At 37.7% G+C, this 72,089-nt stretch overlaps 3 protein-coding genes across 4 annotated transcripts; 1 reads left to right on the top strand and 2 right to left on the bottom strand.

The window, feature by feature from the left end:
* Positions 1–12,045: 12,045 nt before the first annotated feature.
* On the bottom strand, positions 12,046–14,661 carry LOC142541584 (uncharacterized). Of its 2 annotated transcripts, none has more exons than XM_075648086.1 (3): positions 12,834–14,661; positions 12,654–12,761; positions 12,046–12,538 (listed from the first exon to the last, which is right to left on the bottom strand). In XM_075648086.1, the coding sequence occupies exons 1-3, from the start codon at positions 13,107–13,109 to the stop codon at positions 12,461–12,463; spliced, it is 462 nt and encodes a 153-aa protein (XP_075504201.1). In that variant the 5' UTR covers positions 13,110–14,661; the 3' UTR covers positions 12,046–12,460. Both variants share the same exon structure in this region; 1 of them encodes a protein (XP_075504201.1).
* Positions 14,662–34,944: 20,283 nt separating this feature from the next.
* Positions 34,945–36,609, bottom strand: LOC142541583 (uncharacterized). Its single transcript, XM_075648085.1, has 2 exons — positions 35,399–36,609; positions 34,945–35,084 (listed from the first exon to the last, which is right to left on the bottom strand). The coding sequence occupies exon 1, from the start codon at positions 36,535–36,537 to the stop codon at positions 35,596–35,598; it is 942 nt and encodes a 313-aa protein (XP_075504200.1). The 5' UTR covers positions 36,538–36,609; the 3' UTR covers positions 34,945–35,084; positions 35,399–35,595.
* A 213-nt stretch (positions 36,610–36,822) lies between these two features.
* On the top strand, positions 36,823–40,619 carry LOC142541582 (uncharacterized). Its single transcript, XM_075648084.1, has 10 exons — positions 36,823–37,196; positions 37,907–37,992; positions 38,384–38,450; positions 38,910–39,052; positions 39,300–39,348; positions 39,435–39,572; positions 39,705–39,785; positions 39,880–40,056; positions 40,265–40,351; positions 40,433–40,619. Exons 1-10 carry the CDS (start codon positions 36,885–36,887, stop codon positions 40,493–40,495), a joined length of 1,203 nt encoding a protein of 400 aa, XP_075504199.1. The 5' UTR covers positions 36,823–36,884; the 3' UTR covers positions 40,496–40,619.
* Positions 40,620–72,089: the final 31,470 nt, after the last annotated feature.

The following is a 72,089-nucleotide window of genomic DNA, read 5'->3' as shown; positions in this document are numbered from 1 at the left end:
AGATCAGCATGTCATTCGCATTCTGACTGATCGATTGAGAATAATGAATGAGCAACTTCTTGCTCAAGAACAGGCCTTTGGAGAACCAGCACAATATTCAGTAGGTTTCGTTCCAATCTTTACTCAGACTAAGCCAGTTGAGGAACGGACTACAGCATCACCAAAAGCTAAGGTCTCCAGTACTCCTGCATCACCTAAGCGGCCTACTCAATCTTCGTCTCTTATTTCTGTTTGAGAATTGGCTTCGGTGGATGAAATCATTGAATCCATTGTTCTTACTGTCTCCGCTTCACCAGAAGCAGTTCAGGCTCAAGATGTGGTCCAACAAGTGCTCCAACCAACAGTCCAACCAACAGTTCAACCAGCAGACCTACCCATGGCAGTATCAGATGCTACTTAATCTCAATCATTGCCAAATCTAGAGATTTTCTTTGCTGAACGTCGAGTGGCAATGAAAGCTATTTTGAATTATCCATCTATATCCATTCCAGCCACCAAACAACTCGAAGCCTTGGAAGCTGCAGAACCACAAGGAAATGCAGCGCCTGAACCATCTACTGCTGCTGGAGGAACCTCTTCTGAACAGCCCGTTGCAACTTCTACTGCTCCTACAGAACTTGTCCCTTCTACTGCACTGATTTTCCATCCTGCTGACTCCCCGACTCATATTGCTCACGTTGCTAATCTTGCTGAACTCACGGCTAGCTGTATCCCTGAACCATTGAGGGTCACACAAGCACTGGTTTACTTGTTCCCGTTGAGATAATCAATTCAATGAGTTGAATTTATAAGAAATAAGTTTGATATGATCAATCGATAAGCTTATAAACAAAGTTTAGAGAAACTTTGAGAGCATGACTGTTAAGATAGTCAAAGGAACACACTTGCCTTATTTAGACATTGGTGATCTTGAAATTAAAGTGTGCATCATAATAACAAACAAGTTGAAATTGTCACATCGATGATATTGGATCGTCGATCGAGATTATGATGAGTAATGTAATATGAGCATGGATCATTGGCTTGTAAGAGTGATAGACTTAATTTAATTGTGGTGATGATAGTCAAAACCAGTAGATCGCGTGAATAAAAACTTGAAGATAGTTTAAAGTAGTAGTTAGTATAAAACCAGTAGTTCCTGATAAAGATAAAAAATTGTATATTAATTAAATGTTTTATAATATAAATTTATAGTTTTTGTTTTATTAAATGTTTAAATATTATATGTTTTATAATAAATTGTATAAAATATAAGTTGTTGTGTAATTATAAGTTTTATTATTTTTACAGGTTCGATAAAACAAGAATAACCTTGGCGTTGCAAATAGGATTAAGATGATTCTTAAACCTGTAGAAAGTTGATGTTAATATCTACAATATTGGTGGCAAGCATGAGATAAAAATCTTCTCACAAGTGGGATCAAATTAAGCAACAAATAAAGTTACCAAAGAAGTGGCAGTTTTACTATGCTCTAGCATTTTGACCATATCTCTCAAATTACTTGGTCAAATGGTTAAAAAAAATACCACAATTCAAACAACTCAATTATCTACATGTTTTTTTTTATGTGGAGAAGAAAATTCGGATGGGAAGATTTTCAAAAGTGATGTGTATTAAAATATTAATTTCTTGGAACACCAATGAAGACTTATGTGTAAAAAATAATATTTTATTTGTGGTTATCTCCCCAAATTATGCTATAAATAGGGGTGTATTGTAATGTATTGAGATATTCCTCATTTTATGAACAAACCTATTAGTTCATAATATTTCTCTCTTTGTTTTTCCTTTATTTCTTCATTTAAATATAATTAGCATGTTAAATTCATATTCAAAGTTTTACACTTTGAATAATGAGTAGCTAACTTCCCAAAGTTGAGATGAAAAGGTGAAATTCTTAGCATGATAATAAGGTTATTAAAAGGTAAGAATCTATGTTTTATATTATTTAATCGTTATTTATTGTTTATGTTATATTTATTTTTTTAAGTATTATTATACCCTACTTATAAATGGGAGTTTTGATTTATTGTTGCTATATGTTACACTAAATTCTTGGAACCATTTAAATGTTAATTTGTATTACCAACCATTTAAAGTAGATGCCTTGATTTATTATATATGATTATATCATAATATTAATTTCTTGAAACCATTTAAATGTTAGTTTGGTATTACCAACCATTTAAAGTGGATGCCTTGATTTATTATATATGAATATATCATAATATTAATTTCTTAGTACCATTTAAATGTTTATTTTGTTTTACCAACCATCTAAAGTAGATGCCTTGATTTATTATATATTAATATCATAATATTAATTTCTTGGTACCATTTAAATGTTTGTTTGGTTTTACAAACTATTTAAAATGGGAACCTTGATTTAGTGTTTACAAATATATATATAGCACAATAAATACTTGACAACAGTTACAAGTTTTGGTATATATTATATACTTATAAGATAATAATATATAACATAATATAAATATGATTATTTAATATATATTGGAACCATTTTATTAAGCGGATTTCAATAATAATCATTAATGTTAACTTTATTAAAATACCAAGAGTGGATCCTTTAATCTCAACTACTTAAATTAAAATTTGAACAATTAAAAATTACCAATTAAAGATTCAAACAATTAAAAGAAAAAAAAACCAAAACAAAAACAAAAAGACATTCTAGTGGACTTGTAATTACCTTAGCTTCCCTGTGGATACGATATTCGGACTCACCGAATTATACTACTTGTGGACAACCTGCTCTTGGGAGTGCAACAATCAAAGTCGCAACAAGTTTTTGGCGCCGTTGCCGGGGAAGTATAATTTAATTTCAAGTCTATTTAATTTTGTTTATAGTTTATTTTTCTTTATTTGAATTTTTATTGCTTTTGTGTGTTTTTATTCTTTTGCAATTGCATTTGCATGAGCATTTGGTCACGTACACTTAGTGGTCGACTCATAATAACCCTTTATTTTTACAAAACATGGCGGAAGAACCCATCCAAGAAAATGAAGATGAAATTCAATCTCAACATGATCATGATAGACGAAGAACACTTAGAGATCACATGAATCCTACACGTACTAGTGCACCTTCATGTCTAGTTTTTCCCCCTGATGCATCTCATTTCAATTTTAAGCCTGGTATTATCCAACTTTTACCCAATTTTCATGGCTTAGATTCTGAAAATCCATACATGAATTTACGAGAGTTTGAAGAAGTGTGCAACACATATAATGATCTAAATTGTAGCATGAACATTATTTGACTTAAGCTTTTTCCTTTTTCTTTAAAAGATAAAGCTAAAACTTGGCTACAAAATCTTAGATCGGGATCTATTCGAACTTGGGATGAATTGCAACAACAATTTTTGAAAAAGTTTTTCCATTTCATAGAACAAATTTTTTCAAAAGGCAAATAATCACTTTCACTCAAAAACAAGGAGAAACTCTTTATCAGTGTTGGGATAGATACAAAGAATTGATTAATCTTTGTCCACATCATGGTTTTGAAATTTGGAGAGTTGTTTCTCAATTTTATGAAGGTTTAACACCTAAAGATAGGCAAATTGTTGAATTTATGTGTAATGGAACATTTGAAGATAAAGATCCAAACGAGGAAATTGAGTATCTCGATTCATTAACTGAAAATGCTCAAAATTGGGACACTATAGTTAAAATCGAACCATCAAACAAGATTCAATCTCCCACATCTGGTGGAGGTATGTACACCCTCAAAGATGAACATGATCTTCAAGCTAGATTTACCTCTTTGGCAAGAAAAGTTGAGGCACTTGAATTGAAAAAAATTAGTCAATTAAAATCTATTCAAGAAATTGCGTGTCACATCTGTGATACAAGTGATCATTCTACAAAAGATTGTCCCACTTTGCCCTCTTTTAAAGAATGTCTCCATGAACAAGTCAATGTTTTGAACAATTTCAAAATGCCAAATTTTGAACCATTTTCTCAAAATTACAATCCAGGTTGGCGAAATCATCCAAATTTTAGTTGGAGGAATGATAATGCTGCACAATTTTCACAACCAAATTTCCAAAATCAACAAAATTTCCAAAGTTATGCACCTTATGTTCCTCCACCTAAAAGGAATTTGGAAGATTTATTGAATTCTTTTATTGCAAAGCAAGAGTATATCAATACTCAAACTGCTCAAACCATGACAGATTTGAAAGATACTCTTGCTAAATTTGCATCTGCACTTAATGTTCATGAAAAAGGTAAATTTCCTTCAGAACCACAGCATAATCCCAAGGATCATCAGTCACAAACTAGAACTTCTGGAACTCAACTGATCGATCAGGTAAAATCTGTTATTACCCTTCGAAGTGGTAAGGTTGTGGAAAAATCCATTCTTGAACCTTGTGAAGATGATGATAAATCAACTCCAAAGGGTAAGGATGTGGAACCCATAACTTGCGAAGAGGAGGTTCAACAGACAGTGTCACCACCATTCCCTCATGCATTGAAAAATACAAAAAAATCAAATTTGAATTATGATATATATGATATTTTTAAACAAGTAAAAGTTAATATTCTTTATTAGATGCAATAAAACAGGTACCATCATATGCCAAATTTTTGAAAGACTTGTACACTGTGAAAAGAAAATTGAATGTGAAAAAGAAAGCATTTTTAGCCGAACAAGTAAGTGCAATGATTCAAAATAATAATACTTTGAAATACAAAGACCCTGGTTGTCCTACTATTTCATGTATTATTGGAGAACGAAAGATTAAGAAAGCCTTGCTTGATCTTGGAGCTAGTGTGAATTTACTTCCATATTCAGTTTATCAAGAACTCAATCTAGGCGAGTTAAAATCTACTTCGGTAACACTTTTACTTGCCGATAGATCTGTTAAAGTGCCAAGAGGTATAGTAGAAGACGTGTTGGTCCAAGTAGATAACTTTGGATATCCTGTCGATTTCATAGTTTTAGATACACAACCTATCGAAGCTTGTAATCCAATTCCTGTAATTCTGGGTCGTCCATTTTTAGCAACTTCTAATGCTCTTAAAAATTGCAGGAATGGAATAATGAAGTTGTCATTTGGTAACATGACCTTGGAGATTAATGTTTTTAATCTTTGTAAGAAACCACATGACAAAAGAGACGAAAGTGAAGATGAAAATCTTATTGAAACTCTTGTGGAAGAAAACATTCAAGAAGGGAATACTCGTGATCAATTAGATATTTGTTCAATTGAAACTGTTAAAGAAAATATTGAAATTGATCTTGATGATTTTATCAAGTATCACTCGTTACCAAGATCAGAGAAAGAATTTGAGGCAAAATATGAGAACAAAGACGAACCACCCATATTGGAGTTAAAAACCTTGCCAGAAGAATTGAAGTATGCATTTCTTGGAGAAGATGAAACATATCCGGTGGTAATTTCTTCCAAACTAGCAAGTGATCAAGAAGGTAAATTACTTCATATGCTTAAAAGACATAAAAATGCAATTGGTTGGACACTAAAAAATCTCAAGGGAATTAATCCACTAATTTACACTCAAAAAATTCATTTAGAAGAAAATGCAAAAACATCTCAACAACCACAAAGGAGATTAAATCCACACATGAAAGATGTTGTGAAAACCGAAGTTCTCAAACTACTTGATGTTGGGATTATCTACCCTATTTCTGATAGTAAGTGGGTAAGCCCAACACAAGTAGTTCCAAAAAAATCTGGCATCACACTGATAAAAAATGAAAAAGGTGAATTGTTAACAAGTCGAGTCCCATCTAGTTGGCGGATGTGTATTGATTATAGAAAATTAAATGACGCCACTAGAAAAGATCATTTTCCATTACCATTTTTGGATCAAATTTTAGAAAAAGTAGTAGGTCATCCATACTACTGTTTTCTTGATGGATATTCAGGTTATTATAAAATTCTCATTGCACTCGAAGATCAAGATAAAACTACATTCACATGATCTTTTGGAACATTTTCATTTAGAAGGATGTCATTTGGATTATGCAATGCCCGAGCAACATTTCAAAGATGTATGCTAAGCATTTTTAGCGACATGGTTGAAAATTGTTTGGAGATTTTCATAGATGATTTAACTGTTTTTGGGAATACATTTGATAATTGTCTTGAAAATTTGAAAAAAGTTTTAAAAAGATGCGAGGAAAAAGATATTATTTTAAATTGAGAAAAATGTCATTACATGATTACTTCTGGGATTGTTTTGGCACATGTCGTGTCATCTCATGGAATTGAAGTTGATAAAGCCAAATTTGATGTCATTGCCAATTTACCCCCTCCAAAAACCATTAAAGAAATTCGCTCATTTTTGGGACATGCTGGATTTTATAGGAGGTTTATAAAAGACTTTAGTTCAATCTCTAAACCCATTTGTAACCTCTTAACAAAAGACATTGCATTTGAGTGGACTCAAGAATGTCAAAATGCTTTTGATAAAATCGTTCGACATTTAACATCAGCTCCTATCATGCAACCTTCTGATTGGTCTTTACCATTTCAAATCATGTGCGACGCGAATGATTATGCAGTCGGTGCAGTACTGGGTCAAAGAAGAAACGGTAAGCCTTACGTGATATATTATGGAAGTAGAACTTTAAACAATGCTCAAATGAATTACTCCACAACTAAAAAAGAACTACTTGCTGTAATATTTGCATTAGATAAATTTCGTTCTTATTTGATTGGATCAACGACTATTGTGTGTACTGATCATTCTGCTATTAGATATTTGTTGACCAAACAGGATGCAAAGCCACGACTGATACGATGGATTTTGTTGCTCCAAGAATTTGACATTGTGATCAAAGATAAAAAAGGAACCGAAAATGTCGTAGCCGATCATTTATCGAGACTAGTAACAGGATCATCTTGTGAAATGACGCCAATTAACGATAATTTTCCTGATGAACATCTATTTTAAGTTACTACTACACCTTGGTTTGCTAACATAGTAAATTTTCTTGTGACAGGAAAAATGCCACCGCAATGAAAGTTCCCAAGATAAAAGAAAATTTTTGAATGAGGTAAAAAACTTTTATTGGGATGATCCGTATCTGTTCAAGTATTGTCCAGATCAAATTTTTCGACATTGCATACTCGACAATGAGGTAAGTAGTGTCATTAAATTTTGTGATTCAGAAGCATGCGAAGGACATTTTTCTTCAAAGAAAACGGCTGCAAAAATCTTGCAGTGTGGATTTTATTGGCCCACTTTGTTTAAAGACACCCACGAAATCTGCAAGATCTGTGAAAATTGTCAAAATTTGGGTGCGATTTCAAAAAGAAACATGATGTCTTTGAATCCTATCATTGAAATTGAAATCTTTGACTGTTGGGGAATTGATTTTATGGGACCTTTTCTACCGTCGTTTGGATACTTGTATATTTTAGTTGCAGTTGATTATGTTTCCAAATGGATAGAGGCAATTTCATGTCGAACAAATGATCATAAAATCGTCATCAAATTTTTGAAAGAAAATATTTTTAGTAGATTTGGAATTCCTCGAGCCATGATAAGTGATGGGGGAACTCACTTTGTTAATAAATCATTTGCTTCATTAATGAAAAAATATGGTATTACTCACAAAGTAACTACTCCTTATCATCCTCAAACAAATGGACAAGTTGAATTAGCTAATAGGGAAATAAAGCAAATTTTGGAAAAAACTGTTAACTCAAATAGAAAAGATTGGTCTCTGCGACTTAATGATGCACTTTGGGCATATCGAACAGCTTTTAAAACATCATTGAATATGTCTCCCTATAGGTTGGTTTATGGAAAACATTGTCATTTGCTTGTGGAATTGGAACATAAAGCTTATTGGGCGATCAAAACTTTAAATTCAAGCATGGATGATGCCAACAAATTGCGTGAATTGCAACTTAATGAACTTGATGAACTCAAAAATGACGCGTATGAGAATTCAAGGATTTATAAAGCAAAAATCAGATCATTTCATGATAAAACAATTCTTAGAAAATCTTTTGAGATTGGTAAAAAAGTTTTGCTTTATAATTCTCGACTTCACATATTCCTAGGAAAATTAAGATCAAGATGGACAGGCCTATACGTTGTAAAACATGTGTATCCTTATGGAGCTGTGGATATTGAAAATCCTAAAAATGGTGATGTTTTTAAAGTAAATGGACAAAGGCTTAAACCATTTTTAGAAAATGAAATCTTTCAAGAAGAGTTTATTTCCCTTTCTGATCCTTAAATTTTTATGTTGCATTTAATTTTGTTTGTTTTTATTTCAGATTTCCTTAATCTTTTTATTTTCCCAGTTAAATGGCGGATAAGGTACTCCGGAACTCTCATAGTCGGTTAAATCAGTTTCCCACAATTGCTGATACAAAAAAAAAATCATTTATTTTCTTTTCAAAATGGATGAAAATTTCTCAAAAATTTGTAAATATTTTCCCTCTATTTCTGAAAATGTTCTAAGAAAAATTTATGCAGGTAGCTGTGAAAGATTGAGATTGCTTATGCAAAAAGGAATTCCAGAAGATATTCGTCTTGTAACAGAAGCTAAGGTCCGATTAGGAGGAGAAGTTCCACAATCATTGCTCATTCGGTATTTGCCTGGATTAGGAAAAAGCACTTATGCGAAAAAACGAAGGGCCAAAAGGTTAGAGGTTTGTCAGAAGTGTGCAAGATGGACTTGTGACAAACGATGCAGATCTTTGGGATGTGTTTCCAATAACAGAGAAGATAAAATTGGTTTCATTAAGAATGGGCTGAGTAAGGAGTCTTTAGATAACATCTTATTGACTCTTGAGACGCATTCTATTGGACATGTGCATATTGAACTTCTCCATTTATGGAAACAATTTCAAGATGAGCGTCATAGTCTTGGGAATCCGAATAAAAAAGACCATGTTTGCCAATTTATAAAAAATAGGATGGGAAGCATATCTTCGACTCATAGAAGGCGTTGAAGCCGTTTCTGGACCTAAAAGCAGAGGAAAATTGTGAGCCACAATCACACTACTGTTTATATGCATGTGTATCATTATTGTTTTTACTGTTTATTCTGCTTATAGCTATGACCCATAGTTTTGTTATGATAACATATTACCCCTATAAAATCTCTCATCTTTCTCTCTATTTTCGCAGACCAAAAAGAAAGTAAAAACATGGTTGGATCCTCTGCACAAACATTGAAAAATATTTGTGTATTTTGTGGGTCGAGTCCTGGAAAAAGATGAAGTATTTGTAGAAGCAGCGAATAATCTTGGAAAGATATTGGCTGAGAGAAAAAATTACTTGGTATATGAGGGAGGTAATATTGGGTTAATGGGATCTGTTACAACATCTGCTCATCTTGGAGGTAGTCAGGTTTTGGGTATTATTCCTACAGCTTTAGCTGAAGGAAATATTACAGGTGTTACGATTGAGGAGGAATTAAAAGTTTCTTCTATGTATGAAAGAATCACCAAAATGATTGAAAATTCTGATTCTTTTATCACACTACCAGGTGGTTTTGGTACATTAGAAGAAATTTTTCACACTGTTTCTTGGGCACAACTTAATATCCATAATAAACCTGTGGGCTTGTTGAATATCAATAATTATTATGACAGTTTGTTGGCATTTCTTGATAAAGCTGTGGAACAGAATTTCATTTCAGAAAATTCACGACGGATGCTCATCTGTGCTTCGACTGCCAACCAATTAATTGATGATTTGGAAGCTTTTGTTCATAAGCCTGATCCGATGATAACAAATATCAATTGGTCGCAATCAAGTAGTATGAAAAGAAAGTTGGATCATTGATTCAAAAATCGTGGATTGGTTTGCATTTGTTTCAGTTTGTTATCTTCAATAAAATTCCAGGTGATATCTCTTTCATTATGTACTCTTTATTAATAGTTATTTTGACATTAGGGACAATGTCATATTCTGATTGGGGGAGAACAAACTAAAATATATATATATATATATTATTTTAAAAATTATTTTAAAATAAAAACATGTTTATTGTTTGTATCTTAGTAATTTTTGCAAAAATATCATACATTACATGTTTGAAAGGTTTAGATTAAAAATTGTAATAATCTATCTAAGGATGTTTAAATTTTTATTTGAAAAAAAAGTCAATTTTAATATTTTGATCACTATAAAAATATGATTTATGTAATCCTTTTGAATGACTAACCATTGTGATAAAATCAGTTATTAAAGTATATGGCCCAAGATATATCTGATAAGAGTGCCTAAAATTTTTAAACTCACACATATTTTGTGAGTAAGTGGAGAGGATTGAGAAAACAGCTTACGAGCCTTTATTGATCATGAGAGAGACTATCTATTGTTTAGATCTTGAGTTCTTATTTTGAAAAAAAAATTTGATATTTCCTGGAAAAAAGAAAAAAAGAAAAAAAATGAAAGATGTTGAAGATCTATGTAATTTTTAAATTATATGTTGCGACTCACTTATCTCTCATAAAAATAAAAATAAAAAAAATAAAAAAAAAAGAAGAAAGAAAGAGAGAAATATATTGTACAAATTAAATAAATATGTGGTCAAGAAGCATAAACTTAGTCTGATTCCATGATGTAAAAAAAATCAGGAAAAAATATATAATAAGAACAAATGGATTTTGAATCAATGAATTTCCTATCTTTTGATTAGTTTGGCTCGTTTGTCTGTCTGCATTCTGTAAACCATTTTCCTGAGCATTTATCTGTATTCCAACTTCATGAGAGAAATCATTCCCATAAATTGAAACACTTATTAACCTGTAAGGATATGGAGTGGAGACTCTTACTAGGAATTTCTGAAGGCCATGTACATTTAACTACCTGAAAATAAGCTTTGAATTGATTAGTTCAGATTATTTCATAAATTATAATTATATTGATCTTGATATAACTTTGACAGTTTTCAAATTTAATTTAAACACTTGGATAGTTCTAATTACATTTCTATTTAAATTAATAAATATGTTGTATGTTGCTATTAACGCTTAAATTGCTAGAGACTAGCACTAAGCTTGTTTGGGAGTGTGATAAAGATAAAAAAATTGTATATTAATTAAATGTTTTATAATATAAATTTATAGTTTGTTTTATTAAATGTTTAAAATATTATATGTTTTATAATAAATTGTATAAAATATAAGTTGTTGTGTAATTATATGTAACGCCCCGGAAATTTTAAGGTCCACGTAAACCACATGCATGCAATTATTAAACTATTTGTTGTTTTAATTAATTATTGTAATTGCATGAATTAATTATGTTGTGCATACTTGCATATTTAAAATATATTTTTCTACATGCTTGCATTAAAATGTATTTTTAAAGGTTATTCGAGTTGCGATCGAGGAACGGAGACCGAGGGCTGAAAAATTAGAAAATGTTTTTATTAAATAATTATTTTTAATTATTTAAAATATGGTTGATGGTTTTTCATATTTTTGAAAATAAGGGGTTTTGAGGTGATTTTATACTTCGGGACGTAAATTTTATCGGTGTTGGTTTTTCAACTAAAACTCGAACTTTTTGGTAACCCGGGCTTAAATTCACAAATTTATTTAAACAAAAACTTTGATAATATTTTATTAAATTCTAATTAAAACTAATGAGCCTTAATTGTTGACTTATTAGGCCTAAGCCTTATTTAGTGAATTAATTAGTATTTAAAATGTATTTCTCCCAAACCCTTGACACATTGGTCACGCCTACTTTTCTGAAATTTGGCCTCTCCAAAACACTTCATGCACGAACACACACACACAAATTCTCAAGGCAAATTTCGGTGGTAGCTTAAGGAATAAAGTTCAAAGCCAAGGTCTTGCTCCGTTCTTCGACGTCGTCAACGTATAATCGTGCGTTTAAAACGCAAAGGCACGCCATAATTCTTCTTTTTCTCTTCAATGACACCCTAATATGCATTTAATTATGGTTGGCATGAAAAAAAAGTATCTCTTTTAGGATCCGGATCACCTACTGTGCACAGCATCATGCTGCGCACACATTGAATTTTTTTTATTTTTTTTAATTTTTCTTTTTTTTCTCTTTTTTTTCCTCTCTTATTCTCTTTTGTTTTCCTTCTATTTTCCTCCATTTTTTTCCATCTTCCACAAACATTGGACAATTTTATATGAAATAATATAAACATTTTAATTCTTTTATGTTAAATTAATAATTTTGCAATTAAAAATTACTATATTAATTTTTTACATGTGAAAAATCGTATCATTTTTTTCGAATTTGATGAGTATTATTAATTTTTTTCCAATGAACAAAATTTTTAACAATATAAAACTATTAACATGTTAATGCTTAAATTAAAATTTAGAACATTTCCATCATGCAATATCAAAAACTAAAATTCAACACCACATTTCCATAAAAAATAAATAATTCATACATTTTGAAACTTCATTTCAACTAACAATGTTAATCGGCTATTCTTTAAATAAAAAACTACTCAAGAGCATTATTGGATATATCTCCATTGAAATCCATGGCTTCAAGAGAATGGTGAGGATGATCAAATTGTGCCTACATTAAATAAGAATAAATATTATAAAATCAATTTTACCATATAAGAATTAATATTTTTTTGGCTTAAAATTTTTACCAACTAAAAAATTTCTAATATCATTAAAGTTCATACCATTAATAATTCAGTGAAATTGAATTGACTTCCAGTTGTTTGAAGACATGCATGAGGTACCGGAGGTGCTGAACAAGATACGAGTAATTCATCATGTGTTCCGATGTCCTACAATGATTGTAAAAATAAGAAATCTAGATAATTTTTATTTCAAAAAAATATTAATATTAGTTAATTTACCTCGACTCTCAAATTTGTTTTTCTTCGTTTTGCTTGAAGTTCTACCCAACTCTTGAACCTTCTTGACTTTTTCACACCATTTCTTTTCTTGAATCCTGTTGCTTGTATCGTAGAAGGTCCTATCGATGATGTCCTGACACCACTATTGTTGTCTTGGCTCACTTCAGTCAAACGCATTTCCATGACTTGCTTGGTTAGATCACATACCGAATTATGCACCAAAGAGAAAGTTGATGGGTGGACGGAGGCTTTGGTTGCCAGTCTTACGAGCATCATACAAAGTTTTCTATATCATTCTGTACTTTCTCGTTTGGGATCTTCTTCGACTTCATTGCCCATACAATCGTGTACCACCCCACTCCTAGCTTTTCTCGTCCATCTATTCAAGATATAATGCTCTGGCAGTTTTTTTACGTCCTGCACATCATATACTTTCACAGCATGACAACACAATAATCCAGTCATCTCGAATTTTCGGCAACTACATGAAATCATCTTTGTGCTAGGATTAAATGTCACCCTCCATTCTCCTTCTTTATCAATTCGCCCGACAACATATTCAAATAATGGTTGAGTTTCATTTTTATATTTTATGTAAGCAGCTGCGAACAAAACAAACTCTACTTGAAATAGATGAAAGATAGTGAGGGTATAAATTTCAGAAAGTTGACGCAACATAGGAGAACTCTCTAGCTTTAATCTCGGTAATTTTTGACGTGTCTCAAATTCACATCTTAGCTCATTGTACCGCTTTTCCTCCAAGACCTGTTCGAAGTGCTTAAAAAATTGCATTATATCTAAGTCGGGTTTCATACAACTCTTGATATCAGAATTGACACTTTCACTGAGTTGTGTGTTTCTCATACCAAGTATGAAAGCCTTGTTCATGTAACAAGCTGCCCATTTCTCCTTTATATTGTAAGTGGATTGCAGCCATGTGTTTTCTTGAATATTATATTGTACTAGTAGAACACTCCAAGCCTCCTCGAATCGGGTCTCATCGTCAATGCCATACATGCATCTCTTAAAATCAGTTAAGAAATGAGAACCATCTTTCATCAAGTTTCCCAAGTGTTTGATGCCATTTTGCTTCAAATGCCATGTGCACAATCCATGAAATACCTCGGGCATCACCTCCTGTAAGGCCTTTGCCATAGCTTGATCCTGATCAGTGAAGATAGTGAGAGGCTTTTTTTGCTTGTGTGCCTCTAAAAAAGTTTCGAACAACCATTTAAATGATGATGCAGTCTCATCATACAAAAGTGCTGCACCAAAAATCACTGCTCCTCTATGATGATTGAAACCTGAGAAGATAGCAAGTGGTCGGTATGCACAGTTCGTACAATACATGATATCTAGTGACACAACATCACCAAAATACTCATAGTCGATTAGCATTCTCGCATCAGCCCAAAAAACATTTGTTATCTGTTCCTCCACATCCATCTGATTAGCATGGTAAAATGATGGATTTTTAGATAATTGTTGTTGAAAATATCGCATCAGACAACCAACTTCCCCATATACCATACTTCTTTGTCTTTTGGATCGAATATAATTTTTAGCATCCAACATTGTATAACCAAGACCATCTATTCCCCCTGCATGATTACTCATCAACTGAAAATTTGATTTTTGTTTAAGCCCAACATCCTCTGCCAAATCAATCTCATAGGCTTGAACTTCTGTAATTTTACGTTGGGAAGACAACATATGAACTGTTTCTTGAATATGGAGTGGGTGATTATGCTCTTCGATAAACTCATTAACTTTATATTTACTATCCACAAATGTGACACCCATTCTTACTTTACAATTTGTTCGAGTCTCAAGCCGAGGATTTAGTGTCGATGATTCTCTTTTGTCATTTTTACGAACACCCTCCTTGCAACAAACTTATTTATACGAAGTTATAAATCCGGTGTTCTTGTTCTTGTTAAAATAATGCTTCCTAACTCCAAATCCAGTTTTCCCACCATATTCAACCCAAAACTTCCAAGACTCGTCTAGACTATCAAATTCCATACCAATCTTAGGCTTGAATTCGATATTTGAACTATAATCCATCAAGAATCTGAAAGTATCAATAAAATTTTTGGCTTGTTTCAGATCAATAGCAACATAAAAATAGAAACCAACAAAATCAAATAAAAAATTCGATAGCTAAACAATTAGAAAAAGAATTAGACATTTAAAAGAAGAAAAAATCGAATCTTGTATGTTATAGTATTTCCTGCAAAAAAAAATAATAATAAAATTGAGTGAGAGAGGAAAAACGAGAAAAAGAAGAAAATGGACAAAAGAAGACGAGATGAAAACAAATGCTTATGCTATTTTCATATAAAAGTGTGTGAATAATGTCTGTGGAAGAGAGAAAAATGGAGGGAAAACAAAGTAGGAAAAGAAAGGGAAAAAAAGAGAAAAGAAAAAGAAAAATTAAAAAAAAATAAAAAAATTCAATGTGTGCACAGCATCATGCTGTGCACAGTAGGGGATCCGGTTCCATCTCTTTTATTAATTTCGTTTTTATACATACACATGAGTTTAAAGCATGTTTTTGTGTCCCAAAACTTGTGTTATCTTTGCAAGAGGGGGGCTGCCATGGTAGGTAACTTGGAGGGGATGTTTTTACACAATTTAGGGGTCTTAGAACACACGAGACATGCTGCAAACGAAAGAGAAATAAACTGAAACCGTAAGAATAAAATCAGAAGAAGGAACCGTGAGTGGGGTTGGCTTGTGCAAGATGCCTTGGCTCGTTTCTTTGCATGGGCTGGTGGGGCGCAATCAGGGCTCGTCCAGGGCCAGGGGTGGTCTCGGTCTAGGGCTGGGTTGGGTTCTAGGGTGGCTAGGGTTCGAGTTTTAGGCTTGGGGAAGGAGTCCACCCGAAGTGGGACTCCTCCCATATTCACGCGCAGGATTTGTTCAGGAGAGAAGAGGGGCTCGCGGCTCGGTCTGGGGGCAAGCTGGGTGGTTCATCAGGGTCCTAGGGTGATGGGTAGGGGTCGGTCCAGGGCTTGGTGCAAGTGGATGCGCTGTGGCTCAAGCCAAACGACAGAAGCGCAAGGGAAGCTCCATGGTGCGCAGGCTGTTGTGCTTGGTTCAGGGGTTTCGTGCGCAGGGCCCAGGGGCTGGGTCGGTCTGGGCTTGGTCTGGGCATGGTCTAGGGAAGGTTAGGGTCGTGAGGGGTCGAGTGGTTAGGGCTTGGAGGTGTCCTAGTTGACAAGGGAACCTAATACACAAGGGTACTAACTCACGCACACATGCAGAATAATAGAGTCTAGTTTCAGAAGGTTTTGAGCGAGCATGGGCCGGGTTTTTGGGGCTGGGCTTGATTAGTAGGGTCCCTAGGTGGGTTGGCTAGGTTTTGGCTCAATGTGGCTCGGGCGAGGCTCGAGTAAATTGGAAGATGGCTCGGTGTGTTCGCCAGTGTGTCAAAAACGAAAATAATAAAGCAAAAATTGAATCCATGAGTCCACGGGTGTGGCTCATGACTTGGAAGGGTAGAATAAATACTAATAATGTTATGTTTAAAATTTGGGATCAAAATAACGAGTTTTAGATTTATTCGGGATTTAATCGCCGCACGAAACACTAATTAACGAGTTAATTGAAACGCCTAGTTTTATGCCTTATAAAATTATGAAAAATTAGGTTTAAACTTAAATAATTATTAGAAGTCTAAGTTTTTAATGTAGAAATTTTATATTAAAGTTTGGGATTTTTTTCGGGACTTAAAACACCGTTAAAACCATTAAGTAAAGATAAATGAAAAAGTCTAATATTTAAGCTAAATAAAATTATGAAAAAATTTATGTAAGCTTAAATAATTATTTGGGACATGTTAGAGTCATGAAATCAAGAAAAAAGTCGAAAACGTAAAATGTCGAGTCCAGGGGTAAAACGGTCTTTTTACACCGAGAAATTAGTAAAGGTCATGGCAGTGCCCGAAATGCTGTTTTTATGAAATTATGATTATCTTTAAATGTTTATGAATTGTTCATGATTAAATTATGATTTTTAAATTTCTAAGGAATTTTTATGATTTAAGAAGACATTTAAAATACGTGTTGCATGCTTGGTTTCAAAATGGAAAATGTAAATGATATTAATGATTTTTCTAAAGTGATGTGAATGAAAAATGTTGAAGGATGTGAAGTGATTGTGACTTATTCGTTAATGTTGGCGACGTCGTGAGGGTGATGGTCCCAGTGGGAGCCCGACGATCGTGTTTCCATCATTACGAATATGTGGTAACGGTTAAGTGGTAACGGTTTTGTGGTAACGGAAGAATGGGAATATCGTGAGGGGAAAAGGCCCCAGAGGGAGCCCAGTTATGGGAAAAGACCCCAGAGGGAGCCCCGACGATCGTATTTCTAATTCGAATAATGATAGGCCAGGGCCCAATTGATCGGTGAGAGTGTTGCTGGTGTCCCCCGCCGCCCAGTACTGTGGTTACATGTAGATGGATCCATCGACCCTCATGATCATGATCAAGAAAGCCACAATTATCGATCTGAATTCAACAAAGGAAAAGGAAAAGGAAAAGGAAAATGTTTACGATCATGTTAAAATGTTTTATGTCATGTCATGTTGAGGAAAAAGGAAAAAGGTTGAGGTTTGTGAAATGCATGTCATGAAAATGTTTATGCTTAAAGTTTATGCATCATAATGAAAATGTTCTATTTAAAGTTCCTGCATCATGAAAATGTTTACGAAAATGTTTAAGTTTAAGTTTATGCATCTTCATGAAAATGATATTTTAAGTACAAGTATTTTTCACTGTTATATGTTAACTGTATTACGTATTACTTGTTATCAAGGATATGACGTGTTGAGTCTTTAGACTCACTAGGTGTGATTGATGCAGGTGATTATGATAATATGATAATGGAGGTCTTGATGGTTGACTTTGCTGGACTGAAGGTGCACATAACCCGAGGACCGATGCTAGTTTTCCGCACTAGTTATGATTTATGATTTCAAGTTATGTTAAAAATATTTTTACGTCTTTTATTTATGTTATGAGAGATTTTTGAGAGGTTATAGTATGAGCTATACTTTTCAAATAATGTTTCTAGGTTGGTAAAATGTGTGACGATTTATGCTTTAAAATAATTTCCTTTGGATTTTTAAATGGCAGTTGGATGTTTATTTTTAAAATGATGTCAAAAATATTTTATGGTTCGACCGATACTAAGTGAGGTTTAAAAAAAAAATTTCTAGCACGTTTTAAGAAAACGAATAAGCAGACGTTTCATTATAAATTTTACAATTTTTACAGGTTCGATAAAACAAGAATAACATTGGCGTTGCAAATGGGATTAAGATGATTCTTGGACCTGTAGAAAGTTGATGTTAATATCTACAATATTGAGTGGCAAGCATGAGATAAAAATCTTCTCACAAGTGGGATCAAATTAAGCAACAAATAAAGTTATCAAAGAAGTGGCAGTTTTACCATGCTCTAGCATTTTGACCATATCTCTCAAATTACTTGGTCAAATGGTTAAAAAAAATACCACAATTCAAACAACTCAATTATCTACATGTTTTGTTTTATGTGGAGAAGAAAATTCGGATGGGAAGATTTTCAAAAGTGATGTGTATTAAAATATTAATTTCTTGGAACACCAATGAAGACTTATGTGTAAAAAATAATATTTTATTTATGGTTGTCTCCCCAAATTTGGCTATAAATAGGGGTGTATTGTAATGTATTGAGATATCCCTCATAATGTATTGGGCAGTCAGCTGCTTTGTGCCCTTCTTCCTTGCATATGAAGCACTTAGAAGTACCCCTACACACATGGCCCATAGTGTAGTCGATTGCACTTCTTGCATGGTTGTGCTTCTGCAGGTTTTGGTGCTGCAGGTGGCGGCTTTTGCTGTCCTTGCTTCTTGACTTGACCTTGGGGCTTTGGAGGCCCTTGAGGTCTAGGAGGACCCGTATATGGCTTTTAGGCTGATTATTATTCTGGTGTTGTTGCCTCTTACGCTGTAACTCAAAGTCAATGTCCTTCAAAGCTTGCTCAGCCTGATATGCATAGGTAACTGCAGTAGCATAATCTAAAGGACGCATCATCGTAACATTATTCCGTATAGTAGGTCGCAGGCCATCCATAAAGTGTCTAAGTTTCTCTTCCGCGTCCCTGGCAATAAAGGGTACAAAGTGACAACCCCTATCAAACTTCTTCACGAATTCAGCAACCGTAGCGTTTCCCTGACGGAGAGTCATAAATTCTCTCTTTAGTCGATTTCTGACATCAGCAGTAAAATATTTCTCATAGAATTTTGTCTTGAATTGAGCCCAAGTGAGTGTAGCAAGGTCAACACCATGCTCGGCTCCTTCCCACCATAAAGAAGCGTCCTCCCTAAACAGATAAGTGGCACACCTCACACGATCTGCATCCCCCATATCCAGGTACCGAAAGTGTACCTCAAGTGAGCGGATCTGAAACGACCTAAATTTTTTTTTCCTAAATTTTAAACCATAAATTCTAAATTACTAAATAAATTAATTTAACAATTTAAATCTCAAGTGCATAAAACAAAATCCTAAAATATCAACTAACCAAAACTTTCTAAATTGACCTTTAAAAAGATCAACTAATCAATAAATAAAGCATAAAAATATCTCTAATAAAAATCACGAACATAAATCTTAAAATCCTAAATCTAATAAGCTAGTGCGAAAACATAAAGGCCCTCGGGTATGTACTGCTGCACTCGATCGACTCAATCGTCACCGCCTCCAAAAATCATCAAATCCTGCATCATACAAACATAGTGAGTCTAAAGACTCAACACGTCCTAAACATGGATATCAAATAATACATATACATTCACATGCATTTAAAAATCATATTTTTATTTAAAATAACCTTTTGAACATAAATAAACCATTAAAAATCATTTAAACATAATTAAATCATAAATAGTAAAATCATTTTAAAATAACTTTAAACATAAATAAATCTTTAAAAATCATTTAAAAATAGCTTTAATCATCATCATAAATCATATATCACAAAAATCATTTTTATCATAAGCTTTCAATCATATATCATTTTGGGTGAAGTTTGATCCTTGAAAGTGACTAGCTTTTATCCTTTGGTCGACTGCAGTCTTAGCTCCACATGGCCCATGGGGGTGTGCACTAGGCTCCACCATGGAAATACGATCATCGGGGTTCCCTCGGGGGTCTTTTCCCATAGACGGGTTCTCTCGAGGGCCTTTTCCCAAACATGGGTTCCCTCTGGGGTCTTTTCCCGTAAATGGGTTCCCTCGGGGGCCCCTTTCCCAAACATGGGTTCCCTCTGGGGCCTTTTCCCGTAAATGGGTTCCCTCTGGGGCCTTTTCGCCTCACGTTATCCCCACAAAATCATATATCATAAATCATATCTTTTGTCACAGTCAATTCACATTCCTCAAAATATTTTTCCTTTTCTTTTAAAATCATAAAATACGACAGCTTTCCAAAAATAGCATTTTAAACAGTATAAATTGCACAGCTTTAACATAAATCATAAAAATACATATTATCATCAAAATCATCATTTTAAATCATATAATATCATTTAACATGCGTTATGATCCTTCGGGACGCTGCCAAGCGTTTATGAATTTTCCTAAGTGTAAAAAAACCGTTTTGCCCTTGGACGTAAAAATTCTCGAATTTATCTTTTAGTCACATTTAATGACATAGGATTATTCTAAATAATAATTTAAGCTTATAAGAATTTTCTCATATTTTTATTTGGCTTAAATCGATGACTTCTAAATTAATCTTTAAATAAGACATATTAACGCGTTTTAATCCCGAATTTAACCAAACCTTAATATAAAATTCCCAAATTGAAAACTTAGACTTTTAATAATTATTTAAGCTTAAATCTAATTTTTCATAATTTTATAAAGCTTAAAACTAAGTGTTTCAATTAATTCGCTAATTAACGTTACGTGCGGCGATTAAATCCCGGAAAATTCCAAAACACGTTATTTTGATCCCAATTTTAAAAATAACATTTTTAGTATTTATTCTACCCTTCTAAGTCATGATCCACACCCGTGGACCCATGGTTCTATTTTTCTTTATTAAATTCGAAATATGACACCTAATCGAAACCACCGAGCCATCTCCCAATTTACTCGAGCCACGCCCAAGCCAACTCGAGCCAAACCCTAGCCAACCCACCTAGGGACCATACTAACCAAGCCCAGCCCATAGAACCAGGCCCTGGCTCGCACTAAACCTCCTGCCCGTGACCCTATCAGATTCTGCTTGTGTGTGTGTGAGGTCCCTTTGAACCATAGGACTCCTAACTAGTCTAGGACTCTCCCAACCGAGCCACCACCGAGCCCACCTGACCCTAACCATCCTTGGACCGCGCCCAGACCAGCCCTTACCCTGGAACCCACGCACGAAGCTTCTGAACCAAGAACCCACTCCTGCGCGCGTTCCACCAGCTTGCTGCCATCCTCAAGTTTTTCATGAGCCAAGACCCAACCGAGCCACCTTCTGATCCCAGCCCTTCCTACCCTCCCTGTACCTTCCTAAGGCATCTCCCCGACCACCTAGCCCAGCCCCAAACCGAGCCGCAAGCCACCTGCACAAGAAGACAGCCGCAGCGCACCTCCATGGTGCTTCTCCCGATTTCCATGTTTTTGCTCGAGCCCAAGCGTCCAGCCACTCCAGCCCATGCCCCGACCCCTACCCATCACCCTAGGACCCTGATGGACCACCTAGCTCGCCCTTAGCCCCGCTGCAGCCCCCTCCCGAAGCCCAGCTGTGTGCAACGCGTGGGGGAGAGTCCCACTTCACGTGGACTCTTCCCCAGCCCCTAGCTCGAACCCTAGCCGCCCTAGGACCAGACCCCGACCTAGAACACGACCCTTAGGACCCAACCCACAGCCCTGGTCGAGCCTCAAGCCCCCATGCATAGGAACCGAACCCTTTGAATTTGCACAACCCATAACTCACGGTTCTCTTCTTTATGAAATTTCCTTGGGTTCCAGCTTACTATTCTCCATTATTTATCATGTTTTAGTCCATAATTAATTCATATTTTTATCATGTATTGGCAGCTTAACCCTTGGATTCGTAACATTTTTCGCATAACCGTGAAATCGTTAAAACTTTGAAAAAACGTATTCTACTGTAAAATAATCGAAAACCAATATTTTTCATGCATAATCAACAAACACACACCTATTATGATTTGTATGATGTTTAAAAAAGTTTAGGAAACGTGCCTTTGCATTTTAGAACGCTCGAATAAACGATCTTCGGCGAGGGTACGACGTTGGACGACCGGACGACGAAGAACACAAGCTTTTTCTTTCCTCCTATTTTTCGAAAATATTGTGAGTGTGTGCAAGGTGTTCTCGGCTGATGGAGGCTGAATTATGAGGTTTAGAAGACCTAAAACACTTATTTATAAATAAATTAACATGCTAATGGGCTTTGTTTTGGGCTTGCAAGTTTAAAGATAATTGGGCCTTCTTTAAATAATTAAATTGGGCCCAATAACACTTAATTAATTAAAACATAAAAATTATAAAATTAGTTTCTCAAAAATAATATTTTTGATCTTTTAAAACTCCTTGCTTGCCCAAAACCGGCTTCTCGGGAAAAATCGAGCTCGACTCGTAAAATAATTCGAACTCCACCATTTTTAGAAAAATTAAATCATTTTAAAATCATATTAGGAAGCCTTGCCATTGATTATTGAAAAATAAATATTCTTGTCTTGGTCGTCCTCCGGTCTTCTTTTCCCTGCCTACTATCGAATATTCGGGTAAAATCTTTAATTTCATGTAATTATGTCATATAATCATTTAATCATGCAATTATACATTTAATCATATCATAAATATCATGCTAGCATTTAAAATCAATTAATTAAAACAATTAAGAAATTAAAATAATTTTGCATGCATGTGGTTTACGTAGGTTAATTTTTCGGACGTTACAGGATCAAACTCTCAGCAGTAAAGGGATCGGTAGTGCCTGAAAATTTCTTCGGTCCTAGCGTCCGGAACTGATCATATATATCATGATGTGGCCTAGGTGGCTGCTGCAGCTGCATCTGCTGTAACTGCTGCTATAGCTGTTGCTGCTATAATTGCTGCTGCTGTATCTGTTGCTCGAAGAGACGAGCCATCCCTTCTAAAGCACGGGTAGCAGGATCCCATGGAGGAGGGGGTGGTGGCGCATTCCCTCGATGGTTAACACTGTTCTCGGCTTGATTTTCAATAACGGGGAGCACGTCTAGGAGGCATTTTATCTGAACGTTTTCCAAATTCTAACTGTAAAAAACATGCATTTAAATCTAAGTTCTCTAATCATGTGACATATCCTAACTCATTTAGCAATTTAAGCATGTACAGCATAATTATTCAAAAAGCTAGTAAACATGTAACGTAAACATATTATTCATGTCATCATGCAGGTAACAACATATTAAATCATATAAAGCATGTAAAACTTACAAATTGGGACTTGACGACTGATCTTTCTGGAGCTGATGGTGGCACAACCCCTTATAGGACCTTTGCTCTGATACCAACTGAAACATCTACTTATTCGTTTTCTAAAAAAGTACTAGAAAATTTTTTTTTCACATTTTCGGCCTATACATATGCATATGCATAAAATACTGTTGCACCATTTTTAAAATAAAACATCCAACTAGTACTTGAAAATCCAAGGGGAATAGTCAAACATGAAATCGTAAATCGTTTTACTAAATCTAAAAAGCAATAAATGTTGAAAAGTGTAGCCCATACTAAACCTCTCAAAATCTCTCAAAAAGCATAAATAAAATGTCGTAAAAATCTTTAACTTATAATCATAAACTAAAATGCGGAAATAGAAGCGCTGGTCCTCGGGTTATGTGCAGCGACAGTCCGGCAAGTCACTCGTCAAGACCTTCAATATCATAGTTATTTATATCACCTGCATCATACACACCTAGTGAGTCTAAAAACTCAACATGTCCCATCTTTGATAACAATTAATACGTAATACAGTTAACATATAACAGTGAAAAATACTTGTACTTAAAATATCATTTTCTTAATGATGCATAAACTTTAAACTTAAACATTTTCAAAAACATAAACATATCACATAAACATATTCATATTCATGTTCGTGTTTGTTGAATTCAGATCGTGATTGTGACTCGTATTCTTGATCGTATTGGGCGATGGATCCATCTAAAAAAAACCACAGTACTGGGCAGCGGGGGACACCAGCAACACTCTCACCGGTCAACTGGGCCCTGGTCTACGTATTAACATATTCGTATTCATATCCGTATCCAAGGAAACACGATCGTCGGGCTCCCACTGGGACCATAACCCTCACGATATTTCCAACATGTAGTAGTCACAATCCCTTCACGTCCTTCAACATGTTATCATTACTTAATAAAAACATGCATATAATATCATTTTTATTTTGAAACCAGGCATGCAACATATCTTTTAAATGTCCAATTTAACCCTTAATAATCCATGAACATTTAAAAATCATATTTCAACATGTAGGAATTCATAAACATGTTACATAATCATATTAGAATATAAAACAGCAAATAGGGCACTTCCATGACGTTTACTAATTTTTCGGTGTAAAAAGACCGTTTTACCCATGGACGTGACATTTTACGCTTTTGACGTTTTCTTGATTTTCTTGACTCTAACATGTCCCAAATAATTATTTAAGCCTAAATTAAAATTCCCATAATTTTATTTAGCTTAAAAACAAGGCTTTTAAATAAATTCGTAATTGGACGTTTTTTGAAGGCGTTTAAATTCCGAAAAATCCCAAACTTTAATATAAAATTCATAAATTCTAAATTTAGTCTTTTTATATTATTTTAGTCCCCATGAACCACGACTCGACCCCCGTGAACCGTTTTTCGAGCTTTTAAGTTTAGGAAACCCTAATATGACACAAAATCTTCGACCCCGAGCCACCTTCCGATTTTATCGAGTCACCCCCGAGCCATAATGAACCAGACCCTGAACAACATGTTAGAGCACCCTACTGGACCCAAGGATCCCACGGAAACACCCCAAACAGAAAAACGAAGCCCCCACTTCCCTAACCTAAGGTGGCTGAGAAGTCCATATTGGACAAGGACTCTTGTTCTAGCTTCCAGGCCCCTACCAACGAACCCAACCACTGAACCCACATGTTTTGCACCCACTAAGGACCCTAAGGACTCGATCTGACCCAGCCCAGGCCCCTTGGACTGAGCCCACAAGCCTGCACAAAACACAGAACTTGCGTGCCCCTCCTTAGCTTCTCTCGGGTAGGAGTCCTTGCTGTCAAGGACTCCTCCCAGCCCCTTAGCTCGAGTCCTAGCATGGCTAGGACTCTTCCCTTGACTCCCTCGTGACCTTGGCTAGCCCAGGACAGAAGCCATGACCAAGCCAAGCTGTAAGAACACATAACCGAGCCCCCTTGGTTCCCTTGACAGCAAGTTGCTTACAGATTGTGTCCAGGTTCGTGTGTGGTGTTTAGGTGATGTTTTAGGAGTCTTAATTCATGTAGAACAATGCTTGATCAATACCTACATCATGGCAGCCCTCAAAGCATATAAAAAACATGAATTTGGGAATCAAACCTTGCTTGAAATTTCATGATATACACAAAAACGAAAATACCAATAGGTAACACTTGTTTTTCCATGTTTTCATGCGTCAAAAAAATAATGTGGTGTGATGATGTTTTGAAGGAAAGAATAGGCGTATCTTTGCGTAATTTACGCACGAAAAACCGTTGACGATGACGAAGAACGAAGCAAGACCTTGGCTTTGAATTTCCCTTGAGCTTCTGCCGATTTTTGCCTTAAGAATTTGAGTGTGTGTGTTCGTGTATGAAGTGTTTTTGGGAGGCCAAATTTCAGAAAACTGGCGTGAACAATGTGTCAAGGGTTTGGGGGATGTAACATTTTATATACTAATTATTTCACTAAATAAGGTATTCTTCAATATTCAACTGACCCTGTCTCAAATTTGCAAACTCTACTTTGTTGCGTTTTGCTCCACACGTTGCCGAGAATGATGAAGTTGTTGCTGATCAGTTCATTAATGGACTAAATCCTGAGATTTTTACATTGGTAAACACTGGAAGACCGAATAATTTGGCTGACGCCCTGAACAGAGCAAAAGGAGCGGAAGCTGGCCTGATTAGGCAGAAAGGAGCTTCGTATGTTCCTCTAGTACCGAAACAGCAACCAACTTCTACTCAGTTCCACCAACCCCCTCCCAGATTTGAGAGTGACAGTAGTATCAGTGGGAAGAAAGATCAGTTGAAAGCCCGAGGAAAACAGTTTAAGAAGTCAGGGAGCAGTTCCTCCAGCTCCAGTGGTTCACGACAGAGCCAGAGTTTTACAGGGGCTTATTGTAGAACTTGCGGAGGGAGACATCCCACAGAGCAATGCCAAGGAGTATCTGGTAGTTGCAACATCTACAAACAGCAGGGACTATTTTGCTAGAGTATGTCCACAGAGAGGATCCCAAAGATCCCAGGGAGCAGAATCATCTGGATCAGTGGCTCAGACTGATAGGTGATCATCTGCTGTTCACTCTTTCCAGCCAGCACCTGCCCAGTCGCAGCCAAGGCCAGGAGGAAGTCAGATTGTTAGCCAGCCTCCTAGACAGCAAGCCAATGTATTTGCATTGACTGAAGAACAGGCACAGGAAGCACCAGATGATGTTGTTGCAGGTAACTGTTCTTTTTGTGATTATACTGCCTATGTATTGATTGATACGGGTGCATCCCATACATTTATTTCTGAGCGATTTGCATTGATTCATGCATTGCCTGTTGAGTTATTATCTACTGTAGTATCTATCTTTTCACCTTTGGGGAGAGGTCTTATATCAGTTAATTCTGTAAAACATTGTATGCTACAGTATGACGGGCATGAGATTGAGTTAGATTGTATTATACTTGGGTTGTCTGATTTTGACTGCATTATTGGTATCGATATGCTGACCAAGTACAGAGCTACCGTAGATTGTTTTCAGAAGATTGTAAGATTCAGACCTGAAATGGCTGATGAATGGAAATTTTACGGTAATGGTTGGAAATTTTACGGTAAGGGTTCTAGAGCTAGAATTTCTTTGATATCTGCATTATCTATGACTCGATTATTACAGAAAGGAGCAGAGGGTTTCCTTGTGTATTCAATAGACGTACTGAAATCGAGCCCATCATTGGCAGATTTGCCAGTGGTATGTGAGTTTGCTGATGTCTTCCTAGATGAGATTCCGGGTTTTCCTCCAGTTCGAGAGATAGACTTCAGCATTGAATTGGTACCAGGTACAGTTCCGATTTCTATAGTTCCGTACAGAATAGCACTGATTGAACTAAAAGAATTTAAAGATCAGTTGGAAGATTTAATGGCCGAGGGTTACATCAGACTGAGTGTTTCTCCTTGGGGTGCTCCAGTATTGTTTGTTAGAAAGAAGGACGGTTCAATGAGAATCTGCATTGACTACCGGCAACTGAACAAGGCTACGGTAAAGAACAAATATCATTTGCCTCGTATCGATGATTTATTTGATCAGTTGCAGGGTTTTTCTGTTTATTCCAAGATCGATCTGAGGTCTGGATATCATCAACTGAGAGTTAAAGTTTCTGATATATCGAAGACAGCTTTCAGAACCAGGTATGGCCGTTATGAGTTTATAGTTATGCCGTTTGGTTTAACGAATGCTCCTACTGTATTTATGGGTTTGATGAACCGTGTGTTTCAGAAGTATCTCGATGATTTTGTGATTATTTTTATCGATGATATTCTGATTTATTCCAAGAATATGATTGATCATGCTGAGCATTTGATAACTGTATTGAGAATTCTGAGGGCTGAGAAATTGTATGCAAAGCTGTTGAAATGTGAGTTTTGGCTGAGACAGGTTGTATTTCTGGGTCATAATATATCTGGAGATGGTATTTCTGTTGATCCTAGCAAAGTTGAGGCCGTGATAAATTGGCCTAGACCAACATCTGTGCCAGAGATACGCAATTTCATGGGTTTAGCAGGTTATTACAGACGATTTATCAAAGATTTCTCCAGTATTGCTAAACCGATTACGCAGCTGACTCAGAAGAATGCACCATTTGTTTGGTCAGAAGAGTGTGAGTCTAGTTTCCTTGAATTGAAGAAGACATTGACCAGTGCTCCGGTGTTGACTATTCCAGTCAGGTACTGGTGATTTTGTTTTGTATTGTGATGCTTCTCACAGAGGACTGGGTTGTGTTTTGATGCAGCGAGGACATGTTATTGCCTATGCCTCAAGACAATTGAAGACACATGAGACTCGCTACCCAATTCATGATCTTGAATTGGCGGCCATCGTATTTGCATTGAAAATTTGACGACATTATCTATATAGTGAGAAATTTGAGATTTATTCTGATCACAGGAGTCTGAAATATCTGTTTTCACATTCAGAACTGAATATGAGGCAATGAAGATGGCTTGATTTATTGAAAGATTTTGATTGTGAAATCAAATACTATCCGGGAAAATCTAATGGAGCAGCTGATGCACTGAGTCGAAAGGTATGTTCTTTATCCTTATCGAATATTGGTGTTTCAAATTTGATTGAAAATTGTTGTTTGTCTGGATTAATATTTGAAACAGATTGTAATTCGTTGAGACTCTATACTGTTCAAGTTGAACCAGAGCTGCTTTTGAAAATTAAAGAAGCACAGAAAGTTGATCAGAATGTTCAGAACACGATATCGATGGTCAGAGCAGGGCATCGATCAGAATATCAGGTTAGTGATGATGTATTATATGTGAGTAATCGTATTGTTGTGCCAGATGTTTCAGATTTGAAAAGACAGATATTGTCTGAAGTGCACAGTAGTCGATTTAGTATTCATCATGGAGGCAGAAAGATGTATAATGATTTGAAAAGACAGTTTTGGTGGAAACAGATGAAAGCAGACATTGCCGAATTTGTATCCAAGTGTCTGAATTGCCAACGGGTAAAAGCAGAAAGAAAGAAACCAGGAGATTTATTACACAGCTTGTCTATTCCAGAATGGAAATGGGATCACATTTTTATGGATTTTGTGACGAAGCTACCACGTTCTTCCCGAGGTTGTGATGCGATTTGGGTTGTGATTGACAGATTGACCAAATCAGCATGTTTTATTCCGTACAAGATGATGTACAGACATGACTAGATGGCAAAGATTTATGTCAGAGAAGTGGTCAGATTGCATGGAGTGCCGAAGTCGATTGTTTAAGACCATGATCCTCGCTTTACTTCGCATTTTTGGCACAGTTTGTAGCAAGCTCTAGGTACTAAATTGCACTTGAGTACTGCATATCATCCACAGACAGACGGACAGTCAAAGCGGACTATCCAGACATTGGAAGATATGCTTAGAGCTGTAGTGCTAGATTTTGGCACTAATTGACAAGATTCTTTGCCTCTTTGTGAGTTTTCGTACAACAACAGCTATCAGACGAATATAGAGATGGCTCCGTTTGAAGCGTTGTACGGCAGAAAGTGCAGATCCCCTCTTTATTGGGATGATATTTCTGAGGTACCTGAGATTGGGCCTGATATGATTCGAGATATGACTGAGAAAGTGAAGCTGGTTCGTCAGAGAATGAAAACAGCTCAAGACAGACAGACCAAATATGCCAATATACGTCATCGAACTCTAGTGTTTGAGGCAAGAGACAGAGTATTTTTGAAGATTTCTCCTTTCAGAGCTGTTGTTAGATTTGGCAAGAAAGGGAAGTTGTCCCCACGTTATATTGGGCCATATGAGATTCTAGAGAAGATAGGAGATTGTGCCTATCGACTCGCCCTACCGCCTTCGCTATCTAGAATACATGATGTCTTTCATGTATCTTTATTACGGAAGTATCTTCCTGATGCATCTCATATTCTTCAGCCAGACGAGGCAGAACTTGATGAGACTCTGAGTTATTTTGAAAAACTGATTCAGATTCTTGATCGTAAAGAAAAGCAACTCAGAACGAAGACTATTCCGCTTGTGAAAGTTCAGTGGAGTCGTCATGTCATTGAATAAGCTACCTGGGAAACTGAATCAGACATGAGACAGAAATTTACAGAGTTATTTCACTGATGTGAGTTTCCTATTTAGCTTGTGTTATACATTTCTTATCGTATCTGATTTGATTGCCCGTGATTTCGAGGACGAAATCAGATCTTAGTGGGGGGGAGAAATGTAATGCCCGAGATTTTATCACTGTAATCAGACATTAATTAATTGACAGAATTGAGATTTCAGGAGCGAAAGTAAGATGTGAGTGGAGAAGCCGAGCGCCAATGCACCATAAGTTAGTACTCGGACAAAACGTCTGGCGCCCGAGCGGTAGAAAATGACCGTCCGAGCACCAATGTACAACAAATTTAGCACTCGGACAGAACGTCTGGCGCCCGAGCGGTAGAAAATAACCGCCCGAGCGCTAGTGTACCACAAGTATAGTGCTCGGACAGAATGTTCCCCGCCCGAGCGGTAATTTCTAACCGCCCGAGCGCCGCTTGAGATACACGAAGAATGAGCCACATGACTTCTCATGCATATTAGTATATGCAAACTTATCAATTGCCTTAGACATGCAGAAAAGAAGAACGAGAAAAGCTCCATAGCCCCTCAAGCTTTTCATCCTTTAGAAATTGTGATTTACGCAAGATCCGCCCGTCCGATTTTCAATCCGATTTCATTACTGTACTTCTCTTGTCAAGAGCTTCGACAAGACGTAAGTTTATTTATGGTTTGATATGGTTCGAAATTCATGTGTTGGAGGAATCATGATTTGCTTACTATTCTGTGTTCCTGAGAATTTAGACATCGTATAATTGAAATCAGATCGAAAAAACGGATACCGTATGAAATTGTTATGATTTTTCAGAATTGATTTGATTGAGATTATACAGATTTGGTATCCGATTGAGTTTGTTATCGATTATGAGTTGTTGAGATTGATATCTGTTGATTTGTATTGCTGGGTATATCGAAATTGTGCAATTATGCCGTCGAAACAGAATTAGATTGAGTTCTGATTATATCCAGTATTGATTTGAGTTGTATATTGATATTGTACTCCTCAATAATGTCATTTCCAGATTGAGTATTGACAGCTTCGAATTTCAGACTTCGACTTCGTCAGAACTACGAAAAGAAAGGTATAAATCAATGTTGACCGGGAGATACGACTCGAGTTAGATTCGAATTGAGTTTTCCAAAACCACATACTTATTTGTTATTGCTTTGATACATTTGTAATTCCTGATATTGATATGCTTAGTCTATTGATTTATAGTCAAGCATGTGTTATGAGACGAGTCTTGGGCAGATGTACCTAGTCTTTGGCAGAACCGCCAGGTCACTGGACTTTTGGTGTATATCGATGTGCTTAGGAGTAGATCGACTTCTATTGCAGATATTCGATATAGATAGCCAAAGTCTGGGAATAAGAACATATCACCATCTAGCTGAGGAGAGTATGTATGAGACTGTTGCATTCTTATTCAACCGGGATCCCTAGATTAGATAAGAGTCGAGTCAGAGATTAAGAGTCACAGAGTGTGATTTACAGCTTTATATCGATTCATGTTTTCAGATTTTGATACATGTTCTTGATAACTGTTATATGCTTTTATATATGTTTATATGATTGCATGTATACGTTGTTTATACTGGGAATCATATTCTCACCGGAGTTATCCGGCTGTTGTTGTGTTTGTATGTGTGCATGACAACAGGTGGGACGGGATCAGGGTCAAGAAGAGATGAGAGTTCAAGATTAGCCTGGAGATCCGGACTTAGAAGTAGATTTGGCTTTCAACACTTGATGTATAATTGTTGAACCCTAGTTTGAGATGAATATATTTTGTACAAGACTTGTACTTTATTTTTGATGTTTATAAATGAAATAAGATTTATTTCATATGCTGCGCACTCATGTTTTTTTAAAAAAAAAAATTTAGACTCAGATTAATTAATTGATCCACTTAATCCCAGAAGACGAATTAGGTTCGGGTCCCCACAATAACATTAATTGTAAATTAAGGGGTAAAAAGAGAAAAAAAAGTTGGTGTCTTCCATTGAGCAGTTTTTATACATCTCTCAAATATTATAAAATGAAATAAAATAATAGAGAATAGTAAAGATAAAATAGTAGAGAAGTAGAGTCGTGAATAAATTTTAATATTAGAAAGAAAGCGAGACATAATGTGGAGGCAAAACTCCATAATGTGGAGGCAAAACTCCATTGATGAATGAGAAAAGCTCTTTCTCTGTATATCAGATTGTGATTTTGTAAAATGAAGTCTCGAAACTCAACTACCACAAGTCAACCTATTTATACCAACAGTAAAGAAGAACAAATGCGACTAATGATAAAACGTGTTTCATCAAATGACTTCTAATATTCCCCCTCAAGATGGGGAGTGAATATTTTCAATTCCCATCTTGACCATCAGTGCTCGAAGCTTTGTAGGAAGAAGAGCCTTAGTGAATATATCTCCAAGTTGCAAATGGGTGGCAACATGTAGTACTCGAATAATGCCTGATTGTATTCTTTCGCGCACAATGTGACTGTCAATTTCAATATGTTTTGTACGCTCATGAAATACATGGTTGGATTCTATATAAATGGCTGATTGGTTGTCACAAAACAGCGTCACTGGTACGTCAACCACCGTGCATAAATCTCTGAGCAATGAAATCATCCAGACGGCTTCACAAGTAGCATTTGCCCTGGACCTGTACTCGGCTTCAGCAGAAGATTTAGACACTGTTTTTTGCTTCTTTGATTTCCAGGAAATTAATGAGCTGCCCAGCATCACACAAAATCCAGTGACTGAGCGACGTGAATCAGGATACGCAGACCAATCAGAGTCCGAGAACACATGCAATTTGGCTTCGGTTTTCGAACTTTAGAACAAGCCCTGACCTGCTGTACCCTTCACATATCTTAGAACTGAATACACAGATTTCAAATGAGCAGTTCGTGGTGCCGAAACAAACAGACTAAGTCTGTTTACTAAATAGGCCAAGTCCGGACGTGTGATAGTGAGGTAAAGTAGCTTTCCTACAAGCCTACGATACATGGACGGGTCTGCTAATAACTCACCATCATCTTGACTGAGTTTCGAATTGGCATCCATGGGAGTTGTGCGAGGTTTACTCCCAATAAGTCCGGCTTCAGTGACTAACTGAAGTGCGTAATGACGCTGACATATGTATATACCTCGTTAAGATCTGGTTACCTCAATGCCCAAGAAATACTTCAAGTCGCCTAAGTCCTTTAACTTGAATTGCATGTTCAAGAAAGTTTCAAACTCTCAGCTTCAGTGTCATTATTTGTGGCGATTACTATGTCATCCACATATACCAACAAGGCCAAGAATACATCACCGTGTGTACGAACAAATAGGGAACTGTCCACATGGGATTGAACGAAGCCAATCTTGGGAAGAGTGGAAGAGAACTTAGCAAACCATTGCCGAGAGGCTTGTTTGAGTCCATATAAGGATTTTTGTAGCTTGCAAACAGCATTAGTGGCAATGATTCCCCCTTTCGTTCATATCCGGGAGGAAGTGACATGTAAACCTCCTCAAATAAGTCACCATGCAAAAATGCATTTTTTACATCAAGTTGCGTCAAGGACCATCCTCGAATGGCTGCTAAAGCTAATAAGGTTCGGACTGTGGTCAACTTAGCAACAGGAGAAAATGTCTCAAAATAATCCACCCCTTCTTGTTGTGTATATCCTTTTGCGACCAAGCGGGCCTTATATCGTTTGAGAGTCCCATCTGCTAGGAACTTGGCTTTGTAGACCCATTTGCAGCCAACGACGTGTTTACCAGTAGGCAAGGAAACAATGGTCCAAGTGTTATTGCTCTCTAAAGCACTCAGCTCATCAGTCATGGCCTGACACTACTCCGGGTGTTGAACCGCCTGAGAGAATGTGTTAGGCTCAGGAATGGATGAAATATTGTTGACAAAAGCTCGGTAGGAAGGTGAAATTCGATGAGTGCTAAGAACCAATGACAGGGGGTGAGCAGTAGACAGCTCGGGTGAGCATAAGGAAGTAGCAAAACAATGATAGTCACGGAGGTGACCAGGCTTGGTGGACACTCTTTTAGAATGAGATTGCGGTAGTGGGTCAGTAGCTGGTGATGGTAGATGAATATGTGTGGGAATGACATTTTCAGAAAAAAAATGAGAAGAAGAGTCGGGTGGAGATGATTGTTCTGCAAACGGGAAAATTTGCTCACGAAAAACAACATCCCGAGATATATAAACTTCATTGGTGTCAATGTTGAGAAGTATATAGGCTTTATAACCTGAGGGATATCCAAGAAATGCGGATTTGATGGCACGAGGAGAAAATTTGGAACGTTGGCTCAAAAGTGTAGAGCCATAGCAAAGACACCCGAACGACCTAAGGTGAGAGTAAGCTGGCAGCTTCTGAAACAACAACTCAAAGGGACTTTTATCAGAAAGACGTGAAGAAGGAGTTCAGTTGATGAGGTAGACTACAGTAGAGACACAATCACTCCAATAAACTAAAGGGACATGTGATTGAAACAACAAAGCTCGAGCTACATTCAAGATGTGTTGATGTTTTCGTTCCACAATGGAATTTTGTTGTGGTCGTTCAACACATGAATGATAAGATACAATTCCCTCGGCCTTGAAAAATTGGAGAAATTCAATTCTGGGGCATTGTCAGAACAAACAGATTTGACTTTGGAACCAAATTGTGTATCGACCATCTTGTAAAAATCAGGTACGATACACAAAACATCATATTTGGCTTTCATCAAATATATCCAAGTGTATCGTGTGTGATCATCAATAATGGTAAGAAAATACTTATATCCTTCAACACTCAAAGGATGAAATGGACCCCAAACATCAATGTGAATTAACTCAAAAGGAATATCACAAGTTAGATTGTTGGGAGAAAATGATAATCTATTTTGTTTAGCTAGGTGACAAATTGAACAGTCAAGTACATGACTTGGATTTATTGAACCATCATGAAATAACTGGCCTAATATAGACAATCTAGGCGAAGAGGGATACCCCATTCTATAATGCAATAATTGGCTATGAGTAAGAGAAACATTATAGACTGTAGGAAAAGTGTTGGATGGATTCAGAACATAAAGGTTACCAACGCGGCTACCCGTCCCAATCCTCCTTTCCTTGGTGATATCCTGAATGACACAAGAATCAGAAAAAAAGGACACATAACACTTTAGATGTTCGGTCAGAGAGCTAACAGAAACAAGATTGAATTGGAAGCTGCCAACAAAAAGCACAATCTCGAGTATCAAGTTAGGGGACAACAAAACAGATCCTATATGTGTTGCTTCCACTGTGGAATTGTCAAGTAGTGTGACTGTGGAATTTGTGGCTTTATAGGAATGAAAATACGCAAAAGAACAGAAAATATGATGTGTGGCTCCCGTGTCTAGGACCCAATGATTATTAAGGATAGAAGAATCATAAAAGGATAATGAAGAGATACCACTGAGACACGATGCAGATGCCTCAAGTTGCTTTGAATCCATAGTGGTGCCATAGCCAAGCTGCAGTTGAGTGCTCAAGAAGGCAAGGAGCTGCTTGCATTGGTCGGGACTTAGCGAATCAGGTGCACTGCTTGTTGGCTGTGAATTTGTTGGAGTATCAGCAACTGTAAGATGGTTTGCTCGAACTTTAGATGCATTACTGGTGGTTACAGAAATATTGCTTCGGCTTGTATTTGGGATGACTTGGTGGATATCCATGCAATTGGTAGCATTTATCACTGGTATGGCCTGGATAATGACAGTGAGAACAAGTTGGCAGATCTGATTTTCTACCTTTATCATATTTACCATATGAAGGTCCCTTGACAATCGCTATGCTCGGATGAGGGGACGAGTGTGAAGAGTGATCCAATGACGAACCAGAAATGTCAGAATGTATGGATCGTTGACGTTCTTCTTGAACCACCAATGAGAAGATCTTCGAAATTACAAGAATCGGATCCATCATTAGAACTTGGGCACGAATCTGAGCATATGACTCATTGAGTCCCATCAGAAATTGCATAACATAATCTTGATTTTGGTACTTCGCCCAATCCTTCATAGAACCACAATTACACACCGATACCGGCTGGAAATCCTTCAATTCATCCCACAAAGTTCTCAGACGAGTATAGTAAGTGCTAACATCCATTGAACCTTGTTGTAAACCAGTCAATAAACTTTTGATTTGAAAAATTCGAGGTGCATTACCTTGATTAAACCTTTCGCGGAGATCTATCCAAATATCATGTGCGGTAGCCATATACATGAGGCTATCAGCTATTTCTCGACTCACAGCATTAAGTAGCCATGAAATCACCATACTATTGCATCTAATCCAGGCACCATACAACAAATCTTCAGGAGAAGAACGCATGAACGTTCCATCAACGAAAACCAGCTTATTCTTAGCAGTAAGCGCCATAGACATCGCACGACTCCAGGTATTATAATTGTTACCTGCAAGGAAGTGAGATACAAGCACTAGACCAGGATGATCACCATTTTGGAGAAAATACGGGCTGCTCGAATCATCGATAATTCTCCCACTCTGTGAAGTCGTAGCTTGAAGATGTGGCGCATTAGCTTTCACCATGGCGAGAATAGAGGAGCAATCGGGTTCAATGCTCTGATACCATATTAGAAAGAAAGCGAGACATAATGTGGAGGCAAAACTCCATTGATGAATGAGAAAACTCTTTCTCCGTATATCAAATTATGATTTTGTGAAATGAAGTCTCAAAACTCAACTACCACAAATCAACTTATTTATACCAACAGTAAAGAAGAACAAATGCGGCCAATGATAAAACGTTTTAATCAAATGACTTCTAATATTTAAAAAAAAAATAGAGGAAGTTGATATCTGAGCTGACGAGAATTGGAAGCATTTCTTTGTAAATTCCGCCTTATATAAAATATAAACACAAACTCTGCTGGCTAATGCATGCACTTCTCCACCGCGGCCATCGATTGCCTCTCGATCTCATTCGCTTCAATCTCTCATCTCTATCCCCAATGAGTTCCTCTATTGTTCTACCTTCTATTTCTCTCAAGAAATGCACTTCTGGAGCTCCGGAATCTTGCAGAAGCTACAGTCCTCTGGGTTTCAGGAATGAAAGTCGGAGGATTTCTCGCTTGAATTTGGCAAAATCGAGGGTTTTCATGAGCGTAGCCGTCGGATCTCACACCGCTGTTGATGATGCGCTCTTCAGGGACTATAAGCCTTCTTCTGCTTTCCTCTTTCCTGGCCAGGTATGATTTCGATTACATTTTTGGACAATTTATAGGTTTTAATTCTAAATGTGGATCGAAGTTGCCTGTAGCATTGCACTTTATTGCGTTTTTATTGGTTAATTTTTATTCTGAAAGCTGGGAAAACCTTATCTTGCTAATTGAATAGTCTTTATTACTTTTTTGTACAATTGATGTTTGATTATGTGGCAAGTGCTGATCACGGAATGATGTTGAAGCTTTATATTTTTTTTCAATGTTTCTGATTCAATCGCAACTTTTATAGTGGATAAGCCAGAACATTCATGTTTTATTTTTTAATTTCTTTTATTTCTCAAGTTTGGAATTTGTTCGTTATAGAATGACTGGCTATTTCTGTTTAGCGCAAATGTTGTGGATAAAATGTTTTTATCCTTGTTGACGTAGGAAATGAAGTCCAGCTTAGTTGCTGACAATAAGGAAATTGGTGCACTTTATGATTCTGATCATTTACTTATAATTTATGAAAGAGTTTGATTCAAATGGGGAAAAAGATTAAGAACGTTTCATCTATTAGAACAGTGGAGTTTACAATTGTCAGTTACTCAGTTTTAAATTTGGAAATGTGCGAGTGTGTGTATTTTCTACTTGTAGATTGAACTCGAAGTTGACACCTAGTAAGATATAATAATTGATCGCACGACTGTAAGACTATATATATGATTTATTATATCTATATTTCATCTTTAAAGGGCGCACAAGCTGTTGGAATGGGCGTGGAGGCTCAGAAAGTGCCTGCTGTGGCTGAACTGTACAAAAGAGCCAATGATATTTTGGGGTATATCCAACTGCATGAGTATAAGAGCTAATTGCTTCTGATAGCCCTGCATATCATTAGGAGATCAAAGAATAACAGCTATTTAATCTTTCACAGTTTAACATCTTCAGCTCAATCTATTGTCTCTTTCCAACATATCTGCTCTCATCATGAATTTCCATTTGCAAGAGATGCATAGGTGGTAATAATACAGGGTGGCTTAAGCATAGCATTCACAGAATTCCTATAATCAGCTCGTGGAATTAATCTATACACCCAGGCTGTTTGGTTGTGATTAATCCTTTCATTTATGTATTTATAGCACCGTCTTTTTAAAGAGAAATTTCTATTGAATTAGTTGTTTATATGTTGTTTTAGTATACATGTTAATGAACTGTTATACTGTGTCAAGGTTCGACATTTTGGATATTTGCATTAATGGACCAAAGGAAAAGCTTGACAGCACCGTTCTAAGCCAGGTATGCCTCCATTATAGGAGTTTTCATGTTTTTCTAACAACCCTATCGTGCATTTTCAAAAAATGCAACATACAATAGAAAAACTCTTCCTGCATTTACAATTCTAAATTATAATGCAATCATCTTGAGTCACTTATTCATCACAAATTAAGGGAAAATGATGCCCTGAAACATTGGGTTTTAGTCGTAAAAGCAAAATGACATTTAATTGACATTTTTTGAAAGTAATGTTCTTATTCAGGATCATTTTTTCAAAAATTAGATACATGATATAGTCTCATATAATGTGATTTTTTAACCCTCTTCGTCTAATCACAATTCCGGTGCACTCTTGGGTGATCATAGATATTTTGCTTCGGAAATGCAGCCTTATAATTATTCTTGTCAACCTGTGGACATAATTCTGGTTATATAAAAGTTAAGTTATAACCGACTTATTTTTTGTTACCATTTCCTCAGCCAGCTATCTATGTGACAAGTTTAGCTGCAGTTGAGGTGCTCCGAGCTCGTCATGGTGGGCAGCAAATAATTGACTCTGTGGACGTGACATGTGGATTGAGTTTGGGAGAATACACTGCTCTTGCGTTTGCTGGGGCTTTCAGGTGCAATTTCTGAGGGAATGTTATGTTATAGCTCGAATTTGTGATGATTGCATTGTGAATACAAGCCTTGGATTGGGTTTCATATACTTTGTGGCAGCATGCACAAATGGATTTTTATCTGAGAGCTGAAAGTATAAAACTATATTTTTTTTATAAAAAAACCTTCATTCCAAAAAAGAAAAAAACATTCGCATTAACTTGTGACCAAGTTCAAGTTTATTTCTGATGGTTTGTTTTCATGATGCAGCTTCGAGGATGGGCTGAAACTGGTTAAATTAAGGGGTGAAACCATGCAGGTACTTCTAAACCTATCCCGTTAATGTATATGTTAACAAATGTATTAAAGAACTCTCTGAAATGCTATTTCTTTTGCTATCATCAGGATGCTTCTGATGCTGCTAAAAGTGCAATGGTTAGTATTATTGGTCTAGACTCTGCAAAGGTGCAAGAGCTTTGTGATGCTGCCAATGAGGAAGTACATGAAGCAAGCAAAGTTCAAATCGCAAATTTCTTGTGCACTGTTAGTTCGTATCCTCTTTTGGATCTCCAATAAGACTGCATATATTTGGCTATAATTTCAGCCAGTTATTTTTCTTAATTTGATCCTGTGGAATGTATTACATTGATCGATTAAGATGTATTGTCTTCATAGGGAAATTATGCTGTCTCTGGAGGACTTAAAGGAATTGAAGCTGTGGAAAAGAAAGCAAAATCATTCAAGGCTAGAATGACGGTAAATTCTTTCTTTTATTGCCTCTTGACATATTTTTTCTTTAGATAATAATTTTAGTCTTTCGATGTCTAACCACATAATTTTGCTTTAACAGGTCCGGTTAGCTGTAGCTGGTGCTTTCCACAGTAGTTTTATGGAACCAGCTGTATCAAGACTAGAAGCTGCTTTGGCGTCTACAGAAATTCGAAGTCCCAGAATACCAGTTATATCTAATGTTGACGCAGAACCACATGCGGATCCCGAAACTATAAAGAAAATACTTGCTCGTCAGGTAAACTGGCAACTTCAGAGATGGACCAATCCCTACTCAGTGAACAATTTTGTTTATTTTATTTAGAAGTAGTGCAGCTCATCCCTCGCCTTCCCCACTCCTCACATGCACAAAAGTATAAGATTGGTTTTGCACCTCTGGATATTGTTCTGTTGAGCCTAAGAGCTATGGATTATATCCTAATCATTCCTTTACTCTGCAACTTCAGGTGACTAATCCAGTTCAATGGGAGACGACAATGAAGACTCTATTAAGCAGAGGGTTGGCAAAGAGCTACGAATTAGGTCCTGGAAAGGTACGAGTCATTACCATGAAGAATTTTTTAAGTGCTAAAAAGCTCTTGATTTCTTCTGAGACATTTGTCCATAATGAGCAGGTTATAGCTGGTATAATGAAAAGGATGGATAAAGGTGCTTCCATTGAGAATATTAGTGCCTAATGGAATGCTGATGTTATTGTTAGAGTAGGTGCCTGTCGAGCCAAGTGTTGGCCGAAGGTTCATTTTTAAACTCTATTAATAAACAATCTTTATTTTAATAATATTTGAAATTATTGTTTTGGCATATCTTTATCTGTATACTCATGCTAGTTGCATAGATAAAGTCCTTAAATATACAAATAGTAGAAAGAATATAAGATGCTCATATGATGAGTATCATGAAACTCATATTTGCAATACTGTATATTCTAAACAGTTCCGAGTCGATTCAGCCGTCGCTAAGAAGGATATAGGCCGCTCGAGTTCGAGACTAGTATCTGCGATGTGAGTACCATGTTTCATTAGTAGGGGACATTATGATGTCCAAACATGCAGATAGGTGCTCCTTGTAGAGTGCACTGAATAACCCTCCATAAAGGACTTTCCAAGTGGTTCTCACTTATCGAGTGGTAACTTCCTAGTTTATGGTTGTACATCTTTAGTCCTTATGACCCGGGACAACATTGAGACTCTATATGCTAGCATTGCACTTTGACTTGTTTACCGACTCTCATGGGGTCATCAGGTGGTAAGGTTGGATATTTTGTCGAAACATATAGGAGTCGATGCATTGTAGTCCGGGATTCACTGCTTACCTTTGGGTATGGATATCCTATGTGATCACATGTATATGTAGTATGAAATATCTGATCAGAGTATGGTGGTAATTATGAAAGGGGTTTCATAGATTACACCATCGATGCAACTACGACATTACACATAGTATCGATTCATTGACAGCTGTCGATATACCAATGGTTGTCGAATCGGTCGGGATATATAAGATGAAAGGACCGTACTGTACGCTAACCATAATTGAATGGTTCTTACAGACACTATCATTTGATACCTAAGAAATTATGTAAACGATGCTGCTAGGCGTTTAACATGATTGGTTGGATACTATCAGACTTGAGTTCTGACGTTCTTATTATCAAGGAGTTGATAAGTAAGAATGGAGCAATTGAGGTACATGTTTAGTCCCGAATCACATGGAGATGTGAACCCACTGCTAGTTGTATCAATGAACCATTGAGTGCCACACAAGTACTAGCTTACTAGATCATGTTGAGAAGAAAAATAGTTCAATGTGTTGAACGTCTTATAAAGGAGTTTATAAGCGTAAATAAAATAAGAAGTATGACTTCTATAAGGAGAATGTAACTTTTAATTTGAGTAAGTGTTCATAAATTAAAAGTTGGCCAAACAAATAATGTATTTGAAAATTGTGATTTTCATAAAAATTATTATGGACTAAATTAAATTAATTTTAGTGTTGAATTAATTAAACACTAGTGGACCTAGTAGAGTCCAATAATTAAATTAATTCAAGTGTTTAATTAATTAAACAACATTGGGCCTTGTAGAGCCCAATTAGAAATAATTATTAAACTAGTGGGCTTGAGTAAATCAAGTAATGTTTAAATGGTCTCAAATATGTTTCAGACATTTAAATAAAAGTCCATGGACCTTGTAATTGTTACAAGTCCAAACAAATTGCATGCTTGGAAGGTGAAGGGTTGGAGGCAACTTTTGAGTTAATGGCATGACATGCACATGCAACTTTTTGCTTTTGTTTTTTGCACAACCAAGATAACTCATCCTCCCTTCACTCAAAAGTACCTCGGCCGAAATTTCCTTAAACACTCTCCTTCATTTTGGCTTCTTCAATTGTTGAGGAATCCTTACACGTCTCAAAAGAAAAATCATCTTATTTTTCTAGTGCAAAATAAGAGGGGTTCTAGCTTGCAAGTGGTGGGCCTAATTTTTGAGCAAGGAGTGCTCAAAGGAAAGCTTGAAGATTAGTCTACCATTCAAGAGCTAAGGTGTTTAACATCTTAGTTGGAGCCATCATCAATCTTACGAGATTGATAGGTAATTTCTTTAAAACACTCTATGTATAACATTTTATTGTTTTCGTATTTGCTACACTTAGTGGGTGCTCGGTTTTCATGTTCTTGTTGAAATAAATTTTAAACTTCAATTGCGCAACCGAGCACCGTAACCGATCCCCTTACAAGTGGTATCATGAGCTATAGTTACAATTTTGGTGTAGCAAATACATGATATTATGTTGAGGTCTATTTTTAATCACATGAGACAATCAAAACAACAAATCGATGGTCGGTTTTTGAGCGATTTTTGGGCAGCAAGGGCATCCCCTTGGGCTGCCCGAACAGCCCCATGTTTTAAATAAAAAAAATTTTGGTAAGTTTTCCGGAATCAGCGACGGAGCTCCGGCGATGGCGATGACGACTAGGGTTTCCAAAAATGTTTTGGAATATCAAAGTGTCATGGGCCTTGAAATTGTTGGGTCATTAGATGGCTAATACAATTTGTGATTTTAAATGGGCCAAAATATTTTTTTAATGAAAAATGATTTTTTGGGCCTTCAAGTTTAAATCCACAAAAGTTGTACATATTATCTCATAAAATAAATAATTGAAGTTGAACTTTAATTATTTATAGTAAATGGATGATTTACAAGAAATTCGATTATAAATAAATTAATTAGAAAGTAGACAAAGGAGTTTGTATACTTTATTAATTTAGTTTATAATCGTGGCGGTTAGTGATTGGATCAAGATATATAATATTGGATCAATTGATTATTGTGATAATTAATTGATGGTGTATGATATGTGATATTATGCAGGAAGGATGATCAAAAGCCCAAGTCCAATTTGCTAGGTATATGCTAGGATATTTTGTGTTGAATGATTGTAATAATTATCAATTTATAAAGTGGGCTTGGTTTATGGTCCGTTCCCACCCCCATGAGATGTATCCTTATTTGCCATGGATATTTATTTGTAAATATTAGTATAGTGGATGATCAAGATTGGAAGATGGTGGCCATGATGATTATGAAGATCGAAGACATGTAAATATTAGAAGCTAATGTAATAGTTGCATTTGCATCCCATGCATTTCCCTAGGATTGGACCTAAGCCCGTGTTTAGCTCACACGGACCATTAGTATTGGGGCGATTGATCATCCTTGTTTTGTTTACTGTTTATAATATATGATTGATATGTTATATATAATGAGTATGCACGTTATTATTATGATAATAACAAAGTTGCATGAATCCGGCAAACATACGATCAAACATGGCAAGCTTTTAAATAAAATTAATGATGAGATCTTTCCAAATTAAAAACCCTCATTTTGAATAAGATTCAAAATTAATATCAAGCCCGAAAAGGGGAATTATAAATTTGTTTATAATTTCCATGTCTTCCATCGACAATGGGTGCATGTTGAACGCTACCCGTGCTCGGGGCTCGGCTCATATTATTGGGGGGGCCCTGGGTGCCGGAAAGCTGTGACATCCATTGACATGGTGATGTGAACTACATAGAACTCCCATGATTTCGGCTCATATTATTGGGAAAACTCATGGCGACCATCCATTAAGGTTCAACATCGATGGGTAAGGCTTGACACGTGAAGATGAACGACGTCATATTATTGGGTCCTAATCAAACGTGAGACAAAAGTTTACGTAAAGGGTTGCATGGTGATGCAATTGGAAACTACCTTTTAGGGATTGTGATTGGCTGATATTATTCGGGATCATAGTTCGCTAATTGGACCTTGCGTACTTACTGAGGAAAGGAGTTTCCCGTTTTCACTAGAGGGTAGTGAAAATGTCAAAACAGTGGGAGCGAAAATTTATAAAGTAAAAAGTCCATACTTTATATCTTACTAAATATTTTAAAATAGTCATTAACATTTATCTGTTTTACTTTTCAGTACAAATTTGACAATGTCTTCGATTCGAAATCCGCTGTCTGTTATTCTCGAAAAACACGTATTAACCGGACCTAATTATCTCACTTGGCTAAGAAACCTGAAAATCGTCTTGAACTCGAAAAAGATTGCATACACACTGACTGAGTCGCCCCCTGTTGAGGCTCCGACTAGCTGCACTCCTGAGGAATTGCAGACTTACAAGGAATAGTGTGACCATGACTTGAAAGCCAGGTGTTATATGCAGGCTTCTATGAATGATGAGCTGCAGAGGCGTTTTGAGGATGCAAAGAATGCTGCTGACATTCATTTGCACCTCAAGGAGCTCTTTGGTGAGCAGACTCAGCCTCTTAGGCATGCTACAGTCAAGGAGCTGATCACTTTGCGCATGCGAGATGGGGCCTCGGTCCATGAGCATGGCCTGAAGATGATTGGGCTCGTGGACAAGCTCGTTGACATGGATTTGATGTTGCCTTCGGAGTTGACCACCGACGTATTGCTTTTGTCATTTCCTAGCTCATTTGATCCTTTTGTGGTGAACTTCAGCATGAACAAGAATGGAGCCGACCCTTGAGGAGTTGGTGAATATGCTTGTGACGTTTGAATCCACTATCAAGAAAGAGAAGCCGGTTCTTTATGTGGGTTCTTCATCTGGTACGAAGACCGATCCACGTGGGAAGGGAAAGAAGCGTTCTTTCCAACGTCCCAAGAAGAACGTGCCCTTGAAGAGGCAGACTCCGGGTCCCGTTGTGGCAGCCACACCAGTGAAGGCTGACAAGACTGTTGACATCTGTCATCACTGCAAGAAGCCTGGACATTGGAGGCGTAACTGCAGGGAATATCTTGCCCAGAAGAGTTCTGAAAACGGTATGTTCTATATTGAAGTAAACATTTCAATTAACTCTACTTCTTGGGTATAGGATACCGGCTGTGGCTCACATCTCTGTAATGATTTGCAGGCGATGGCAAGAAGTAGGAGGCTCAGGGAAGGTGAGACCTTCTTGAGGATGGGCAATGGAGCAAGGGTTGCTGCTAAGGCCATAGGAGATGTTTGCTTGTATTTGAACAATGATTTTAAGTTAATGTTAAGAGATGTTTTGTTTGTACCTGAATTGGTGAAAAACATTATTTCCATTTCTATACTTGATAAAGATGGATTTTCTTGTTTATTTAGCAAACGTGTTTGCAATATTTACAAGAATGAATGTTTAATTGGTACTGGAGAACTTGAAAACGATCTCTACACCTTAAAATTGAAAGGATATTCCACTAAACATTGTCCAAGCTATAACAACAACAAACAAGCGCAAACAAGATACTCTAAATTCGGCACAGTTATGGCATGCTCGATTAGGACATATTTCTCTAAGAAGGATGAACAAGTTAGTGGGAGTAGGCATGTTTGATATGTCTGATATTAATGCTCTCACGACTTGTGAATCCTGTCTAAAAGGAAAGATGACCAAAATTCCCTTTAAGGGCCATGTGGAGCGAGCCAAAGGGTTATTGGATTTGATCCATACCGATGTGTGCGGTCCGCTTAGCATCACCACTAAGCATGAACATGCCTACTTCATCACCTTTACCAATGACTTTTCGAGATATGGGTATGTGTATTTGATTAAATACAAGTCTGAAGCCTTTGAAAGGTTCAAAGAATTCAGAAGTGAAGTAGAGAAACAGTTGGGACGAAGCATCAAGACACTTCGATCGGATCGAGGTGGTGAGTACTTGAGTGCTGAGTTCCAAGAGTATCTTAGGGAGAATGGGATTCTCTTGCAGTGGACTCCACCCGCTACACCACAGTTGAATGGTGTTTTGGAGCGTCGTAATCGGACTTTGATGGACAAGGTTCGGTCTATGATGGGGTTCACGGAGTTGCCGCCATCCTTTTGGGGATATGCGCTTGAGACAGCGGCACCGTTGTTGAACAATGTCCATAGAAAGGCAATTGATAAGACACCATATGAGATATGGATGGGTAAGCCTCCCAAATATTCTTATCTTAGAATATGGGGGTGCCCTGCTTATGTGAAGCAGGTAGTGAGAGATAAATTGGATAGTCGATCTATTTTATGTTACTTTGTGGGATATCCAAAGAATTCGGTTGGATACTACTTCTATCATCCCCAAGAAACAAAAGTGTTTGTTTCTAGGAATGAAATCTTTTTAAAAAAGGAATTTCTATTGGATAGAAAAGGGAGATGATAGAACTCGAAGAGGTTCGAGAGACACCCACAATTATAGAACCCACACCCGAAGAGCCAAGAGAGGAGATACAAGCTCCTAGAAGATCCGAAAGAGTCTCGAGACCACCTATGAGGTATGGTCTGCTTCTTGAAGAAGTCCATGATGAGCCTAACCAAGGATGTGATCCAAGAACCTTCAAGGAAGCGTTATCTGATGCCGATTCATCCAAGTGGCTTGAAACAATGGAATCTGAGATGAATTCCATGCATTCGAACCAAGTGTGGAATCTCGTGGATCCACATGAGGGAATTGTTCCAATAGGGTGTAAATTGATTTACAAGAGGAAACTTGGGGCGGATGGGAAGCTATTGACCTTTAAGGCGCGATTGGTGGCAAAAGGATATACTCAAAGACAAGGAGTTGACTTTGAGGAAACTTTTTTCCAGTTGCAATGTTCAAGTCTATAAGGATATTGCTGGTCATAGCTGCATGGTATGACTATGAGATATGGCAGATGGATGTCAAGACAGCCTTTCTTAATGGGGATATTAAGGAAGAGATTTACATGTCTCAACCTGAAGGGTTTACATCTATCGGAAGTGAGCATATGGTATGCAAACTTCAGAGATTTATTTATTGTCTAAAGCAGGCATCTAGGACTTGGAACCTTAGATTCGATAGTACAATCAAAGAGTTTGGTTTTCCCTAGAATCCTGAGGAACCCTGTGTGTATAAGAAGGTCAGTGGGAGTGCTGTGACATTCCTTAGTGCTGTATGTTGATGACATTCTACTCATTGGGAATGATGTAAGAATGTTGCAATCAACTAAGATATGGTTAGCGAGTAAGTTCTCGATGCAGGACTTGGGTGAAGCATCTTTTGTATTAGGAATACAGATCTATAGAGATAGATCAAGAAGATTGCTTGGTCTCACCCAGTCCACATACATTGATACCATCGTGAAGAGGTTCTCGATGGATGAGTCCAAGAGAGGACATCTACCAATGTGTCATGGCGTGTCCCTATCCAAGTCTATGTCTCCCAAGACTGATGCAGAGATAGAGGCGATGACACGCATTCTGTATGCATCTGCGATTGGTAGCATCATGTATGAGATGATATCTACACATCCTGACGTGGCTTTCGCACTAAGTGTAGTGAGTAGATATCAATCGAACCCCGGTCTTCCACATTGGAAACCTGTGAAAGACATCCTCAAGTATTTGAGAAGGACCAATAAGTTGTTCTTGGTCTATGGGGGTGGGGAACTGAAATTTGAAGGCTATACCGACTCTAGCTTCCAAAGCGATATCGATGACTCGAAGTCAACCTCTAGATTCATATTCATGCTCAATGCTGCTGCTGTCTCTTGGAAGAGTTCCAAACAAGACAGTACAGCGGATTCCACCACTGAGGCAGAATATATTGCTGCATCAGCTGCAGCAAAGAAGGCTGTTTGGATAAGGAATTTCGTCCAAGAGTTGGGCGTCATTCCTAATGGAGTTGCTCCTGTCCCGGTGTTTTGTGACAACACGGGAGCCATTGCTCAAGCAAAGGAGCCGAGGTCTCATCACAAGTCCAAACACGTATTGAGAAAGTACCACATCCTCCGAGAGATCGTGGAAAGAGGAGACGTCACGATTGACAAAGTCGGCTCCGCAGATAATGTTGCTGATCCGCTAACTAAGCCTTTACCTGGACCATTATTCGAGAAGCATCGCGAATCGATGGGTTTGAAGCATATGGGTCGTTGGCTCTAGTGCAAGTGGGAGATTGTTAGAGTAGGTGCCCGTCGAGCCAAGTGTTGGCCGAGGGTTCATGTTTAAACTCTATGTATGAACAGTCTTTATTTTAATAATATTTTAATTTATTGTTTTGGCACTTCTTTATCTGTATACCCATGCTAGTTGCAAAGATAAAGTTCTTGAATATACAAATAGTAGAAAGAATATGAGATGCTCATATGATGAGTATCATGAAACTCATATTTGGAATACTGTATATTCTAAACAGTTCCTAGTCGATTCAGCCGCCGCTAAGAAGGATATAGGCCGCTCGAGTTCGAGACTAGTAACTACGATGTGAGTACCATGTTTCATTGGTAGGGGACATTGTGATGTCTGAGCATGCAGATAGGTGCTCCTTGTAGAGTGCACTGAACAACCCTCCATAAAGGACTTTCCAAGTGGTTCTCACTTATCGAGTGGAAAAGTCCTAGTTTATGGTTGTACACCATTTGTCCTTATGACCCGGGACAACATTGAGACTCTATGTGCTAGAATTACACTTTGACTTGTTTACCGACTCTCAAGGGGTCATCAGGTGGCAAGGTTGGGTGTTCTGTCGAAACATATAGGAGTCGATGCATTGTAGTCGGGGATTCACCGCTTACCTTCGGGTATGGATATCCTATGTGTTCTCATGCATGTGTAGTATGAAATCTCTGATCAGGGTATGGTGGTAATTATGAAAGGGGTTTCATATATTACATCATCGATGCAACTACGACATGACACATAGTATCGATTCATTGACAACTCTCGATATACCAATGGTTGTCGAATCGGTCGGGATATATGAGTTGAAGGGACCGTATTGTACGCTAACCATAATTGAATGGTTCTTGCAGGCACTATCATTTGATACCTAGGGAATCATGTAAGCGATGCTGCTAGGCGTTTAACATGATTGGTTGGGTACTATCAGACTTGAGTTCTAACATTCTTGTTATCAAGGAGTTGATAAGTAAGAATGGAGCAATTGGGGTATGCTCGTATAAGGACATGTTTAGTCCGAATCACATGGAGATGTGAACCCACGGCTAGTTGTATCAATGAACCATTGAGGGCCACACAATTACTAGCTTTTTAGATCCCGTTGAGAAGTAAAATAGTTCAATGTGTTGAACGGCTTATAAATGAGTTTATAAGCGTAAGCAAAAATAGAAGTATGACTTCTATGAGGGAAATGTAATTTTAATTTATGAATGTGTTCCTAGATTAAGAGTTGGCCAAAGAAATTATGTATTTGGAAATTGTGATTTTCATAAACATTATTATGGACTAAATTAAATTAATTCAAGTGTTGAATTAATTTAACACTAGTGGGCCTAATAGAGTCCAAATAATTAAATTAATTCAAGTGTTGAATTAATTAAATAACATTGAGCCTTGTAGAACCTAATTTGAAATAATTATTTAACTAGTGGGCTTGAGTAAAATCATGTAAAGTTTAATTGGGCTCAAATATGTTTGAGACAATTAAATTAAAGTCCATGGGCCTTGTAATTGTTACAAGCCCACTCAAATTGCATGCTTGGGAGGTGAAGAGTTGGGGAATACTTTTCATTAAAAAAAATTGTATGGCATGCAACTTTTGCTTTTAGCTTTTTGCAACCCTAAGGCAACTCATCCTCCCTTGTCTAGACAAGAAGTGGCCGAAACTTGAGCTTGTTTTTCTTCCAATTTTTCTCTCATTTTTGTTCTTCAATTGTTGGAGAAACAATTCACTTCTCAAAGAAAAATCCTCATATTTTTCTAGTGCAAAATATGAAGGGATCTTCCTAGTTGGTGGTGGGCTTGATTTTTGAACAATGATTGTTCAAAGGAGAGCTTGTAGAAGGTCATCCCATCAAGAGCTAAGGTGTTTACACCTTAGTTGGAGCCATTATCAATCCATTGTGATTGATAGGTAAATCTTGAAAACATCCTATGTATGACATTTTGTGTTTTTATATTTGCTACGCACCTAGTACATGTGGTGCTCGAATTTCTCTTGCAAAAAAACCGAAATTTTGAGCTTCCGTTGCGTTTCGAGCACCTAAACCGATTGTAAAGGCCCGTATTTCGTATTGCGAAATTATTAAAAATTTTCTAAATAAATAATTATTTTGCCTCAGTTTATAAAATAAACATGTAAATAATTTTAACTTTAAAATAACAGCGGAAGTAAATAATATTTTCAAGTAACAATTTAAAAATAATCCAACGTAAACAACAATTTAAAAATAATCCAACGTATTAAAGCTGAGTTTGAATGATAAAAGATGCATAAACTAAAACATGAGGTCCTCGGGTTTTCTACTGCTGCCACAAGATAGCTCACTGGTCTACGCCCTCCGTCTCGACCTCATCCGTACCTACAACAATCAAGTCTAGTAAGTCTAAAGACTCAACATGTATATATCGTGAATAACAAGTAATATATATCATAAAATCGCATGCAACGTAAAAATATGGTATCGTAAAGCGCATGGTAAAAATCGTATCATGAATAATTATAATTACGTGCATATCTGAAAATCATACGTAAAAGCTTTGCTCAATAGAGATCTGTCATGTCATATCATAATTTTCTGGTAGAGATAATGTTTCTAAGCTAGTGGCCCATAACATAACGTGAGCGCCTGATCAGAATAAACCACAGTATACTGGGCGGTAGAGATCAATCACAGCCCTTGGACTGGATGTCCTTACCCATACATAATCATAAACCGGTCGTAAGTCACCGGGTGGAGAGGTCCTCGGTTGCGCCTACCTGACTTCCAAACCCATAACATAAGGTGGCCACAAGACATATCGCATATATCTCAAAAATAAACATTTTATATTTTTATGCACGTAATATAATTATAACCTTATTTTTACCGGATGAGTTGGATCGTTCCCAGGCTTGCTGCGACTTAATTCTAATATGTGACACATGCAATAAATCTTAACTTGACGAAAACTTAACCAAAAATGAGACTATTAGGACCAACCAGTTGAATTTTAATCATGGTATCGTACCAACCCGAACCAACATTAAACCGACGTTTAACCATGATTAAAAATACCCCAAACATACTGAAAAATATGCATAATAACTGTAAAACACGAAAATAGGTGAAAGGAATCCAAAAACATAAGACACTCTTTCGAGAGTCATTTTGGCACCTTTCACCGTAAATTCTCGTACGACCTCTAACTCGACCAAATCATGAACGGCCAAAAACGTGACTTTCCTAACTCATTGAGGTACTGTCCAGTCCAAGTCCATGGGCTAAAAGCCAACCAAGAACTCAAAAAAGCACCAAAACCGAAGATGAAAGTTGCTGTCAAAAAATCCAGCAGTGGCAACTTGTGTGTTTGTGGTGTAAACTCTGAAATCTATTGACCAATGGCTTGAACCACCACCCAAGGACTCTTACCAACATTCTAAGGCATGGCTTGGACCATGACTAAGGGCTAAAAGCCAACCACAAACCAAGCAACTGCCTAGAACAACCACATCATACCAACCGAAAGCATCACTTGATGTGTAGTGAGTTGTATTGAACCATTTTACTGTCTTGTCTCGTTCCAAGGGCCATTTTATCGACCATGGCTCGATCTAGACATGATGGAGTCTTGTATGAACCATGGTTATGTGCTACAAGTCAACTACAATCCATTCAACAATCAAAAACCGAAACCATACTCCTACAGAATTTCAAAATCTTAAAACCGAAGAGCTCATGTCTTGTTTATGTAGAAATCTTAAAGATCCGTGAACCAAGCTTGGAAAGGACACCTTGGTCACATCCTAGACATGATAAGGAAGGGTTCTAACCGTGGCTACAGTCCCTAGGACAGCCATGATTCGAACTCACTCCTTAACCAACCAAGAGAAAAAAAATGTGATTCAATTCTGCACCTATGAAGAACTTGCTGTCATTTCTTTGTTCTTGAGTGTATGGACCGAAACAATTGAACCAAAAGTACTCTAACACATTCTAAATTATGCCTAGAAGCAGCCTTGGGTGCCTGCAAATGAAACAACTCCTGAAACCAGCAAAAAATACAGCAACCGTGAAGCACAATCAAAAGCCGAGGCGCTGTACAGATTTTTCGAATACTTTCTGTCCAAATTTCGTTTTTGCCTCATAAATCCTGAGTATGCAATGTTTTAAAATATCTATAGGACTTGATTGAAGAGAAAAAAAACCATATATATATACCTAGAATTTGTTTTGACAAAAACAAATCAATACGACAGTACGACGCGACGGAACGAAGTTGGATTTCCTTCTTGTTTCAGCTGTTGCTATCACGATTCAAAGCTGCTATCTTTCTGGTGTTTTCGAGTATATGAGTGTAGGAAGTGTAAAGGATGAAGGTGAATGATATAGGAGGTGTTAAGGGTTAATACTATGCATTTAGTTAGGAGTTACAAGTGAGAATTTGAATTGTTTCTTCCACCTTGTTGTATTTGATTTTATTCTTCCATTCTTGCTGCTAATTCACGATTTCAGTAGCCTATTTCTGATATTTTTCAAAGGTGAAAACGTGGGTTTGCTGGACAATAAAGGTGAGTGTTATAAGGGGTGATAAAGGTGTAATAATATACATTAAGGTGGGAGGTTACAATTGAAGGAGTTGAATAGCATTTGAATTGTTTCTCCTTCTCCTAACTGCCTTCGGTTTATTCTCCATTCTTTGCTGTAGCTTCCCGTTAGTTTGCTTGGTTAATTAGTTGAGGAAAAGTTATGTGAATTATTGTATTTGAATGTACTAATAACTAGTGAATTAAAGGTGGAGAATTATATTTTCTTTAAAGACTAATGAGGTGATTTGAATGAAATTTACTACACCTAAGATATGTTTTGACTGAAATTGTTACTCATTTGCATGATATATTTTTATTTAAACTTTGCATTTTTCTTGTTTAAGATTTTAAACCTTCATTATGTATATTTTAATGCATTAACAAATTAATTTAGTTTAAAATCTTGCTTAGAATTTTGTATGGCATGCTTGACCTCAATTTAAGTATTTAAATGTTATGTTTAATTTCTTGAATATATTATACCTAGATTAATTCATCCTCAATTGTTTACACATTTTAAATTAAGCTTTAATTAAATATTGAACATAAAAGAATTTATTTACCAACTTAGTTCTAATTAATTAAATAAATTTTAAAACATTCTATTTCCTTAAATTAAATTATTCCTTGACTTAAATTAAATTTAGGAATATTTCCTTATTATTATTCTTATCTCTAATCTCCAAACTCCGGTCCGACCTCACGTATTTATCCTGAAAAGATAAAACTAAACATCTGCTTTTAAAATAATTAAAACACTTCATATTTATATAAAATATTCATTTTTAATTTAAATAGTAGCAATTATGCATGGCTTATACGTAATCTGATTTTCGGGTTCTACGACTCTACCCCCCTTAGAAGAAATTTCGTCCCCGAAATTAAAACTTACCGAATAACTCGGGATAACGACTCCTCATCTCCGGCTCAGATTCCCACGTAGCTTCCTCCTCCGAATGATTGAGCCATTTAACTTTCACTAACTTGACCATTTTGTTTCGAAGCCTTTTCTCTTGGCTGTCTAGGATTTGCACTGGTCTTTCCTCATAAGACAAGTTCGGAGTGAGCTGCAACGGTTCAAAGTTCAGGACATGCGATGGATTCGCCATATACTTCCTCAACATGGAGACGTGAAACACGTTGTGTACTCCGGCCAGATTCGGCGGAAGAGCAACACGATAAGCTAATGTCCCAACTCTGTCGAGGATCTCAAATGGCCCAATGAATCTCGGACTAGGCTTTCCTTTCTTCCCAAACCGCATAACACCTTTCATCGGTGCTATCTTCACGAAAACATGGTCACCAACAGCGAACTCTAAATCTTTCCTTCTCTGATCCGCATAACTCTTCTGTCTACTCTGAGCAGCCCTCATTCTATCACGGATCTTGACTACTACATCAGCAGCCTGCTGCACAATCTCCGGACCCAATTCTGCTCTCTCCCCTACTTCATCCCAATGAATAGGCGATCTACACTTACGACCGTACAGTGCTTGATATGGAGCCATACCTATAGACGACTGAAAACTGTTGTTATAGGTAAACTCCACCAATGGTAACTTTGATTCACAACTCCCGGAGAAATCAAGAACACATGCACGAAGAAGATCCTCCAAAATCTGGATAACTCTCTCGGACTGACCATCTGTCTGTGGGTGAAAAGCTGTGCTAAACAACAATTTCGTACCCATAGCTGAATGTAGACTCTTCCAAAATGATGAAGTGAATCTAGGATCTCGGTCAGACACTATAGAAACGGGAATACCATGGAGTCTAACGATCTCCCGGATATATAACTCTGCATACTGGATCATGGAGAAAGTCGTCTTAATAGACAAGAAATGAGCTGATTTCGTAAGACGATCAACAATCACCCATATAGCATTCGACCCTCTGACTGACTTCGGCAGACCGACAACGAAGTCCATGGTGATATTCTCCCACTTCCATTCGGGAATAGGAAGAGGCTTGAGCATGTCTGCTGGTCTCTGATGCTCTGCTTTCACTAGTTGACATGTCAGACACTCGGACACAAAACGTCTGATATCCCTCTTTATTCCTGGCCACCAATATAATAACTGCAGGTCTTTGTACATCTTCGTACTCCTAGGATGAATAGAGTACGACGACATATGGGCCTCAGATAAGATATCCTCTCGAATAGAATCGCCGCTAGGAACCCACATTCTGTCTCGATATCTGACAATACCGTCTCTAACTGTGTACAAGATACTGCCCTTGGCTTCATCTCTTTGTCTCCACTTAGCCAATTGCTCGTCTGCTAACTGCCCACTGCGAATATGGTCTAGAAGAGAAGACTGAATAGTCAAAGTAGATAGACGAGGAACTCTACCTCGAGGATATGTCTCTAGATCAAACCTCTGCATCTCAAACTGAAGAGGTCTCGAAACCACCAAATGAGCCATCCCTGCGACTTTCCTGCTCAACGCATCCGCAACTACATTAGCTTTGCCAGGATGATAGCTAATGTCACAGTCATAGTCCTTCACTAGCTCCAACCAACGCCTCTGTCGCATATTCAACTCTTTCTGTGTAAAGAAGTATTTGAGACTTTTGTGGTCGGTAAAGATCTGGCACTTCTCTCCATACAAATAATGCCTCCAAATCTTCAATGCAAATACTACGGCTGCCAACTCTAGATCATGGGTAGGATAATTCTTCTCATGAATCTTCAACTGACGAGAAGCATATGCTATCACCTCCCCATGCTGCATCAATACTGCGCCTAACCCGAGTTTTGAAGCATCGGTGTACAGAACAAAATCTCCGGGTCCTGAAGGCATGGCCAACACTGACGCTGAAATAAGAGCTTGCTTCAAGGTATCGAAGCTCTTCTGACATTCCTCGCTCCACACATACTTAACATTCTTCTTCGTCAATGATGTGAGTGGAACTGCGATGGAGGAGAATCCCCGAATAAACTTCCGATAGTATCCTGCTAGCCCAAGGAAACTACGGATCTCTGATGCATTTTGCGGCACAACCCAATCTCTGATTGCTGCAACTTTCACCGGGGCTACCTCGATCCCACTACTAGAAACGACGTGGCCTAAGAACGCCACTTTCTCTAACCAGAACTCACATTTACTGAACTTCGCGAATAGCTTATGCTTTTGTAAGGTCTGCAATACTGTGGTCAGATGTCTGCTGTGATCCTCTTGATTCTTTGAGTAGATGAGGATATCATCTATGAATACTATCACGAACTGATCAAGATATGGCTGAAATACGCGATTCATGAGATCCATGAAAATCGCTGGCGCATTCCGTCAAACCGAACGGCATCACAAGGAACTCGAAGTGGCCATAACGAGTCCTAAAAGCAGTCTTGAGAACATCGGTGTCTTTCACTCTCAGCTGATGATAACCAGAACGCAGATCAATCTTGGAGAATACTGAAGCTCCCTGCAACTGGTCAAATAAATCTTCAATCCTCGGGAGTGGGTATTTGTTCTTTACTGTAACTCTATTCAACTCCTGGTAATCAATGCAGAGCCTCATCGAACCATCCTTTTTCTTCACAAACAAGACCGGTGCGCCCCATGGCGAAAAGCTCGGGCGAATGAACTCCTTGTCAAGAAGTTCCTGAATCTGTTTCTTGAGTTCTGCCATCTCTGTCGGTGCTAATCGGTATAGTGCTTTCGATATCGGTGTGGTACCTAGAATAAGCTCAATAGAAAATTCCACCTCTCGCACCGGTGGTAAACCAGAGACATCATCAGGGAAAACGTCTAGAAAGTCTCGGACAATAGGAACATCGGATGCTGACTATTTGGGCGTCTCGGGAACAGATACAAGAGTAGCTAAAAATGATCGGCACCCTCGATGCATGAGTTTCCTAGCCTGGACATAAGGTATTATACGCGGTAAATTAAAATACCTGTCTGGTTCGAATAAGAATTGTTCCATCCCAGGCGGTCGGACGAGAACAGATCTCCGCTGGAAATCAATCAAAACTTTGTTCCTCAATAGCCAGTCCATCCCTAGAATTATATCAAATTCTGGCATCGGCAAAACTATAAGATCCGCATACACGAGATTACCATGAAGTTCAAGGTCTATATCTCGGATCACATTAGTAGCTGTCATCTCTTCTCCAGAAGGTAATGCTACTGAATACGCTATGTCTAGCCCAATTGTCTTGATCTTGAGAGAATTTGCAAAGTTTCTGAAATGAATGAATGAGTAGCCCCTGAATCTATCAAGGCTTTCGTAGCTGAACCGGCTATAAAGATTCTCCCTGAAAGATTGGAATATCATGCTAAACCCAATAGTTTTACAAGAACTATGCTTATAGACATGCAAAGGTCAAATTTCTTTTAACCTAAATTCCCGTAGCTAACACTGCTTAGAACATGCAATCCTATCATAAATTCTAAGTTCAAAATCTTAACCCAAAACATTAAACTTCAAATAAAATTTAAAGATTTAGGATACCTGTCATGAGCATCGTCTCCGGGTTAGTCTCCGTAGCATGGAGAGCAAAAACTCTGCCTTGGGTAGGCAGATTCTTCTGAGGGCAATTCTTCAATATGTGGTCAGTACTACCACATTTGTAACACTTTCCCGAACCATACATACAAGTCCCAGCATGACGACGTGAGCAATTGGCACAGACTGGATACTCCACTGCCCTCGGAACTGCTCGTCCCTGCTGTTGCTGCTGCGGCCCTCTGTTCCTGGGTGAACCGTGGAAAGGTCTCTTATTCTGATGCTGCGGCTGAGGGGGACGGTGTGGTACCTGAAATGGTCGTTTACCCTGGCGATCGCGCTCAATATCATTCTGGTCTTGCTCTGCCGCTAGCGCTCTGGAAACAGCAACATCATAGGTAGTAGGGCCAGCCACCCTAACATCACGGCGTAAGATCGGACCGTAGAGCATTCAGAAAATGCCTCAATTTGGCTCCAGCATCGTTAGCAATTAGGGGTACAAAATGACATCCCCTCTCGAACTTACGGATGAACTCCGTAACAGTCAAGTCTCCCTGCCTCAGGGTCATGAACTCCGTGGTCAACCTCGAACGCACCTGTTCAGTAAAATATTTAGAGTATAATACCTCTGTGAAGTGCGCCCAGCTCAAAGTAGTCAAATCCAAAGCCACTGATGCTCCTTCCCACCATAGGCGAGCGTCTCCTCCGAACAGATAGGTCGCACATCGAACCCTATCTCCATTTTCAAGCCCCATAAACTCAAAAATAACCTCGAGGGACTTAATCCAGCCCTCGGCAGCCATAGGATCTGACGTCCCTAAAAATTCCTTCGGTCGCATCTTCATGAACCGCTCATAGATAGCCTCCGGCCCCGTCTGTCTGGCTCCCACTGCATTGTTCCCCGCAAACTGTGCGAAGAACTGAGTCATCCCAGCTAGCATCTAGGCATTCATATCTGGTGGAGGGGGTGGTGGTAAATCTCTCTCCTCGTTCTCCTGACGATGCTCATCACCTCCCGTATCAATAATGCGTCTAGGAGGCATGCTGTTCCATAATTATAACCTATTCGTAACCAACATGCATAATTCCACTATTTCTTTAAATTTAAATAAATAATGCATAATTGTAATCTTGACATAAAATCTTTCATGCAATCATGATGTAAAAATATTTCAAGCTTTAAAATAAATGTGTAATCGTAAAACTTACAGACCGAAGACGTGATTTCATGAGCTTCTCGAGAGCAGTAGTAGTACAACCCTTTACAAGATCATAGGCTCTGATACCAACTGTAAAGGCCCGTATTTCGTATTGCGAAATTATTAAAAATTTTCTAAATAAATAATTATTTTGCCTCATTTATAAAATAAACATGTAAATAATTTTAACTTTAAAATAACAGCGGAAGTAAATAATATTTTCAAGCAACAATTTAAAAATAATCCAACGTAAACAACAATTTAAAAATAATCCAACGTATTAAAACTGAGTTTGAATGATAAAAGATGCATAAACTAAAACATGAGGTCCTCGGGTTTTCTACTGCTGCCACAAGATAGCTCACTGGTCTACGCCCTCCGTCTCGACCTCATCCGTACCTACAACAATCAAGTCTAGTGAGTCTAAATACTCAACATGTATATATCGTGAATAAAAAGTAATATATATCATAAAATCGCATGCAACGTAAAAATATGGTATCGTAAAGCGCATGGTGAAAATCGTATCATGAGTAATTATAATTACGTGCATATCTGAAAATCATACGTAAAAGCTTTGCTCAATAGAGATCTGTCATGTCATATCATAATTTTCTGGTAGTGATAATGTTTCTAAGCTAGTGGCCCATAACATAACGTGAGCGCCTGATCAGACTAAACCACAGTATACTGGACGGTAGAGATCAATCACTGCCCTTGGACTGGATGTCCATACCCATACATAATCATAAACCGGTCGTAAGTCACCGGGTGGAGAGGTCCTCGGTTGCGCCTACCGACTTCCAAACTCATAACATAAGGTGTCCACAAGACATATCGCATATATCTCAAAAATAAACATTTTATATTTTTATGCACGTAATATAATTATAACCTTATTTTTATCGGATGAGTTAGATCGTTCCCAGGCTTGCTGCAACTTAATTCTAATATGTGAAACATGCAATAAATCTTAACTTGACGAAAACTTAACCAAAAATGAGACTATTAGGACCAACCAGTTGAATTTTAATCATGGTATCGTACCAACCCGAACCAACATTAAACCGACGTTTAACCATGATTAAAAATACCCCAAACATACTGAAAAATATGCATAATAACTGTAAAACACGAAAATAGGTGAAAGGAATCCAAAAACATAAGACACTCTTTCGAGAGTCATTTTGGCACCTTTCACCGTAAATTCTTGTACGATCTCTAAACTCGACCAAATCATGAACGGCCAAAAACGTGACTTTCCTAACTCATTTAGGTATTGTCCAGTCCAAGTTCATGGGCTAAAAGCCAACCAAGAACTCAAAAAAGCACCAAAACCAAAGATGAAAGTCGCTGTCAAAAAATCCAGCAGTGGCAACTTGTGTGTTTGTGGTGTAAACTCTGAAATCTATTGACCAATGGCTTGAACCACCACCCAAGGACTCTTACCAACATTCTAAGACATGGCTTGGACCATTACTAAGGGCTAAAAGCCAACCACAAACCAAGCAACTGCCTAGAACAACCACAGCATACCAACCGAAAGCATCACTTGATGTGTAGTGAGTTGTATTGAACCATTTTACTGTCTTGTCTCGTTCCAAGGGCCATTTTATCGACCATGGCTCGATCTAGACATGATGAATTGTTGTATGAACCATGGTTATGGGCTACAAGTCAACTACAATCAATTCAACAATCAAAAACCGAAACCATACTCCTACAGAATTTCAAAATCTTAAAATCGAAGAGCTCATGTCTTGTTAATGTAGAAATCTTAAAGATCTGTGAACCAAGCTTGAAAGGACACCTTGGTCACGTCCTAGACATGATAAGGAAGGGTTCTAACCGTGGCTACAGTCCCTAGGACAGCCATGATTCGAACTCACTCCTTAACCAACCAAGAGAAAAAAAAAAGTGATTCAATTATGCACCTATGAAGAACTTGCTGTCATTTCTTTGTTCTTGAGTGTATGGACCGAAACAATTGAACCAAAAGCATTCTAACACATTCTAAATTATGCCTAGAATCATCCTTGGGTACCTGGAAACGAAACAACTCCTGAAACCAACAAAAAATACAGCAACCGTGAAGCACAATCAAAAGCCGAGGCGCTGTACAGATTTTTCGAATACTTGCTGGCCAAATTTCAGTTTTTGCCTCATAAATCCTGAGTATGCAATGTTTTGAAATATCTATAGGACTTGATTGAAGAGAAAAGAAACCATATGTACATGCCTGGAATTTGTTTTGACAAAAACAAATCAATACGACAATAAAACGCGACGGAACGGAGTTGGATTTCCTTCTTGTTTCAGCTGTTGCTATCACGATTCAAACTGCTATCTTTCTGGTGTTTTCGAGTATATTAGTGTAGGAAGTGTAAAGGATGAAGGTGAATGATATAGGAGGTGTGAAGGGTTAATACTATGCATTTAGTTAGGAGTTACAAGTGAGAATTTGAATTGTTTCTTCCACCTTGTTGTATTTGATTTTATTCTTCCATTCTTGCTGCTAATTCACGATTTCAGTAGCTTATTTCTGATATTTTTCAAAGGTGAAAACGTGGATTTGCTGGAAAATAAAGGTGAGTGTTATAGGGGTGATAAAGGTGTAATAATATACATTAAGGTGGGAGGTTACAATTGAAGGAGTTGAATAGAATTTGAATTGTTTCTCCTTCTCCTAACTGCCTTCGGTTTATTCTCCATTCTTTGCTGTAGCTTCCCGTTAGTTTGCTTGGTTAATTAGTTGAGGAAAAGTTATGTGAATTATAGGATTTGAATGTACTAATAACTAGTGAATTAAAGGTGGAGAATTATATTTTCTTTAAAGACTAATGAGGTGATTTGAATGAAATTTACTACACCTAAGAAATGTTTTGACCAAAATTGTTACTCATTTGCATGGTATATTTTTATTTAAACTTTGCATTTTTCTTGTTTAAGATTTTAAACCTTCATTATGTATATTTTAATGCATTAACAAATTAATTTAGTTTAAAATCTTGCTTAGAATTTTGTATGGCATGCTTGACCTCAATTTAAGTATTTAAATGTTATGTTTAATTTCTTGAATATATTATACCTAGATTAATTCATCCTCAATTGTTTACACATTTTAATTTAAGCTTTAATTAAATATTGAACTTAAAAGAATTTATTTACCAACTTAGCTCTAATTAATTAAATAAATTCTAAAACATTATATTTCTTTAAATTAAATTATTCCTTGACTTAAATTAAATTTAGGAATATTTCCTTATTATTAATCTTATCTCTAATCTCCAAACTCCGGTCCGACCTCGCGTATTTATCCTGAAAAGATAAAACTAAACATCTACTTTTAAAATAATTAAAACACTTCATATTTATATAAAATATTCATTTTAATTTAAATAGTAGCAATTATGCATGGCTTATACGTAATCTGATTTTTGGGTTCTACACCGATCCTCTTTCAAGATGCATCACAATAAACCACAAAATCACCAGTACTTGATGGGATAGTCAGTATCGGTGCACTGGTCAGTCTTTTGTTCAATTCAAGAAAGCTGGTCTCACATTCCTCAGACCAAACAAATGGAGCATTTTTCTGAGTCAATTGAGTAATAGGCTTGGCAATACTCGAGAAATATTTAATAAATCGACGATAATATCCTGCCAAACACATAAAACTACGAATTTCGGGTACTGAAGTCGGTCTCGGGCAAGAAATCACTGCCTCAACCTTACTGGGATCAACAGATATACCGTCTCCAGATATAATATGCCCCAGAAATACAACCTGTCTCAACCAAAACTCGCATTTCGACACTTTAGCATACAGTTTCTCAGTCCTCAGAATTTTCAATACAGTTCTCAAATGCTCGGCATGATCAATCATATTATTCGAATAAATCAAGATATCATCAATGAATATAATAACAAAATCATCAAGATACCTCTGGAATATGCGGTTCATCAGACCCATAAACACAGCTGGAGCATTCGTCAACCCAAACGGCATGACAATAAATTCATAGTGTCCATACCTGGTTCTAAATGATGTCTTTGAGATATCAGAATCCCTGACTCTCAGCTGATGGTATCCAGATCTCAGATCGATCTTGGAATATACTGAAGAATCCTGCAACTGATCAAACAAATCATCAATGCGAGGCAAGGGATATTTATTCTTTACCGTTGCTTGGTTCAGTTGCCGGTAGTCGATATAGGAGTCTCATAGAACCGTCTTTCTTTCTCACAAATAGTACTAGAGCACCCCAAGGAGACACACTCGGTCTGATATACCCCTTTGGCCAATAAATACTCCAACTGTTCTTTCAACTTTTCAACTCAATCGGTGCCATTCTGTACGGAGCCCTCGAAATCGGAACTGTACCTGACATCAACTCAATACTGAAGTCTATCTCTCGAATCGGAGCCAATCCAGGAATCTCATCTGGGAAGACATCAGCAAACTCACACACCACTGGCAAATCCGCCAATGATGGACTCGATTTCAGTAAATCAACTGAATAGACAAGAAATCCCTCCGCTCATTTCTGTAACAATCGAGTCATAGACAATACGAATATCAAAGGAATTCTAGATCGAGAACCCTTACCGTAGAATTTTCACTCATCAGCCATATCCGGTCCGAATCTCACAATCTTGTGGAAACAATCAACAGTAGCTCTGTACTTGGTTAACATATCGATACCGATAATACAGTCAAAATCAGACAACCCAAGCAAAATATAGTCTAACTCAATCTCATGCCCATCATACTGTAGCATACAATGTTTCACAGACTTCACTGATATCAAACATGTCCCCAAAGGAGAAGAGACAGACACTACAGCAGATAATGACTCAATAGGCAGAGAATGCATCAAAGCAAATCGCTCAGATATGAATGTATGCGATGCACCAGTATCTATCAATACATATGCAGGATAACCAGAAATAAAACAATTACCTGCAACAACATCGTCAGGTGCCTCCTGAGCCTGCTCTTCTGTCAAAGCAAATACTCGGGCCTGCTGTCTAGGAGGCTGGCTCACTGTCTGGCTACCTCCTGGCCTTTGCTGTGACTGAGATGGTGCTGGCTGGAACGAATGAATAGCGGCTGATCGTCTATCAGTCTGTGCCGCTGATCCAAATGATTCGGCACCCTGTGATCTCTGCGAATATCTTTGTGGGCAAACTCTAGCAAAATGTCCCTGCTGCCTACAAATACGACAACTGCCAAACACTCCTCGGCACTGCTCTGTGGAATGCTTCCCTCCACAAGTGCTGCAATAAGGTCCTGTATAACTCTGGCCCTGACCGGTCTGTCTCGAGCCACTAGAACTGGATGAACTGCTTCCAGATCTCTTAAACTGCTTCTCTCTAGCTTTCAGGAAGTCTTTCTTTCCCCCACTGCTGCTGCCACTCTCAAATTGGGGAGGTGGTTGATGTGGTCTCGGTGCTGGAGGTACAAATGAAGCTCCTCTCTGTCTCATCAGACCAGCTTCAGCTCCCTTAGCTCTGTTCAAAGCATCGGTAAAATTATTCGGTCTCCCGGTATTCACCAAGGTAAAGATTTCCGGATTCAGGCCATTAATGAACTGATCAGCAACGGCTTCGTCATTCTCGGCCACATGTGGAGCAAATCGTAGCAGTGTAGAGAACTTGGCCACATATTCCTCGATGTTTAGCTGACCCTATCTCAAGTTTGCAAATTTTGCTCTTTTATCCTTCCTATACGACACTGGAAAGAACCTTTGATAAAATTCAGTTCTAAAGACATTCCAGGTAATAGTCATACCTCGATACTCCAAGGCCTGCTTTGTTGTAATCCACCAGTTCTTTGCAACATCATGTAACTGGTGCCCAATCAGTTTCCCTCTCCGCTCATTTGTGTAATCCAAGGACTCAAACAACATCTCAATATCGTCTAACCAACTCTCTCAATCAGTAACAAATATCAGTAATATGTATCAAATCTGAAAACATAATCAATATAAAACTGTCAATCAGACTCGTGACTCTACGTCTCAGACTAGACTCATTCCTAGTCTAGGGATCCCTGTTTCCAGACGTTGGCATTCCTATATCGAATTCAGTAATAGAAGAAACTCCAATTCTATTCAATCGATATAACCAAACATCCGGTGTATTGACCTATCCGTCACAGACTGTGGCACTATCGCCAATTCACTATCTTGTGACAATGTGCAATGTGCCAGTGACGATTCCATCACTATCGGCACTTATGTCACAAGATCACTCGTCTAATACTCATCTAATACATGCTTCTATAAATCAATAGAACAAGCATATCAATTCAAATCATTGCAAATAATAACAATAAGTATGTGATTTAGGGAAACTCAAGTATATCCTACTCGAGTCGTTCTCCCGGTACCACATTGACTTATACCTTTCTTTTATTGTAGTTCGGACGTCGTTCCTGTCTTGAATTCAAAATCTGTCAACCCTCAATCTGGCAATAATAATATCAATAGTACCATATCAATATACTACTCCAATCAATACCGATTCTGATCAATCTGGATTTAATTCAAAATCAATGGCATAACGGACCAATCTGAATATCCCCGTCAATACAATATCCACAGATAATAATTACAATCCATAAGTGATATCCAACACAATCTGTAATCAATCCATAATTCAAATCTGTCCAATATCAATCGATATATTCTGAAAAATCATAACAATTCCATAATCAATCTGTTTCTCAATCTGATTTCGATTCTACGATGTCTAACATGCCAAGAACATCATATATGAAGTGTATTCGATTCCAACAATATCATAATTTCAAATCTAAACAAAACGTAACAAAACTTACGTCCAGTTGAAGCCTGCGTCGATAGGAACTCGGTACTGAAGTCAGATTGAAAATCTAACGGGCGGATTTCTCTTAACTCACAAATTTATATTATGAACTTGAAGTTTCCCTCGGCTTCTTCCGTTTTCTTTTCCCTTTCTATCTGAGAAGAAAAGGCTGATTTATATATATATTGCATGTCCAAGGCCAAGTGGCCACTTCTTCAAGTTTCACGTCTCGCGCTCGGCGGACATAAATTTCCGCCCGGGCTCGGAACTCTCGGCCTTTACATTTTATACAATCGCGCTTGGGCGGTTAAAAACTTCCGCCCGGGCGCAAGGTGTTCGACTTTCTTGCATTATTCAATGGCGCTCGGGCAGTCAAAAACTTCCGCCCGGGCACCAAACCTTCGGCCCAAAATTTGTGCATTTCATATACTTTGTCCAGTCTGGTCTCGGAATGGCCCGGATATAATAACATCAGTTCATAATCCATAATCTCATATTAACAGAATCAAAATCTCGGGCATTACAGACATGGTGATGTGAACTACGTGGAACTCCCATGATTTCGGCTCATATTATTGAGGGAACTCATGGCGACCGTCCATTAAGGTTCAACATCGATGGGTAAGGCTTGACACGTAAAGATGAATGACGTCATATTATTGGGTCCTAATCAAACGTGAGACAAAATTTTACGTAGAGGGTTGCATAGTGATGCAATTGGAAACTATCTTTTAGGAATTATGATTGGCTCATATTATTCGGGATCATAATTTGCTAATTGGACCTTACGTACCTACTGAGGAAAAGAGTTTTCCGTTTTCACTAGAGGGTAGTGAAAAATGTCAAAACAGTGGGAGCAAAAATTTATGAAGCAAAAGTCCATACTTTATATCTTACTAAATATTTTAAAATAGGCATTAACATTTATCTGTTTTACTTTTCAGTACAATTTTTGACAATGTCTTCGATTCGCAATCCGCTACGTGCAATACTCGAAAAACACGTATTAACCGAACCTAATTACCTCAACTGGCTAAGAAACTTAAAAATCGTCTTGAATTCGGAAAGGATATCATATACACTGACTGAGTCGTCCCCTGTTGAGGCTCCGACTAACTGCACTCCTGAGGAATTGCAGACTACAAGGAATGGTGTGACCATGACTTAAAAGCTAGATGTTATATGCAGGCTTCTATGAATGATGAGCTGCAGAGGCATTTTGAGGATGCAAAGAGTGATGCTGACATTCATTTGCATCTCAAAGAGCTCTTTGGTGAGCAAACACGGCCTCTTAGGCATGCTACCGTCAAGGAGCCGATCACTTTGCGCATGCGAGATGGGGCCTCGGTCCATGAGCATGGCCTAAAGTTGTTTGGGCTCGTGGATAAGCTCGTTGGTATGGATCTTACGTTGCCTTCGGAGTTGACCACCGACGTGTTGCTCTTGTCACTGCCTAGCTCATTTGATCCTTTTGTGGTGAATTTCAATATGAACAAGTTGGAGCCGAACCTTGAGGAGTTGGTGAACATGCTTGTTACATTTGAGTCCACCATCAAGAAAGAGAAGTCGGTTCTTTATGTGGGCTCTTCATATGGTACGAAGACTGGTCCACCTAGGAAGGGAAAGAAGCGTTCTTTCCGATGTCCCAAGAAGAATGTGCCCTTGAAGAGGCAATATCCGAGTCCCGCTGTGGCAGCCATACCAGTGAAGGCTGACAAGACTGTTGACATTTGTCATCACTGCAAGAAGCCTGGACATTGGAGGCGTAACTGCAGAGAATATCTTGCCCAGAAGAGTTCTGGAAACAGTATGTTCTATATTGAAGTAAAAATTTCAATTAACTCTACTTCTTGGGTATTGGATACCGGCTGTGGCTCACATCTCTGTAATGATTTGCAGGTGATGGAAAGAAGTAGAAGGCTTAGGGAATGTGATACCTTCTTGAGGATGGGCAATGGAACAAGAGTTGCTGCCAAGGCCATAGGAGATTTTTACTTGCTTTTGAATAATGATTTTAAGTTAATTTTAAGAGATGTTTTGTTTGTACCGGATTTGATGAAAAACATTGTTTCCATTTCTATGCTTGATAAAGATGGATTTTCTTGTTTAATTAGCAAAGGTGTTTGCAACATTTACAAGAATGAATGTTTAATTGATACTGGAGAACTTGAAAACAATCTCTACAACTTAAAATTGAAAGATATTCTACTAAACAATGTCCAAGCTATAACAACAACAAACAAGCGAAAACAAGATACTCTAAATTCGGCACAATTGTGGCATGCTCGATTAGAACATATTTCCTTAAGAAGGATCAACAAGCTAGTGGGAGTAGACATGTTTGATATGTCTGATATTAATGCTCTCACTACTTGTGAATCCTGTCTAAAACGAAAGATGACCAAAATTCACTTTAAGGGCCATGTGGAGCGAGCCAAAGGGTTATTGGATTTGATCCATATCAATGTGTGCAGTCTGCTTAGCATCACCACTAAGCATGGACATGCCTACTTCATCACCTTTACCTATGACTTTTCGAGGTATGGGTATGTGTATTTGATGAAATACAAGTCTGAAGCTTTTGAAAGGTTCAAAGAGTTCAGAAGTGAAGTAGAGAAACAGTTGGGACGAAGCATCAAGACACTTCGATCGGATCGAGGTGGTGAGTACTTGAGTGCCGAGTTCCAAAAGTATCTTAGGGAGAATGGGATTCTCTCGCAATGGACTCCGCCTGCTACACCACATTTGAATGGTGTTTCGGATCGTCGTAACTGGACTTTGATGGACATGGTTTGGTCTATGATGGGGTTCACGGAGTTGCCGCTATCTTTTTGGAGATATGCGCTTGAGACAGCGGCACTATTGTTGAACAATATCCATTCAAAGGCAGTTGATAAGACACCATATGATATATAGATGGGTAAGCCTCCCAAATATTCTTATCTTAGAATATGGGGATGCCCTGCTTATGTGAAGCAGTCAGTGGGAGATAAATGGGGAAATCGGCCACATTAAAATTACCTTCTGACAGTCAAGTGAAATCCAATCCACGAAATAATTTGATCTTTCGTTTTTTTCATATGAATGCCATTTCCAAGGAAAAACACTCCGATCTCCTATCATAAAAATTCCCAATTCGCCTTTTGGTGCTGAGCTAACCCCAAAAACCCGTCCTCAGTTCGGATTGATTAGATAGTCGATCCATTTTATGTTACTTTGTGGGATATTCAAGGAATTCAGTTGGATATTATTTCTATCATCTCCAATAAACAAATGTGTTTGTTTCTAGGAATGCAACCTTTTTGGAAAAGGAATTTTTATTTGATAGAAAAGGAGAGATGATAGAACTCGAAAAGGTTTGAGAAACACCCACAATTGAAGAACCCACACCCGAAGAGCCAAGAGGAGATACAAGCTCCTAGAAGATCCGAGAGAGTCTCGAGACCACCTATGAGGTATGGTCTGCTTCTTGAAGAGGGCCATGATGAGCTTAACCATGGATGTGATCCAAGGACCTTCAAGGAAGCGTTATCTAATGCTGATTCATCCAAGTGGCTTGAAGCTATGGAATATGAGATGAATTCCATGCATTCGAACCAAGTGTGGAATCTCGTGGATCCACCTGAGGGAATTGTTCCAATAGGGTGTAAATTGATTTACAAGAGGAAACTTGGGGCGGATGGGAAGCTATTGACCTTTAAGGCGCGATTGGTGGCAAAAGGATATACTCAAAGACAAGGAGTTGACTTTGAGGAAACTTTTTTCCAGTTGCAATGTTCAAGTCTATAAGGATATTGCTGGCCATAGCTGCATGGTATGACTATGAGATATGGCAGATGGATGTCAAGACAGCCTTTCTTAATGGGGATATTAAGGAAGAGATTTACATGTCTCAACCTGAAGGGTTTACATCTATCGGAAGTGAGCATATGGTATGCAAACTTCAGAGATCTATTTATGGTCTAAAGCAGGCATCTAGGAGTTAGAACCTCAAATTCGATAGTACAATCAAAGAGTTTGGTTTTGCTAAGAATCCTGAGGAACCCTGTGTGTACAAGAAGTTCAGTGGGAGTGCTGTGACATTCCTGGTGCTTTATGTTGATGACATTCTACTCATTGGGAATGATGTAGGAATGTTGCAATCGACTAAAATATGGTTAGCGAGTAAGTTCTCGATGCAGGACTTGGGTGAAGCATCTTTTGTATTGGGAATACAGATCTATAGAGATAGATCGAGAAGATTGCTTGGTCCCACTCAGTCCACATACATTGATACCATCGTGAAACGGTTCTCGATGGATGAGTCCAAGAGAGGACATCTACCAATGTGTCATGGCGTGTCCTTATCCAAGTCTATGTCTCCCAAGACTGATGCAGAGATAGCGGCGATGACACGCATTCCGTATGCATCTGCAATTGGTAGCTTCATGTATGAGATGATATCTACACATCCTGACGTGGCTTTCGCACTAAGTGTAGTGAGTAGATATCAATCGAACCCTGGTCTTCCACATTGAAAAGCTGTGAAAGCCATCATCAAGTATTTGAGAAGGACCAATAAGTTGTTCTTGGTCTATGGGGGTGGGGAACTGAAATTGGAAGGCTATACCGAATCTAGCTTCCAAAACGATATCGATGACTCGAAGTCAACCTCTGGGTTCATATTCATCCTTAATGGTGCTGCTGTCTCTTAGGAAGAGTTCCAAGCAAGACAGTACAGCGGATTCCACCACGGAGGCAGAATACATTGCTGCATCAGCTGCAGCAAAGGAGGCTGTTTGGATAAGGAATTTCGTCCAAGAGTTGGGAGTCATTCTTAATGGAGTTGATCATGTCCCGGTGTTTTGTGACAACATGGGAGCCATTGCTCAAGCAAAGGAGCCAAGGTCTCATCAGAAGACCAAACATGTATTGATAAAGTACCACATCCTCCGAGAGATTGTGGAAAGAGGAGACGTGTCGATTGACAAAGTCGGATCCACAGATAATGTTGATGATCTGCTAACTAAGCCTTTACCTGGACCATTATTCGAGAAGCATCGCGAATCGATGGGTTTGAAGCATATGGGTAGTTGGCTCTAGTGCAAGTGAGAGATTGTTAGAGTAGGTGTCCATCAAGCCAAGTGTTGGCTGAGGGTTCATGTTTAAACTATATGTATAAACAATCTTTATTTTAATAATATTTGAAATTATGGTTTTGGCATATCTTTATCTGTATATCCATGCTAGTTGCATAGATAAAGTCCTTGAATATACAAATAGTAGAAAGAATATGAGATGCTCATATGATGAGTATCATGAAACTCATATTTGCAATGCTATATATTCTAAACAGTTCCTATTCAATTCAGCCGTCGCTAAGAAGGATATAGGCCGCTCGAGTTCGAGACTAGTATCTGCGATGTGAGTACCATGTTTCATTGGTTGGGGACATTGTGATGTCCGAACATGCAGATAGGTCCCCTTGTAGAGTGCACTGAACAACCCGCCATAAAAGACTTTCCAAGTGGTTCTCACTTATCGAGTGGAAACGTCCTAGTTTATGGTTGTACATCATTAGTCCTTATGACCCGGGACAATATTGAGACTCTATATGCTAGCATTGCACATTGACTTGTTTACCGACTCTCATGGGGTCATCAGGTGGCAAGGTTGGATGTTTTGTCGAAACATATAGGAGTCGATGCATCGTAGTCGGGGATTCACCGCTTACCTTCGGGTATGGATATCCTATGTGATCACATGTATATGTAGCATGAAATCTCTGATCAGAGTATGGTGGTAATTATGAAAGGGGTTTCATAGATTACACCATCGATGCAACTACGACATGACATATAGTATCGATTCATTGACAACTCTCGATATACCAATGGTTGTCGAATCGGTCGGGATATATGAGATGAATGGACCGTACTGTATGCTAACCATAATTGAATGGTTCTTGCAGGCACTATCATTTGATACCTAGGAAATCATGTAAGCGATGCTGCTAGGCGTTTAACATGATTGGTTGGATAATATCAGACTTGAGTTCTGACGTTCTTATTATCAAGGAGTTGATAAGTAAGAATGAAGCAATTGAGGTATGCTCATATAAGGACATGTTTAGTCCCGAATCAAATGGAGATATGAACCCACTGCTAGTTATATCAATGAACCATTGAGGGCCACACAAGTACTAGCTTACTAGATCCCGTTGAGAAGAAAAATAGTTTAATGTGTTGAACGGCTTATAAAGGAGTTTATAAGCGTAAATAAAATTAGAAGTATAGCTTCTATAAGGAGAATGTAACTTTTAATTTGAGTAAGTGTTCCTAAATTAAAAGTTGGCCAAACAAATAATGTATTTGAAAATTGTGATTTTCATAAACATTATTATGGACTAAATTAAATTAATTCAAGTGTTGAATTAATTAAATACTAGTGGACCTAGTAGAGTCCAAATAATTAAATTAATTCAAGTGTTGAATTAATTAAACAACATTGGGCCTTGTAGAGCCCAATTAGAAATAATTATTAAACTAATGGGCTTGAGTAAAATCAAGTAATGTTTAAATGGTCTCAAATAAGTTTGAGACATTTAAATAAAACTCCATGGGCCTTGTAATTGTTACAAGCCCAAACAAATAGCATGCTTGGAAGGTGAAGAGTTGGAGGTAACTTTTGAGTAATGGCATGACATGCACATGCGACTTTTTGCTTTTGCTTTTTGCACAACCAAGACAACTCGTCCTCCCTTCACTCAAAAGTACCTTGGCCGAAATTTCCTTAAACACTC

Source organism: Primulina tabacum, chromosome 4 (genome assembly GCF_025594145.1).
Source record: "Primulina tabacum isolate GXHZ01 chromosome 4, ASM2559414v2, whole genome shotgun sequence".
In the NCBI taxonomy this organism is placed as follows: domain Eukaryota; kingdom Viridiplantae; phylum Streptophyta; class Magnoliopsida; order Lamiales; family Gesneriaceae; genus Primulina; species Primulina tabacum.
The sequence above is the reverse complement of the archived record's forward strand: the minus strand, read 5'-3'. Positions and strand labels throughout refer to the sequence as shown.

Coding starts and splice junctions, on each gene's coding strand:
- LOC142541584 (XM_075648086.1), bottom strand. CDS start 13,109: ATGATGCTCGTAAGACTGGCAACCAAAGCCTCCGTCCACCCATCAACT. Junction 12,762..12,833: donor AAACAAATTTGAGAGTCGAG/GTAAATTAACTA, acceptor CAATCATTGTAG/GACATCGGAACACATGATGA. Junction 12,539..12,653: donor ATTTCACTGAATTATTAATG/GTATGAACTTTA, acceptor TATTTAATGTAG/GCACAATTTGATCATCCTCA.
- LOC142541583 (XM_075648085.1), bottom strand. CDS start 36,537: ATGGTGAAAGCTAATGCGCCACATCTTCAAGCTACGACTTCACAGAGT.
- LOC142541582 (XM_075648084.1), top strand. CDS start 36,885: ATGCATGCACTTCTCCACCGCGGCCATCGATTGCCTCTCGATCTCATT. Junction 37,197..37,906: donor CTTTCCTCTTTCCTGGCCAG/GTATGATTTCGA, acceptor TCATCTTTAAAG/GGCGCACAAGCTGTTGGAAT. Junction 38,451..38,909: donor ACAGCACCGTTCTAAGCCAG/GTATGCCTCCAT, acceptor CCATTTCCTCAG/CCAGCTATCTATGTGACAAG.